At 48.2% G+C, this 71,837-nt stretch overlaps 2 protein-coding genes across 3 annotated transcripts in view; both read left to right on the forward strand.

Annotated features, from left to right (window-relative positions):
• The first annotated feature begins 26,313 nt into the window (after window positions 1-26,313).
• LOC140459836 (prolactin-releasing peptide receptor-like) lies at window positions 26,314-38,237 on the forward strand. 2 transcript variants are annotated; one of them, XM_072554371.1, is made up of 3 exons: window positions 26,314-26,413; window positions 31,102-31,879; window positions 37,591-38,237. In XM_072554371.1, exons 2-3 carry the CDS (start codon window positions 31,455-31,457, stop codon window positions 38,222-38,224), a joined length of 1,059 nt encoding a protein of 352 aa, XP_072410472.1. In that variant the 5' UTR covers window positions 26,314-26,413; window positions 31,102-31,454; the 3' UTR covers window positions 38,225-38,237. The 2 variants fall into 2 exon arrangements, with proteins under 2 accessions (XP_072410472.1, XP_072410471.1); XM_072554370.1 differs by lacking the exon at window positions 26,314-26,413 and adding an exon at window positions 30,255-30,348.
• A 15,530-nt stretch (window positions 38,238-53,767) lies between these two features.
• LOC140459771 (rab11 family-interacting protein 1-like) overlaps window positions 53,768-71,837 on the forward strand; it is a 30,866-nt gene continuing 12,796 nt past the window's right edge. Inside the window, 3 exon segments of the mRNA XM_072554289.1 lie at window positions 53,768-53,834; window positions 56,274-56,650; window positions 71,416-71,837. The exon segment at window positions 71,416-71,837 is cut by the window's right edge and continues 15 nt beyond it. Coding sequence (XP_072410390.1) covers window positions 56,301-56,650; window positions 71,416-71,837 — 772 coding nt within the window. The 5' untranslated portion in view covers window positions 53,768-53,834; window positions 56,274-56,300.

The following is a 71,837-nucleotide window of genomic DNA, read 5'->3' on the forward strand; positions in this document are numbered from 1 at the left end:
GCCTGAGCTTGGAATTGAACCCGGGTCCCTGTATCAAGACTAATCCATGATCTGGTTTCTACACTTACTGATGCTACTTTATATCACATACACATGACTGACTGACTGAATATACCACCCTGATCCCAACGCACTGAGAGGGTGACTGAAGGCAAGGTGGGTACCTCTACACCAGGAGTTCCCATGCCATGATATCATGTAATTGTCTGATAGGTACACTGCCTGCCCGCTCGACGTCATAGCTTGGATTTGTCAGCTTTCTATGGTGCTGGACTGGGAGCGCAGTTCTGAGAGCACTGGGGTCTCGGGGTAAGGGGACCGATTATTGTGGACTGAAGTTGAGGAGAAATTTGCTCTCTCAGGGAAAGACGGCTACGCGGTGAGTGGGCAGGGAAGGGGAGTTGATCAGCCAGGATGGCATGGAATGATATGGTAAGATTGACAGGCCGAAAGCGGTCCTGTTCCACTCTAAATGCTTGCATTCTTCAGTCTGCCAGAAACAGTAAGGGGTCAAAAAAATCACAGAAAACTAACATGCTTTCTCTTGTGGGGCATTTTAGGATGAGAGGTCAGAGTCTGAGGATAAGAGGTGGCAGATTTAAAACACAGTTGAGCAGAACCTACTTCTCCCAAAGGGTTGTGAATCTGTGGAATTGGCTCAGCCCAAAGTATGGTGGATGCTGGGACAGTGAGTACATTTGAGGAGTTAGATGTTTTTATATCTGTAATGGGTTGAAGGGATATGGGGAGAAGGCAGGAAAATGGGGGGGTGAGGAGCATACTAGCCATGTTCAAATGGCGGAGCAGACTTCATGGGCCAAATGGCCTAATTTGAACTGATGAACTCATTCTGAGGCAATAGCAGGGACAACAGTTGGCACAGCCTGCAGGGCTCCTCTGCAAAGTGGCAGAGAGCAGTGTTATGGACCAGGCCAGACCCCCACCCCCTCCACCCCACCTTCCCCCCCCACCCCCCGCGCCTTCAAAACAATTCAAGAAAATAGCAAGGACCCTAACTTTTCTCCTTGTTTTAAGCAGGTGTGCAGTGGATATTCCAGGAGTGATGCAGTTGGCCTAACCACTTAGTTTTAAACAGAATTTATTTGCAAGATTACCACATAAAACACAAACAGAAGAGAACAGAAAACAGAATAACAACTGACCTGAAAACCCAACAGATTATCCCAACTTAATGATGCTGTTCCAACAATCCCCGTAAACACCCTGTGGCAAAAAAGGTAAAATCAAACACAGGTTCTGACAGGAGAGAGAGAGAGAGAGAGAGAGAGGGAGAGATGGCAAAGAGATTCAACATGGAACGCCTTCCTCCATGTCGCTCTTTGTTTGACAGGAGCTTCAAAACTGACTGACTACTTGTTCTGAACAGCCAGACTGCTAAAACCAAACCAAACTGGAGAAAAGCTGAGCTGGGAGAACTGGCCACTCCCTTTTCACGGTACAAGTGTTTTTTATTTAACTTGAAAGCCTTTAGTCTCTGAGGCAGTATCTGTTAGTTATAATCAAACTGGCCCTAAAATCCATAAAAAACCAAATTTCCCGGAGTCTCTGTGTTTACGACCCCTCTGGAAAACTAACCAAGGTCAACATAATCTTGTTCAAGGAACAGCATCATCACAGCGGGCCCTGGACCGATTGACATGTGGAACGTCCTTCTGCACTGCTACAATTCTGCCAGTGGAAAGGTTTGAAATCTGTTGCTGAACTGAGCAAAAGATTGCTGTCGGAAGATGCACTGAGCCTATCATTAGCCTGTCACATCCTCGATATGCACAGTCAGCTCAAGGAATATCCTAAATATTCTGTGTACCATTGCAGTGGGATTATCATTTTTAGAACAAAAATATCCTCCTCCCTTGCTGAATCATCTTGTAACTTACAGAGTCATGGAGGTCTGCAGTATGGAAACAGACCCTTCGGCCCAACTTGTCCATGCTGCCCAGTTTTCACAATTAATCTAGTCCCATTTGCCTGCATTTGGTCCTTATCACTCCATACCCATCCCATCCATGTATCTGTCCAAATGATGTTTCAATGACAAAATTGTACGTGCTTCCATCACTATTTTTGGCAGCCAGTTCTGGACACTCACCACCCTCTGTGTGAAGTGACTGCCCCTCTAGACCTTTCTGTATCTTTCCCCTCTCACCTGAAACCTATGTCCTCTAGTAAGGGGTAACGTTTTCACACAGAAGGTGGTACGTGTATGGAATGAGCTGCCAGAGGAAGTGGTGGAGGGTGGTAGAATGACAACATCTAAAAGGCAGTTGGATGATTACATGAATAGGAAGGGTTTCGAGGGAGATGGGCCAGTTGCTGGCAAATGGGACTAATTTAGTTTGGGAAACCTGGTTGGCATGGACCAGTTGGACTGAAGAGTCTGTTTCAGTGCTGTGTGACTCTATGATTCTCTGGCAGAGGCACTCTTGCTGTCAGGAGAAGTCGAAGTAAGAGGGATGGCTTCGTAATGTTGCACTGGCATTTCCGAATAAGGGAAGCAAAGGAACCAAAGACTTGCGTTGCCAAAGCTCCCAAATCCCTGTGTCTCTCTGTAGCCCACTGCATACCTTTTTGGGAATTTGCTGCAGTTTGGGAAATGCCACAGCCAATTTGTGCACCTAGGCTCCCTCAGTCAGCGATGCAGTTATAGATAGGACAGCAATGTGGGGAGACGGACCAGTCTCGGTGCCCATCCCCCCCCCCCCAGTGCTTGTTTTCAAAATGGGGGCCATTGGGATCCTTGGCCTCCATTCGAGAAAACGAAAAGTTGGGGGAGGGAGCGCAGTGCAATGGTTCACCTGACAGCGATGGAGGAGGAGAGGTACAATGTTGTGGGTCGAGATGTAGTCACAAGGCGCATGCCTGCAGCCAGTGGGTGATTCACCTCACAGTCGAATCGCCGATTGGTACACGCTGCCAGTGGGCCCATCCAGAGACAAGCCACGTGTCTGGCCAAGCCTTGTGGGTCCTGTCGTGTCCATCAGGGGCCAACAATTCCCAGGGATGATTCACCATCGTCATAAACGGTGTTGAGTCACAATGTACGGAAGTGTTTTTCTGAGGGGAATTGAAAAGCCAAGAGAAAGAAGCTACTTGTGATATTTATGGTGGCTGATGACGTGCATGTCTCGCAGTTCCCTGATTGCTTCTGTGGCACTTGGAGAGACAAGCCTGAGAGTGATTTGCTCCGCACATGAGACTAAACATGTCGCCTCAAATAGAAAATAAAACAGTGACCTGGGTGGTTGCCTTTACTGCCAGCCCTCGCTGATCTCTGAATCACCACCAGCAGCAGAGGAACAAATCTATTGTTCAGAATGAGATCATTTTACTTTCTCCCCCCTCCCACTAAATGTCACTGCTAAATTGACATGACTTGCAAAAGCAACTTAAGAGTTTTAAGTGTTCTTGAGTGTTGACGTTGGCGAGCTGATCTGGGATTCAGTGAAGGTTGTTCTGTATTTGACCATGATCGTTGGCAGTTCTCAGAATCCAATCAGAGGTCACACGATGCCAGGTCGTAGTCCAACAGATGTATTTGAAATCCCAAGTTTTTGGAGCTCTGCTCCTTTGTCACTTCACCCGACAGCTCCAAAAGTTTGTGATTTCAAATAAACTTGTTGGATTATAACCTGGTCTGGCGTGACTTCTGACTTCGTCCACTCCAGTCCAACACCAACACCTCCACATGGGAATCAAGTCAGGTCAGAAGTCTCAGGCTCCTCTTAATAATCACCAATGCCCCTTAGACAGCACCTTCCAAATTCACATCCAGAAGGACAAGGACAGCAGGTACGTGGGAATACCACCCCCCTGCAAGTTCCCGTCTGAGCCCCTCACCATCCCGACTCAGAAATATCTCGGCCGTTCCTTCAGTGTCGCTGGGCCAGAATCCTGGGGCTCCCTCCCTCAGGGTGCTGTGTGTGGGGGGTCCCTACACCACACAGACTGCAGCAGTTCAAGAAGGCAGTTCACTCCCACTTTCTCAAGGCTGGGACATTGAGTAAGTTTAAGGAGGGGGGCATGCAGAGTTTTAATTAGCAATGGTTTGAAAAGTTATGGGGAGCAGGCAGGAAGGTGGATTTGAGGCTGAGATGAGATCAGCCATGATCGTATGGAGTGGTGGAGCAGGCTGGAGGGGTTGAATGGCCTCCTCCTGCACCTTGTTCTGATATTCTTAAGGGATAATTAGAGATGGGTATTCAATGGTGGCCTGCGATGACCACATCTGTGAATGAATCGGTAGAAAAATCACTCTGGGAGGAAGCATTTTAAGGGATTTCGGCAATAATTAGATCAATTTTCTGCTCCCCCAACCCAGCCCATTTCTGAGGAATATTGACCAGATTGTAACTTGGAGTGATGGTGTAGGATTATACAATGGTTACAGCACAGAAGGGAGCCATTCAACCTCCTGTGTCTGTGCTTGCTTCTGCCAAGAGCTCCTACTCGACTCGCCTGCCCTTTTCCCCAATAGCTGTGAACATCTTTCCCCTTCACCCAATCCCGTTTCGAAAGAATCAACTGAATTAGCCTTCTCCACACAGCTCTCGCCTCTCCTCACGTGGCTTTAGCTCAGGCTAAGGAAATTCGGCATGTCCATTAGGACTCTTACCAGGATGCATCACGGCTTGTACGGCAACTACAGAGGAATCTCGATTATCCAGCATTTGATTATCCGAACATCGGATTATCCGGCAAGATCGCAAGGTCCTGACGCTTGGCTAAACTATATTATCTGGCATTCAATTATCCGGAATTCGATTAACCAAACGAAATACTCCCTGCCTGTGTCTTTTGGGTAATTGAGGTTCCTCTGTACTCTATCCAGGACTGTAAGAAATAAGAGAGCATTGTAAATACAGCCCAGTCCATCACACAAGACAACCTTCCATCCATTGTCTCCTTCTACACTTGCCGCAGCCTCAGAAAGGCAGCGAACATCATCACAAACCACTCACAGCCCGGTTATAACATCTTCCAACCTCTTCCATCGGGCAGAAGATACAAACGCTTAAACACACATACCAACAGATTCAAGAACAGCTTCCTCCCTGCTGTTATTAGACTTCTGAATGGATCTCTCAAATTTCAAATCTAACGTAGATCTCACTCTGTGTGCACCCTCTCTGCAGCAGTAACATTGTACTCCTCGCTCTGTTCAATTACCCGCATGCACTTTGTATGGTATGATCTGCCTCTTTTGCACCCGAAACAAAACAAACCTCAGTATATGTGACAATAACAAATCAAATCAAATTTTAAAAAATGTAACTTCCCCACTGTGCCTTGGCAGCAGCTGCCCCAAGGTTTAGTGCATCCCTCAGCACTGAAATGTGCCAGTCTGCAACACTCGGTCAAGGTCAACGCCTTGTTCTGGAAGACCAATAAGTTTTGGGCAGATCAAAGAGCATCTTTCACCGAGTTGATGGTCCTCCAGGTGCAGTTGATGTTTGAATCAGTGTGTGTCCCTGGGAACAGACCGTCGAACACACAGTCCTGGCATCATGGAACTGCTCAGGATGAACCTCGATAAAAACCACTGCAACTCCCTCTAGGCTTCCTTCGCAAAGGCACATTCCAGCAAATTTCTCGATGAAGGAAAGGTGGCATGTAATGGTCTAAATACTTAGAGTCCTAGAGATGTACAGCTCGGAAACAGATCCTTCGGTCCAACTCGTCCATGCCAACCAGATATCCCAATCCAATTTAGTCCCACTTGCCAGCACCCGGCCCATATCCCTCCAAACCCTTCCTATTCATTTACCCATCCAAATGCCTCTTAAATGTTGCATTTGTACCAGCCTCCACCACTTCCTCTGGCAGCTCATTCCATACCTGTACTACCGTCTGTATGAAAAAGTTGCCCCTTAGGTCCCTTTTATATCTTTCCCCTCTCACCCTAAACCTATGCCCTCTAGTTCTGGACTCCCCCATTCCAGGGAAAAAAACTTTGTCTATTTATCCTATCCATGCCCCTCATGATTTTATAAACCTCTATAAGGTCACCCCTCAGCCTCTGACGCTCCAGGGAAAACAGCCCCATCCTATTCAGCCTCTTCCCTGTAGCTCAAATCCTCCAATCCTGGCAACATCCTTGTAAATCTTTTCTGAACCCTTTCAAGTTTCACAACATCTTTCCGATAGGAAGGAGACCAGAATTGCACGCAATAATCCAAAAGTGGCTTAACCAATGTCCTGTACAGCCGCAACATGACCTCCCAACTCCTGTACTCAATACTCTGACCAATAAAGGAAAGCATACCAAACGCCTTCTTCACTATCCTATCTACCTGTGACTCCACTTTCAAGGAGCTATGAATCTGCACTCCAAGGTCTCTTTGTTCAGCACTTGGAGCATTCCACAGCAGCAAGTCCCATCCTCTGCAACACCAAGGACAGATAGAACCTCAGTATGTAGTGACACGTGGTGTTTGCGTAAAGAAGGTGTACGCACAGCTTGATGCAGCTGTACACATGAGGACGGGGTGATGTTGGGTATGTTCATTCCACACACCCCCTCCCGCCGCCCCTCCACCTCCATAATTTTGAACATGGAGTCCCTGCAGATATGCTCCATCTTGGACCTCCAGACCAAGTGGAAGACGGCTCGGGTGACCACAGTGGTGCAGTTTCGGACAACGGACCAGACCTGCGCCACCTACAGAACAGAGGTAGAGTCCCTCACACTTGATGGTCAGGTTTTCACCTGTAATGGTGAGGGAGGAGTGCCAGTTTCTGCCTCACCTTGGTGATGTGCTCCTCCCAAGATTTTGCGCACACCTCGGCCCCTTTGAACTACATTCCAAACACCTTCAGGTAATCTGTCCTGCTAACGGCAGGGATAAAGGATCAGTCGGTTCAGTTCCCAGACAGAGAGCGCACAGGGGACTAACCCTCCAGCTCAGGGACAGATCTGAATGGATCCCAAAGCAAGACCTATCAACCTCCAGTACTCTCCTTACCATCTGGATGAGGACATTTGAATGGGGGAGAACATCACACCAGAATTATTAAAAACTAACAGAAAAGTAATTTCCTGTCATCCAGATCGCTGCGTACTTTTGGAGAAAGCTTGTCTCGGTGACAACTGATTATGCACATCCCTACCTTTGTCCTTGTCACCCTAATTACGATTAGTACTTGCGTCAGGCAGAATTACTGTCATTTCAAAGCACCCCTGAGAGCACTCTACATTTTTCATCAGGACATTCATCTTCACAAAGCGTTTTCCCCCCCCCCCCCCCCCGATTTATTTTCAGCAGCAGTGCTGGCTAGGTATTACGTTTTGTGGCCAGCAGTAATTATTCTCAAAGCTAATGGATGATGATTGTCAGGAATTTGGAGCTTTTAAAAGGTCCCTTCTTTATCGGAGGAGCAGGGTGCAAGTGAGGAAAGCATGTTGTTCTTTCAAGGACTGAGCAGGCCAGTGACAGGAATGCAGATAAAAGGTTTTTTTACGAGTGGTGTAATTGGCAATTCAGTCGCTCAAATTGCAGGTATCGATGGCCCTGCCTATGATGCCTCTCAGTAAAAGTACACTGCAGATTTCTGCTTGGCATTTAAATGCCAGTTTCCTCCTCTTTTTCCTGTGTTAACTTTCCAGTGGCCACCCATCGGCATTGATACTTCTCAAGTTGACTTTCTTGTGTCACCTTCTGTTCACCAAAACGACAAAACATTGAACTTGGCTTGGTTGGAAGCAATGAGTCAACAGAAAAAACAATTATTGAAATTTTAATCTTAATGGCTGGAGTAGACAAAAACAAAAGCACTTGTCAGATCCGATGCGAGAATGAACATCAAGATGGCGGCTGCTGGCACAGGAAATAGTATTCTGGCTTGTTGGAGCCCGCCTGCTCCAGAGCAGTGGCATCATTTCACTCTATGTAACTCTTCATCTTATTTTTCTTCTCATTTTCTTTCTTCACCTTTGAAGCCAGAGTGCTGTCGCTGCCGTGGATTGAGACTTCTGGTTGTGGTGGGCCTGAAGCCTGGATTTTTCGCAGGAGTGGTGCTCACAGCAGTGACTCCTAGCAGTGGAAGGGCCAAAGACTGGACTCTTGGTGGCATTAGGCCCAGAGCCTGTAATCTTGACAATGGTGGTGCCTGCAGTGGGGACTTTTAGCATCAGTAGGCACAGAGTTTGGACTCCTGGTGGCAATAGGCCCAGAGCCTGGACCCTTGGCAGTGGCAGTGCCCAATGCGGGGACTCCTGGTGGCAATAGGCCCAGAGCCTGGACCCTTGGCAGTGGCAGTGCCCAATGCAGGGACTCCTGGTGGCAATAGGCCCAGAGCCTGGACTCCTGGTGGCAATAGGCGCAGAGCCTGGACTCATGGCAGTGGTGGTGCCCAGAGTGGGGAATCCTGATAGCAACGGGCCCAGAGTCTAGAGTCTTGGCGGTGTATCCTGGGGCATGGCATCGTTGTTGCTGTTCCTGGAGTGGAACTCCTAGAGGCCCACAACACTTCACACTAACTCTGAAGCCATGCTCGAGACCCAATTTGAACAGCAGGTGAATTCTTACTTCAGTAATTTGTTTTTCTTTTTGTAGCTCAACATGGCGCCGGAATGTAGCAACAAAACACCTTAGAACAAAGAACGTAGGACATTACAGCACAGGAGAGGCCCTTCTTCACTGCATCTTCAAGATATATGGTGATAATAAAATCATTAATTCAGGTTTTAAGAAATGATGAAACTATTATACTGTATAAGAAAGAAATATGCCTGGGCATTGCATTTTTTATTCAATAAATGGAAGTGCAGGAGAACAACAGAACCCTACTGGAGCATTCTCCATTACAATATCTCAGCCAGTCATATATTGCCATTAATTAGCACCACTTCCTCATCTCATATAAAATTATTAATCCCTATGAAATTTGGCACTTTTGCATGTGTCCTGGTGAATACCAGATGAAATACTTTGATAACATCATTTTTCTTCTCAGTGATATTCAAGTACTGTTTAGCTAAGTATCCATTTCTTACTGAAATATTCTAATAGGAGTTGAAAAGCTACTTGACAGCTCACGTTCACGTCACACCTAATTATGAATGATTCATGGCACAGTAGATTAGTTACAAGACAGAGTGGGCAATTCAGTGCGAGGAAGGTGACAATCATAGAGTGACATCTCTTTATTCTTTCATGGGATAGAGTCATATAGTCATACAGCACAAGAACAGATCCTTAGGTCCGACCAGTCCGTGCTGACCATAATCCCAAACTAAACTAGTCCCACCTGCTCCTGGCTCACATCCCTCCAAACCTTTCCTGTTCACGTACTTATTCAAATGTCTTTTAAATGTTGTATCCGTATCCACCACTTCCTCTGGAAGCTCATTCCACACACGAACCGCTCTCTGTGTAAAAGAATTGCTCCATGCCTTTTTAAAATCTTTCTCCTCTCTCCTCAAAAACATGCTCATAGTCTTGAAATCCCTCACCTTAGGGAAAAGACCTTTGTTATTCATCTTATCTATACCCCTCATGATTTTATAAACCTCGAAAAGGTCACCCCTCAACCTCCTACGTGCCAGTGAGAAAAGTCCCAGCCTATCCAGGCTCTCTTTGTAACTCAAGCCCTCCAGTGCTGGCAACATCGTCGAAAACTCCTCCAGCTTAATAATATTCGACTTATATTAGGGCGACCAGAACTGAACACAGTAATCCAGAAGAGGCCTCACCAATGTCCTGTACAACATCAAACATAACATCCCAATTCCTATACACAAAGGTCTGAGCAATTAAGGTGTGATGACCCTGGCAAGACCAGAATTTGTTGTCCGTTCCTGACTGTCCTTGGACTGAGTGGCTTGCCAGGCCACTTCAGAGGGCAGTTAAGAAGAGAACGACACTGCCCTGGGTCTGGAGTATTGGGTAAGGACAACAGATCCCAACCCCAAATGGATATGAGAAAAGGTGGGTAGAATTGGATGGGGTAAATGGTAGGAGGTTTGACTGGGGCATACATATGAGTTAAGTGGTTTGAGTGGGCTGAGTCTGTGCTATGTACAGCTCAATGAACCTCTCACTGTTGGCGAGTGGAGTCTGAGTTGAGATTCAATTGGAACATTTAATATCGTAAGTGGATTTAGAGTCATGGAGTTGTACAGTATGGAAACAGACCCTTAGGTCCAACTCGTCCATGCTGGCCAGTTATCCTTCAATTAATCTAGTCCCATTTCCAGCATTTGGCCCATATCCCTCTACACCCTTTCTTTCCATGTGCCCACCCAGCCTCCACCACTTCTTCTGGCAGCGCATTGCATACATGCACCACCTTCTGCATGAAAAAGTTGCCCTTTCAGTCTCTTTCCCTTCTCACCTTAAACCTATGTCCTCTAGTTTTAGACCCCCCCTCCCTGAGGAAAAGGTGCTGTCTACATACGCTATCCATGCCCCTTACAATTTTATAAACCTCTGTAAGGTCACCCCTCAGCCTCTGATGCTCCAGGGAAAACAGCCCCAACCTATTCAGCCTCTCCTTATAGATCAAACCTTCCATCCCTGGCAATATCCTTGTCAATCTTTTCTGTACCCTTTCAAGTTTCACAACATCCTTCCTAGAGCAGGTAGACCAGAATTGAACACAGTGTTCCAAAGGTGGCCTCACCAATGTCCTGTACTGACTGGATGAATGTCAAAGGGATGCTTCTTCTCTCTGAGAAAATCTAGAACTAGAGATCATCGTTTGAAAGGTATGGGGTCACCTTGTTGATGAGGCAATTTTTTTTTCTCTCAAAGTGTTGTGAGTCTTTGGAATTCCCTTCCTCAAAAGTCAGTGGATGCAGAGTCTTTGAATATTTTTAAGGCAGAGGGAGATAGATTCTTGATGACGAAGAGGTGATGATTAATTCTGGAGGGGATATGCAGGAAACTAGAGTCAAGGGTAAAATGGAGGGTAAAAGCCACATTCATATTGAATGGTGGAGTGGGCTTGAAGGGCTGAATGGCCTACTCCTGTTCCTTGTTGGTGTGATGTGACACTTTGTACCACACTCCTGAGGTGACTTGGGGGGGTCACCGTTACGGTGTGGAAAACGTTGCCGCTGCGATGCGCGGAGCAAGATCACAGAGGCCGTCACACAATAATGGCTGCACCGTCTGGGATTCTTTCGCTGAAGCGGAGCACATCACTTCAGATGAGAAAGGCAGAGATGGCAGTCCCTCACTCTGGGGGCTCCTCCAGCTTGAGGGAATAAACACCATCTCACACTCACCACCTGAGCAGCAGAGGGGGAAGGTCAAATAGGAGGCAGAGTACAGGATTGAGAAACTGAATGTAGCCCTTCAGAGAAAAGTTGCAGGGGATGGTGGGATGAGAGGGGAGGACAAGTGAGCGAGAAAGTTAATAAACAAAGGCAGTGATTACAAAAAGAAAATCAATGTGGAAGATGTAGCCCCCGATTCTGCTCGTCATCACAGGAACAAGAACTTATAAAGTCTCGATATCCAGTTTCCTGTGATTTGCCTCAGACTAGCTCTTAAACGCTACCGTGCACAAAGCAGTGAATACATTAGAGGGAATATGTAAAAAGCCTTTGATAGGTTTAAGTACCATTAAAACAGATTTTAAAACCATGTGACAAGTGGTTCCTGGCTAATCACACATTAAATGAGTGAAATGAGCTGTGACCTTTTCAAACATATTTAACCCTTTAAGGTTAGCCATAGATGTTTAACTATCATAATCGACCCACATTGGTTCCCACTTTATGAATTCTCTGATTGGGAACGGTCCTCCTTAGAGGCAATTTTAACTTCCACACTCTCCTTAGTTCTCTGCAATTTCGAATGTATTCCTTGTGTTTTCTGTGGTGAAGCCAAGTATCAATCGTTGGATTACTGTCCTTGTCATTCCCTTGTTACCCATTACAATTTCCCCTGTCTCAGACTCTGATGTGAGCCATACTTATTTCTGATAATGTCTCCCCATTTTCCATAGATGTAAAACCTAACCTTCATATGTCTCATTTGCTTAATTGTGCTTCATGTGTTTCTTTCTCAACTTCTTGCTTATCCTTTGATGAATTCTAATCCAATTTGATTCAACTGAAGTAACCTTTTCCAGCTCGCCGAAGCTGCGGCCTTCGTCAACACCCGCTGCTCTCTGCCACTGCTCCCCACATCCTGCCGAAACCAGGGCCTGGCAGTAATTACCTTGCCAAAATTTGAGCATGGGACAACAAACAGGAAAAATTAGGAGATACGCAGAGGTCACGGTGCCTGCTTAACTATCTGACACCAAATACACCCTGATCTCAAGGTGCTGTTTTCGAAAAGAAGGACGATCTGTTCTTGGAAAGAATGATGAATTAACCCTCAGGTGGAACTGAGTAAGGGAACAACAGTTATCAATCAAAGCTGCTCTATGGCTATTGGTCAGATGGATTTAGACAGTCAATGGCCAATGCACTCCCTCAAAATAAAAAGAAAATCAACAAGGCCAGGAAAGGCGAAAGAGGCAAGAAGATCCAGAGAGAGGACCCACACCATCTCCTTGGGAAACCCGCAACATTAGCCCGAAGGAGACAACAAAGACTGTTGGTCCCAAGACCACCGAAGTCTACCAGAGACCACCACAAAAGGGTATAGGACCACTGGGAAGATGCGGGAGCTCACTCCCTCAACTCTTCAGTTCCACAGAACCGCCCTGGGATCGGTTCTCATCTGTCATGGGTCAACTCAGTTGACTGGACGGCTGGTTTGATGTGGAGTGACTCCAACGGCGTGGGTTCCATTCTCAGCCCGGCTGAGGTCACCATGAGAGGACTCACCTTTTCAATCTCTCCCCTTGCCTGAGGTGTAGTGACTGTCAGGTTAAACTACTCCCGGTCATCTTTCTTATGAGAGCAGGAACTGCGGCGAATTTCCATTTTTGCTTTACTTCCTTTCTCTACCTCATGAACTGACGAGCCTGTAACTAAACTGCTGCCTCTCGAAAAACAGTCAGAAAATTGCTATGAAACATTGACTGCCTGGATTAGGCGACTGTGACGGCGAACCTGCTGAAGACAGTAGGCCCGTAGTGTTCTGAGTCCTCCTGCCATGGCACCCTGGCAACCATTGAGCCAATCGATGACTGCCTTCCGTCACCCTCCCCTCACCCACCCTTCTCTCAACCAAGAAACAGATGGAAACAAAGAAAAGCAAAGAACAGCACAACACAGGAACAGGCTCTTCGACGCATAGCCCTGTGCTGACACATGACACCTCTCCACAACAAAAGCCCCTTGCCTCTATGCGGCCTGTATTCTACCATTCTCTGCCTGTTCACCCATCCATCAAGTTCAAATCTCTTAATGCCAGCAATTCTCCGCGTTCAGAAAGCTTTCTTTCAGTTAGCCTTGGCCTCCAAAGCTGTTGTTGACCAGGAAGAGCAGAAACAAGATCCCTTCCAATTCTTGTGGCGAAAGGAAGATGGAGATCTGAAGGCAAAAAAGGAGGGAAGTGTCAAAGAGTGTCTACCGAGATTGAAGTTAGAAATCAGTGCACAAGATGATGTTAATGATTTAGAAATCTGAACGTGTATGTACGTTTGTGACCATAGTCTTGCCAGACCATAGGGCTGCTCTCTCATTAGAGAAAAACACAATTGGTGGTGGTTTAACCCAAGGGTCACTACGCCTCAGGCAAGGGGAGAAATTGGGAACGAGAGTCCTTCATGGTAACCTCAACTAACAATGGGATTTGAACTCATGCTGTTGGCATTATATTGCTTCATCAACCAACTGTGCAGCCAACGGAGCTAAACCAAGCCCCAGAAATCTGAATAACCAAGGTATTACATTTCATTTTCTCGGACACAAGCATAGCAATGGGCCAGTCAGCCCTACTACTCCCTGCCAGTGTTTAAGCTCCACTCCAGCCTCCTCCCACCTCTGAACCTTCCATCCCAACAGTCTATCCCCTCCACTCCCTCATTAGTATGGTGATCATCCCCACAACGGGATCGACATGATTCACTTCAGCCATTCCCTGTCAGATCGAGTTCCACATTCTGCCCCTCCACTGCTCTCTGAGGGAAGAGGTCCCTTCTGGAATTCCCAATGGGATTTCCTGGGGACCGTTTTATATTGACAGCCTCTGTTTCTGCTCTTCCTTCCGTGTCCACTCCACCTTTTGGAATATTAAAGATTGGAGAAGAGTCAGAAGAGGGACAACGTGATTTAAACTGGAGGTGACTTCCTTTGCACAGACAGTTTTCTGAAGGTCTCACACTGGCAATGCTGGTTATACAGATTTTCATTCTGAATACAAATCTTTGCAATCCTGGTGTATATTCTGGACTGATAATCCTGTGGCCTGAGCTAATCCTCTGTGGACATGAGTTCAAATCCTGCCATGGATTCTCGAGAAATTTAAATTCAAACAATAAAACCTGGAAATTGAAAGCTAGTCTGCATGAGGACGATCAATGGAAGTACCATCGATTGTCCTCAAAACACAACTGAATCACCAACAGAGTCAAACAGCACAGAAACAGACCGTTTGGTCCAACCAGTCCATGCCAACCATAATCCCAAACTAAATTAGCCCCATCTATCTGCGCTTAGAACATAGAACATAGAACAATACAGCACAGAACAGGCCCTTCGGCCCACGATGTTGTGCCAAACTTCTAATCTAGATTAAGCACCCATCCATGTACCTATCCAAATGCCTCTTAAAGGTCGCCAATGATTCTGACTCTACCACTCCCACGGGCAGCGCATTCCATGCCCCCACCACTCTCTGGGTAAAGAACCCACCCCTGACATCTCCCCTATACCTTCCACCCTTCACCTTAAATTTATGTCCCCTTGTAACATTCTGTTGTACCCGGGGAAAAAGTTTCTGACTGTCTACTCGATCTATTCCCCTGATTATCTTATAAACCTCTATCAAGTCACCCCTCATCCTTCGCCGTTCCAACGAGAAAAGGCCGAGAACTCTCAACCTATCCTCGTACGACCTACTCTCCATTCCAGGCAACATCCTGGTAAATCTTCTCTGCACCCTCTCCAAAGCTTCCACATCTTTCCTAAAGTGAGGCGACCAGAACTGCACACAGTACTCCAACTGTGGCCTAACCAAAGTCCTGTACAGCTGCAACATCACTTCACGACTCTTGAATTCAATCCCTCTGCTAATGAACGATAATACTCCATAGGCCTTCTTACAAACTCTATCCACCTGAGTGGCAACCTTCAAAGATCTATGTACATAGACTCCAAGATCCCTCTGTTCCTCCACCTGACTAAGAACCCTACCATTAACCCTGTATTCCGCATTCTTATTTGTTCTTCCGAAATGGACAACCTCACACTTGGCAGGGTTGAACTCCATCTGCCACTCCTCAGCCCAGCTCTGCATCATATCTAAGTCCCTCTGCAGCCGACAACAGCCCTCCTCACTGTCCACAACTCCACCTATCTTCGTATCATCTGCAAATTTACTGACCCACCCTTCGATTCCCTCATCTAAGTCATTAATAAAAATTACAAACAGCAGAGGACCCAGAACTGATCCCTGCGGAACTCCACTTGTAACTGGGCTCCAGGCTGAATATTTACCATCTACCACCACTCTCTGCCTTCGACCGGTTAGCCAGTTTTCTATCCAATTGGCCAAATTTCCCTCTATCCCATGCCTCCTGACTTTCCGCATAAGCCTTGGTGCATATCCCTCCAACCCCTTCTTATTCATGTATTTATCTAAAGGTCTTTTAAATGTTGCAACTGTATCCACATCCACCACTTCCTCTGGCAGTTCATTCCACACATAAGCCACTCTCTGTGTGAAAAAGTTGACCCTCATGTCTTTTTAAAATCTTCCTCCTTTCACTTTAAAAATATGCCCACTACTTTTGAATTTCCCCACCTTCGGGAAAAGACCCTTGTCATTCACCTTATCTGTACCCCTCATGATTTTACACACTTCTATAAGATCACACCTCAACCTCCTATGCTCCAGTGAAATAAATTCCAGCCTATCCAGCCTCTCCTTATAACTCAAACCCTCCATTCCCAGCAACATCCTGGGAATCTTTTCTGAACCCTCTCCAGCTTAATAATATCCTTCCCATAACAGGGCGACCAGAACTGGACACAGTCCTCCAGAAAAGGCCTCACCAACGTTCTGTACAATCTCAACATGACATCCCAACTCCAATACTCAAAGGTCTGAGCAATGAAGGCAGGTGTGCTGAATGATTTCTTAACCACTCTGTCGGCCATGGAAGGACATCTGCCAACCTTACCTAGTCTGCTCTATGTGTGACTCCAGTCACACAACAAGGGTGCTGATTTTGAAACAGCGGGGCAATCCACTTCATTCAGGGGCATTGAGTGGTAGTAGTTCACGGTACTATTGCTGGACTGTTAATCTCAAGACCCAGTTAATGTTCTGGGGATCCTCGTTCAAACCCACCACAGCAGATGGCAGAATTTGAATTCACAAAAATCTGGAATTAAGAGTCTAATGAATTGATTGTCAGGAAAACCCATCTGGTTCACTAATGTCCTTTAGGGAAGGAAATCTGCCATCCTTACCTGGTCTGGCCTACACGTGACTCCAGACCCACAGCAATGTGGCTGATTCTTAACTGACCTCTGGGCAACTAGGAATGGGCAATCAATGCCGGCCTAGCCAGTGATGACCACGTCCCAGGAATGAATTTAATAAAAAGGGGATGCTCAACAAACATTAGCCTCACCAGTGATGTCCCTGTGAAAGAATGTTTTGAAAGCCAAGAGACTTTGTCAATTAGTTCAGTTACAGTCATGGAATTCCCAATTAACAACAAAAAGGTCTCCAAATTTTAGCAACGGTTTCTGTTCTGAGAGTTTTCAACACAGGAGGAGGTGTTCAGCTCAGAAGCCAACTACTATACAGATGCTCCATCATTTATGTCGAGTTTGTCAGAGCTGATGCAATTACACATTTAGTGTTGTATCTCTGTTTCCTGGAATGTATTATTAACTCTTGTGAAGATTGAGCCCTCGGCATGTACTGTACGAGGAAGGGAATGTGGGAGGGGGAGCTCTTCAGCTTGTCGGTGAACAGAACCCACACCCTTAATAAAAAACACGCACCCCCAGAAAACACTTGTTCTGTTCTAAAGAAAAGACTGCATTTATATATCGCCTTTCACAATGACAGGGTGTCTCAAAGCACATTGCGGCCAATGGCATACTGTATACAGCTGCTGTTTTAGGGAGGTGGACAATTTAGTGCGTGGCATAGACCCCCCTCCCCCCAAAAAAAACAGCAAGGTCATGTTTTCAGATGATGATTGCTGTTTTTGCGATGCTGTTGGAGTAGTCAATATTGAGCAAACTCCTTCAGAAGAGTGGCATCTCTGTCAGAGGGCACATGGGGCCTGACTCTCATATCTCATTCCCAAAAGGCACTGGAGAATGAAGACTGATGTTAAGAAAAACATTCAATTAATAAAAGGGGACTCAGTCAGTGGAAATAAGGTCAGCATGTTGCATGTTGCAAGGGTCAGCTGTAACGATGAGAGAGAGGTGACAGGAGATAAATGCAATCATGAGTGTTCTTGTTTCCACGGCTGATCTCCATGAGTGATGTCCATGAAATGAGCATTTTCTTTAACTGTCTGATTTTCTTTCTGCTCCCTGTAGGACTGATAGTCAATGTGCTGAGTGACAGGGGGGGGAAGTGAAGTGAGATGCATTACTAGAATTAGTCAGCAGCACTTTTTTCCACATTACAACAGTGACTGCACTCCACAAAGTACTCAATCAGCTTCCAAGACAGATAGGTTAGTATTTCTGTTGTACCTTTTACGACCCCAAAGTGTTTTCCAGCCAACAAAACACATTTTCACATGTGAAAAGCCATATCAAAAATGGTTTTCTGTACTTTCTGAGCTTAAACTGTTTCACAGATCAAACAGCATTTCAGTCACTTAAAACAGCAGTTTCTAAGATGGTTGAACATTTGCAAAACTATTGACTGCTTGGTCTGTATGTAGAGGTGCTGTGCAATAAAGGGGGAGAAAGTGAGGACTGCAGATGCTGGCGTACCCCGAGCCGAAAAATGTGGTGCTGGACAAACACAGCAGGCCAGGCAGCATCCGAGGAGCAGGAGAATCGACGTTTCGGGCATAAGCCCTTCTTCCCTTTTGCTGTGCAATAAAACCAACACAGAGAAACGTGGCTGACTCTAATCAAAATCATTCATCTTCTACTGATCTCTAGCTTATAAGAAAGCTAAAAATCACCCAACACCAGGTTACAGTCCAACAGGTTTATTTGGAAGCACTAGCTTTCGGAGCGCTACTCCTTCATCAGGTGGTTGTGGAGTGTAAGATCATAAGACACAGAATTTATCGAAAACCTTTACAGTGTGATGCAACTTAAATTATATATTAAAAAAGACCTGGATTGCTTGTTAAGTCTTTCATCTTTTAGAAAGACCATGTTGGTTTCAGTTCTTTCATATGTAAATCCCAGAATGTTTTTAAAAGTTACATTCTCAAGTGAACTTTAACAATAGGTATCATGTCAGCTCAGATAATGCATTGAAGGTGTGAGGTGTCCTGTGTGAGGCTGTCTGTGCCCCAATGTTCAGACTGATTCTACTTCTAAAAAAAGGAATTTACAGAATCTCAGGTGGACTCAAGCAGTTTTTGAGCAAAATAAAATGTAATTCTGAAAGTACAAATTCACCCCACAAACTTATATGTATGTGCGTGCATGTGGGTGTGTGTTTGGGGAGGGGATATGAGTGTCTGTAAGAGATTGTGTATATGTGTATGTGTGTGAGTGTGAGTGTTAAGGGGTACAAGTCTGTGACAGGGTGCGTGTGTGGGTGTGAGTTAGGGGGTGTATGTGTGAGCTTATGAGAGAGGGTCTGCATGAGTGTATGGGTCTGTAGGTGTGTGTGTGTATTGTGCTCGGTACTCATGGAGATGGCATCAACTGGGACCTAGGGTTCATGCACACTACAGGTGACCCCACTGCACTACTGTCTCTCTCTCTCTCTCACACACATACACTCAGAACCATCCCACCCTACACACACACTCCTACAGATGCATACACTCACATGGACCCTCTCTCATACAGGAGCTCTTTCTCATACACTCACACATACACCCCCTAACTCACATCCACACACGCACCCTGTCACAGACTTGCACCCCTTAACACTCACACTCACACACATACACATATACACAATCTCTTACAGACACTCATATCCCCTCCCCAAACACACACCCACATGCACGCACATACATATAAGTTTGTGGGGTGAATTTGTACTTTCAGAATTACATTTTATATTGCTCAAAAACTGCTTGAGTCCACCTAAGATTCTGTAAATTCCTTTTTTTAGAAGTAGAATCAGTCTGAACATTGGGGCACAGACAGCCTCACACAGGACACCTCACACCTTCAATGCATTATCTGAGCTGACATGATACCTATTGTTAAAGTTCACTTGAGAATGTAACTTTTAAAAACATTCTGGGATTTACATATGAAAGAACTGAAACCAACATGGTCATTCTAAAAGATGAGAGAATTAACAAGCAATCCAGGTCTTTATCAATATATAATTTCAGTTGCATCACACTGTAAGGGTTTTCGATAAGTTCTGTGTCTTACGATCTTATACGCCACAACCACCTGATGAAGGGGCTGCGCTCTGAAAGTTCGTGCTTCCAAATCAATTATGACCTGGTGTTGCATGATTTTAAACTTTGTACGCCCCTGTCCAACAGCCAGCACCACCAAATTATCAGAAAGCAGTCACTTTTAAAAAAGCAAAAGAGAATTAATCGGACCATCACTTGATGCCCTCTCACCAACCAATCGCTTGCACAAATATGATCATGGTACACTGATTCCAGGCCCATGTTTTAGACATGGTCAGATTGTGTCAGGAAGAGTTCTTTCCTCAGCCAGAGTCCACCATTCAAAGTATCTCAAGGCTTGGTCCATGCCTCGTTGAATGTACCATCGTCTAGACGCTTGTGGCTTCCAAAGCCTTTGGGACGGGGCCGGCCTGTCCAGAAGAACTAATCAGAGACAATTGCTTCAGGCAAAAGTGAGTTTTTGCCATCTCCCACTCACAAAACATCGAGTCAAGTCGAATTGGCACAGTTCAGATCTGAAAACTCTCATGAAGCTCTGTCACGCCATTCTATGCTTCTCTTCCACGGTCGCTAAGCATTTGTGCATTAACCTTGCAGTTGTCAGGTTCCATTCTCAGTTCTAGGCAAACTGCAGTGTTAAACCTCATTATCGTTGGGCATATATTGCTCTGCTTCCTGGAGGTGTCAGGATATTAAGGCGAGGATGTTCATTCTATTCCAGAATGTTTCATTTTAATGAAATCATAACCTCAGGGGTTGATGTCTGCAGTGAAATTGTGCTGCAGGAGTTTAGCACGAGTGCACTGATTGGTGCAATTGTACACTGAGCATTAAGTGTTAATTAAGGTGAATTATGTAGAATACTGTGTGCGTCAATATGAGGACTGAGTTAAATAAGTATCATGTGTCTGGTATTTCTGCACCTTGTCTGCAAATATGCTCATACCACTGTGAAAACTTGGTTTGAAGTGACAGGTAATATTGAATTTTTTCGGAAAACAATGTGCCTTAATGTCCTACATGTGGGGTAATTCAGATCCTGCTTGCAGGGTGGCATTGACTCATCTGTACACCCAGCAGGTAGCTGGGCTCTCTGACAGAGAGGAATTAACCCCACTAGAAAAGGTTGGCTTCTTCATCCCCTCTCTCACTAACCCCCTAACTGCAAAAATTAAAACAAAAAAACGAACAACAGCAAAAGCCTCTTATGTCACTGACAAACAGCCTTGTTTGCAGTGGAAATGAACTTTTCTTCACTCACTTGTGAATTTATTGCCCATTCCTCGCTGCCCCTTGAGAAGGTGGTAGTGAGTCTGCCTTCTCGAACCGCTGCGCTCCATGTGCTGCAGCGTAGACCTGCAATGCCCTTAGGGAGTGAGCGCCAGGATTTTGACCCAGTGACACTGAAGGAACAGTGATATATTTCCAAGTCAGGGATGGTGAGTGGCTCGGAGGGGAACTTGCAGGGGGTGGTGTTCCCGTGTATCCTTCTGGATGGAAGTCATTGTGGGTTCGGAAGCTGCTTTTACAAGTGTGGGATCGGCTCATTATTGTGAGAGATTTTGAAAATTAAACCATGTTACCTTTTCTCTTTGTATTTTTCTCTCCCTCTCTCTCTCTTAAGCTGATCACTCCCTCCTAAAACTGATTTGATGTGGACTCATTACTTTTCCTTCTGGTTCCTCCCTGCCTAGTCTATGTTCTCAACTTGCAAACGTGGGTTGCAAACATCCACTGAGAAGCTGATAGATATTTCTCCATCCAGAATTCCCTTTGACTTCTCTGTCTGTTTGAATTAAGAAGAGGGACCGTTAATTGCTTGCTCTAGGATGCTTTGCTGACTGCAAGACACCATCCATTTGTGCCACACATTCCCACCCAAAATGCTTATTAGAGTCATACAGCATGGAAACAGACCCTTCAGTCCAATCAGTCCGTGCCAAACGTAATTCCAAACTAAACTAGTCCCATATGTCTGCTCCCGGCCCATATCCCTCCAAACATTTCCTATTCCTGTACTTATCCAAATGTCTTTTAAACGTTGTAATTGTGTCCACATCCACCACTTCCTCTGGAAATTTATTCCACACACGAGCCCAGTCTCTGTGTAAAAAAATTTGCCACTCTTTTTTAAATCTCTCTCCGCCCACGTTAAAAAATGCCTCCTCGTCTTGAAATCCCCCATCTTAGAGAAAAGACAACTACCATTAACCCTATCTAGTTCCCTCATGATTTTGTAAACCTCTATAAGGTCACCCCCTCAACCTCCTGCGCTCCAGTGATAAAAGTCCCAGCCTATCCAGCCTCTCCCCATAACTCAAACTTTCCATACCCAATAAATCTCTTCTGAACCCTCTCCAGCTTATTCTTTTCTCATTTAACCCCCCAGTGGATCTAATGATCGTCCAGAGCCTAGAAATCACTCTGCACAGGCCACTCCTCTCTGAAATTGACAGCCTTTTTTTTTGGATTAGATTACTTACAGCGTGGAAACAGGCCCTTCAGCCCAACGAGTCCACACCGACCCACTGAAGCGCAACCCACCCAGACACATTCCCCTACATTTACGCCTTCACCTAACACTACAGGCAATTGAGCATGGCCAATTCACCTAACCTGCACATTTTTGGACTGTGGGAGGGTCTCTGGCGCTGAGAGGCAGCAGTGCTAACCACCGTGCCACCGTGCCGCCCACAAAACAGTGGAGAATGCGGGCATTGTTGGCATCACGAGCCAATCTCTGACCTTGAAAGAAATTGGTCCTTGCTTGATAGCCTAATACATGAAACACTGGAGAGAATTTCACGGAGTAGAATTTAATTCAACATCGCGGCTCAGAGATTAGGAAGGGAGCTGTCGAGATGATCATGTGTTCTGTCATTGTTGGTTTCTGGTACCTCCTCCTGTCTTCACTTTCAGGATACGGCCTGAGCACCCTGTGGTGCAGCCTGGGTAAGGTGTCAGAGGGACTCTGAGCAATGGCACAGACATGCTCAGCCCTATTTCCTTCCACCTCTCTCCAAACTTTAACGATTTTTAAAATTCATTCATAGGATGTGGGCGCGGCTGGGTAGGCCTGCATTTATTGCCCATCCTGAATTGCCCAGAGGGCAGCTAAGAGGTCAACATCTGGGTCTGGAGTCACATATAAGCAGTCGGATGACAGTGCCCTTCCCTCGACGGCAGCCATGAACCATTCAGGTTCTTCCCTGACAATAGACAATGGTTTAATGGTCACTATTAGACTGTTAACTCCAGATATTTATCGAATTCAAATTCCACCATCTGCTGTGTTTGGCATTAACAGCCCAGCGATAATACCCAATGGGCTATCGCTTCCCCAGTATTAAGCCTTATCCCATCGCAGGAAAGATGTGCTGTCCTAGGGAAGGAGGTAAGGAAAAGATTCACCAGAATGACAACTGAGCTCAAAGGGTATAGTCCCGTGGCCCTAGGTCAGCGCTGTCTTGAGTAAGGGTCGTGGGGTGGAGTGTTGAGGTGACGATGACTGACACGGGATTATTAAAGTACTGAAGGAGACTATTTATGTGGGGGATGGAGTGAGGCTATTTTCCTCAGTGGGGCTGCTAGGAAGTGTGGGGTGAGTTCTAGGGCAAGGGGGACCTGATCTTCAAATTGTAGCCAGGCTATTCGCAGTTGATGGCACCCAAAGCAGGAATGGAAGCCTTATGGAGCTTATTCCACCAAACCGCCGTGGAGCCGGACAGGGGAGGCATGGTAAATTGAAATTACAACCAATTGGAGATTGAATGTTGGACAATCCTGTTCAGAGATATGGAACCAAAGTGGATAAACGGGGTTCACTTAAGGATAGGCCATTTTGTTTTCAAAGAATGGGGTGGAATAGGCTTGATGGGCGATATGACCTCCTCTGATTTTTAAGGTCCCTGCAGTTAGAATTATTTCAGTCACTTCTTCTAGACTGGGCAGTTTGAGGCTCCAGTCAGAACGAAAGAACACCCGAACTTGTCGCTGTGCAACCCAACGTAGAGATTTATTCCATCAATATAAAAACACAAGTCTGGGAGGATGTGAGGACTGCAGATGCTGGAGAGTCAGAGCTGATAAAGTGTAGCGCTGGAAAAAGTACATCAGGTCAGACCACTTCCGAGGAACAAGAGAGTCGACATTATAAGGCAAAACACCTGTTCAAGACACATGTCTGAACAAACTCATGGACCTGGCTGACAACTCACCTCTTGATGGGACAGTATAACATACACCAACATTGGTAACATCACTGGTTTCAGATAAAGATTAAGAAGAAAAGCCTTAATTCAAAGAATTGTGTTCTGCTCAGATATCGAGAATATTTAAGACAGAGGTGGATAAATATTTGGAAGGGATAAGGGGAGAGTATGGGGTCAAGGTGAAAGATTAGCTGTGATACTTTCATTTATTCTTTCATGGCAAGACCTGCATTTGTTGTGTCTCCCTAATCGCCCTTGAATTGGGAGGCTCATGAGGGCCATTTCAGAGAATGGTCAAGATTGGATCACACCGGCGTGGGTCTGGAATCACGTGTAGGTCCAGACCAGGTGAGGATGGCAAATTTCCTTCCGTGAAGGGTGTTAGTGAGGTAGACCAGCTTAATATTGCAGACGGACTGACTGAATATTAAAACTTCATCAGTGGCCATGGTGGGATTTGATGGAATAGGCGATGACTTAGTGGTATCATCGCCAGACAATTAATCCAGATAATGTTCTGGGGACCTGGGGCGAAATTCCACAGTAGCATAGTGGAACTGATGTTGTGTGATTTTGAACTTTGTCCACCCCAGCCCAACACCGGCTCCTCCACATCTTGCCTTCATTGGTCAGTGCATTGATTATAGGAGTTGGTAGGTCATGTTGCGGCTGTTCAGGACATTGGTTTGGTCATTTTTGGAATATTGTGTTCATTTCTGGTCCTCCTGCTGTAGGAAAGAAGTTGCTAAACGTGAAAGGGTGCAAGAAAAAAGATTGACAAGAATGTTGCCAGAATTGCAGAGCTTGAGCTGCGGGGAATTTTGTGGGCTGGGGTTATTTTCCCTCGAATGTCAGAGTGACCTTTTCGAGGTTTATAAAATCATGAGGGGCATGGAGAGGGTAAATAGCCAAGACCTTTTTTCCCAGAACAGGGGAGTCCAAAACTACACAGCAAAAGTTAAAGAGAGAAGGGAAAGAGTTAAAAAAGGGAACTGAGGGGCAACTTTGTCATGAAGAGGGTGGTGCGCGTATGGAATGAGCTGCCAGATGAAGTGGTGGAGGCTGGTACAATTACAACATTTAAAAGGCATCCCGATGGGTACATGAATAGAAGGGGTTCAGTGGGATGTGGGTCAAATGCTGGCAATGGGACTAGATTTATTTAGGATGTCTGGTCAGCATGGATGATTTGGACCAACGAGTCCGTTTCTATGCTATACAGCTCTATGAGCTTGAAAATCCACATTCCCGGAGCTATTCATTTGTAGTAACTTTGCCACCACTGAAGGATGAAACAGGCCCAACAGGCAAGATGACCCCACCTCCTGTTGCGCTTGCACACATCCTTTATGTTAAACCAACCTCTGCAAGTTTGACAGCGTGACCTGGCCTAACAGGCAGATGTTTGTCAGGTGGCTGGCATTTAATCATCCCTCCCAACACCGGCATTCACAATTCACTTGAACCCACTGTTCCGATAATGCATTCTGCAGACTGTGTGAATTGTAAATTCAGCCACCTTCAAGACCAGTGCAAGCTCTGAGCGATAACTAAAGCACTACCCCCCCCCCCCCCCCCCCACCCCCCCAACCACCCCTGCTGTTGCTGGGACTTGTTAACTTGCTGTTGGTATGCAGCTGGTGTACTCCTGCATAAAACATGTCTGGTTCAGGCAGCTCGAGGGAGAAAGAGTAGCTTTTCATCCTCCTGCTGTTGCTGGGAGGCGAATTCACAACCTGTGGCTTCTTTGCCCACCCTCCGCTGAGGTTGATTATTTGACTGAGAGAAGGGATCGGGGATGGTTATGATTAGCAGCGTCCATCACCTTTTCGGGCTGAGAATTCCAAAACCTCACAGCTTTGAGTCGAAATCTTTCTCCTTAGCTCTCCTCTTTACTGGCGGATTGCAAATCCATAACCTCTGCTTAATGAGCCAGAGGAAAGAGTTTTTCTCCCCCTCTGATTAAAGCCTCACATCCACTTGACTCCCCTTCCACTCAAAACCAGAAATGTGGTCCAGACTCTCCTTAGAATCGAGGCTCCCATATCCTGAGAAACCCTGCTCTCGAAGATTTTCCCTGAAGGGTGTGGCCCCCCCCAAGTTTGTTCGCAACACTCCAACCAAGGCCTAACCAGTTATTTGCAAACTTCTGACCTCTTATTCTCTCTTGTTTGCAGATCGGATGCTTTTCTTCTTTACAAACGATCAGTTTTATGGTCATCTTCAAGGACGTGTGTCTCTTAACTGTCAGCCCTGTTCAAGAACTGAGCCATTCCTGCAGTTGACTCTTTTTCCCATTTGCCCGCCGGGAGCGAATCCCCCCTTCACATTCCCTGTTGCACTGCGCTTCGTCTGTTCTTTCAGGGGACATGGCTGTCCCATCTGGTGAGACCAACACTTGTTACCCATCCTTCACTGCCTCCTTCCGCTCATGCCCACCCCACCCCCCTCAACATCCTCACCCCCCAACCCCAAGCTGAGCAGCTTACCCAACTGTTTTGGGAGGGAACCAAACAGCCAATCAGAACTGCCATGCGTCTGGAGTCACGTGTAAGTTGGATCAGGTAAGGACGGCAGATTTCCTTCCTGAGATGGATTTGGATGACACTTGATCTTAGGTGACATGGTCGCTGACACAAATAACTCCTTTTAATTCTAGATCTTTCTGAGAGAAGTCCAAATTTAAATTCTATGTGTTGCTGTAGTGAGATTTGAACCTGCAACCTCCTTTAGACCGGAGACATTACACAGACACCACTCTCCCCTTCTGCTGGATTTCCTTTCCATTTTCCCCTTTTGGTTGCCTCCTCTAGCCTTTCTGGCTTCATTTTCCTTCCCATTCAGTCGTAAGGCTACTGTCCCATGAGGTTGAGATAACTGGTGGTGGTTTAACCTGATGGTCAAGTGAGATCAAGAACGAGGGAATCTTTGTAGTGACCTCAGCTAGGTTGGGAATTGAACCCATGCTGTTGGTGTTACTCTGCATTTCAGTCCTGCCATCCAGCCAACTGAGCTAACTAGCCCTTTAAATCAATCATTTGCGGGAATAGTTGACTCTGCAAAGGCATTGCTTAGTGGATCTTCACACAGCACCTTGCAGGGCTGGAGATGGTGCTTTGTAACTTATCCATAGGGTCTGCATTTGCCATCCATAATTATCCCCCTAGCCTTGACAGGAAATAGTGAGCCACCTGAGATAGCTTTGCCAAATAGAATTAAGGAGAATCCAAAGGGTTTTTACAAATATATTAAGGACAAAAGGATAACTAGGGAGAGAATGGGGCCCCTCAAAGATCAGCAAGGTGGCCTTTGTGTGGATCCACAGAAAATGGGGGAGATACTAAATGAATATTTTGCATCAGTATTTACTGTGGAAAAGGATATGGAAGATATAGACTGTAGGGAAATAGATGGTGACATCTTGCAAAATATCCATATTACAGAAGAGGAGGAAGTGATGGATGTCTTGAAACGCATAAAAGTGAATAAATCCCCAGGACCTGATCAGGTGTACCCGAGGACTCTGTGGGAAGCCAGAGAAGTGATTGCTGCCCTCTTGCTGAGATATTTGTATCATAGATAGTCACAGGTAAGGTGCCGGGAGACTGGAGGTTGGCAAACATGGTGGCACTGTTTAAGAAGGGCGGTAAAGACAAGCCAGGGAACTATAGACCGGTGAGCCTGACCTCAGTGGTGGGCAAGTTGTTGGAGGGAATCCTGAGGGACAGGATGTACATGTATTTAGAAAGGCAAGGACTGATTCGGGATAGTCAACATGGCTTTGTGCGTGGGAAATCATGACTCACAAACTTGATTGAGTTTTTTGAAGAAGTAACAAAGAAGATTGATGAGGGCAGAGCAGTAGATGTGATCTACATGGACTTTAGTTAGGCGTTCGACAAGGTTCCCCATGGGAGACTGATTAGCAAGGTTAGATCTCATGGAATACAGGGAGAACTAGCCATTTGGATACAGAACTGGCTCAAAGGTAGCAGACAGAGGGTGTGGTGGAGAGTTGTTTTTCAGACAGGAGGCATGTGACCAGTGGAGTGCCACAAGGATCAGTGCTGGGTCCTCTACTTTTTGTCATTTACATAAATGATTTGGATGCGAGCATAAGAGGTACAGTTAGTAAGTTTGCAGATGACACCAAAATTGGAGGTGTAGTGGACAGTGAAGAGGGTTACCTCAAATTACAACAGGATCTGGACCAGATGGGCCAATGGGCTGAGAAGTGGCAGATGGAGCTTAATTCAGATAAATGCGAGGTGCTGCATTTTGGGAAAACAGATCTTAACAGGACTTATACACTTAATGGTAGGGTCCTAGGGAGTGTTGCTAAACAAAGAGACCTTGGAGTGCAGGTTCATAGCTCCTTGAAAGTGGAGTCGCAGGTAGATAGGATAGTGAGGAAGGCATTTGGTATGCTTTCCTTTAGTGGTCAGAGTATTGAGTACAGGAGTTGGGAGGTCATGTTGCGGCTGTACAGGACATTGGTTAGGCCACTGTTGGAATATTGCGTGCAATTCCGGTCTCCTTCTTATCGGAAAGATGTTGTGAAACTTGAAAGGGTTCAGAGAAGATTTACAAGGATGTTGCCAGGGTTGGAGGATTTGATATACAGGGAGAGGCTGAACGGGCTGGGGCTGTTTTCCCTGGAGCGTTGAATGCTGAGGAGTGACCTTATAGAGGTTTACAAAATTATGAGGGGCACGGATAGGATAAATAGGCAAGGTCTTTTCCCTGGGGTCAGGGAGTCCAGAACTAGAGGCCATAGGTTTAGGGGGAGAGGGGAAAGATATAAAAGAGACCTAAGGGGCAACTTTTTCACGCAGAGGGTGGTACGTGTATGGAACGAGCAGCCAGAGGAAGTGGTGGAGGCTGGTACAATTGCAACATTTCAGAGGCATTTGGATGGGTATATGAATAGGAAGGGTTTGGAGGGATATGGGCCGGGTGCTGGCAGGTGGGACTAGATTGGGTTGGGATATCTGGTCGGCATGGACAGGTTGGACCGAAGGGTCTGTTTCCATGCTGTACATCTCTATGACTCTAAGAGCATCTTGAACCACCACAGTCATAGAATTCCTACAGTGTGGCAAGAGGCCATTCAATCCATCAAGTCATCACCTGATCCTCTGAACAGAATCCCACTTTGACTTAAGGCCCCTTACCCTATCCCCGTAACCATGCTTTTCCCATGGCCAATCCATCCAGCCTGCACATCCCTGGACACAATGAGCGATTTTGCATGGTCAACCTGCACATCTTTGGACTGTGGGAGGAAACTGGAGTACCAGGAGCAAACCAGTGCAGACACAGGGAGAACAGACAAACTCCACACAGACAGTTGCCTGAGGGTGGAATTGAACCTGTGAGGCAGCAGTGCTAACCTCTGAGCCACCATCCCGTCTGTGTGGTGTAGGGACACCCACGTAGTGCTGTTTAAGGAGGAACTTCCAGGATTGTGATCCAGCCACACCAGAAACAATGGTGAAATTCTCGAGAAGCCTTCGCCCTGATGTCTCAGTGCGGGCGAAGGATATTGGGTTTCTGAACTCAGACAACAAGAGCGGCTCGGATCTTTGAATACAGGAGTTGGGGAGTCATGTTGAGGTTGTACAGGACATTGGTAAGGCCACTTCTAGTCACCCAGATTTACCAGGATGTTGCCAGGAACGGAGGGTTTGAGTTACAAGGGGAGGTTGGATAAGCTGGGACTTTTTCACTGGCGTGGAGGATATTCAAAGGTGACCTTATCGATGTTTGTAAAATCATGAGGGATATCAATAGGGTTTGTAGGAGGTAGCTTCTCCTTGGGCTGGGGGATTTCAAGACTAGGGGGCACATTTTTAACTGAGAGGAGAGAGATTTTAAAAAGGCATGGGAGCAGATTTTTTCCATTGATGGTTGTTTGTGTGTGGAATAGACTTACTGAAGAAATTGGGCACAATTACAATATTTAAAAGCCATTTGGATAAGTACACGAATAAGAAATATTTGGAGGGACAGGCAGGCAGGTGGGATTCGTTTAGTTTGGGATTATGGTTGGCATGGACTGGCCGGACTGAAGGGTCTGCTTCCATGTGGTCGGACTTTATGAGACCGAGAGGGATGCAAGAAAGGGTGAGGGGTGGAGGAGGGAGAGTGGTAGGAGATGGCTTTGTCGGGAGGTAGTGCTGGGGAAAAACCCTTAGAGGTGGGCAGCTTGCAAAATCCTTCCTGGGCTTTGTATTCATGTGAGGCGGGGAAGATTTGCTAACACCAGTCCAATGGCATGTGAGTGTGCGGGACTGGGGGGGGGGGGAAAGAGGTATTCATGACCAACAGAGGGGGCTAGTCGCTCGCTATTTATGATGAGCAGGATTCCTCAGCTTCAGAAGAAGGCAGAGTCAGTGCCGAACACCGGGGTAAGAGCTTCTCCAGCCAGCCTCAGAGAGAGAGCAGGATCCTGGCATCGCTGAGTCTGATCTGAGAGGAGAGGGAAAGAGCTCAGTTCGTAAGTTAATTGACTTCTGCATGTGTTCCATCGTACTGAAATATTCCAGGGGGAAAGCAAACGGCAGGTTGCATGCACTCTTCCCAATAAAGAGGCAAATATGTATCTGTGTTACAAGAACACATCACCAGGCATGGGTACCACGCAAATGCACCTTCGTTTGTCCGATTTCTGTTTAAGCTGCAGAATAATTTGAAGTCGGTGATTGACTCTGTCAATGAGAAACCTCCGAAATAAAAACACTGAGTGCTCACATTAACTAATGAACGTTCAGTCACTGAATATCCATATTATTTGAGCCTGCTATTTTGGGACAAGTTTCAAAATTGTGTTTGCAATGAATATTAACGTGTTGGTTAGATGGTTTGTTAATGATTCATAAAGGCTTTTCTCATCTGCTCAAATTAAAAGTGATTGCCTGTTGAAATCAGCTTTCTTGGAAGCTGCAGATGTAGGTTGAAATTTAATAAAAGAAAGCAGAGATTATGAATAGTTATGAAAGCAGCAGGGTTTAAATATTGAGTGGGACTGATACATCAATCATCTCACTGAACAGGAGACCTGGATTCAGGTTAACTAAAAAGGGCTTTCGTCACATGAAAATGAATTGCAGATTAGCTCAAAGCTGACGGATTTCGGTGTTCATTCCAGACCCCAGCTCCCTGACCCCACTGCTCATATTTAAACCTTCCGAAAATGCCCCTTCCTCTAACTTCCAAAGAGCAATCTCTTCCTTTTCTTGTGTTTCTGCAGGAGACTGAATGGAGTTGTAAAATTTCATCTGAATTAGAGCCGGGGAGAGAGGGAGAGAGCTATTGAGAGAAAGAGAGCGAGAGATAGAGAGAGTGAGCTGCAAAGGAGAAGATCTGTCACTCCACAGAGGAGAGAAAACAGGAAGAAGTCTTCAGAAACAACTGATTGGTACAGGCGAGAACTGAGATTGTTGAATCTTGCTTTCAGGTCGGGGAAAAAGCAAAGGGGACCAGAAAATATTCAGTCCCAGCTGTCGCAAAGCAAACAGAAATTGAAATATTAAGACCGGTCAGTCCTAAGTATTTAATAAGCCTGTGGCAACTGCCCATAAGGACAGGTGGGTGGCTGCGGTCATGTTGTCCATATCGACAGAGAGCTGGAGCTCGTACCCTGCAAACACCACCAGCTATCAGATTGCATTGGCGGACGGTGCTAACAGTTCCTCACAGTTCACTGGCGTCGAGCTGCTGCAGTCGTTCAAGCCCCTCATCATCCCCTGCTACGTGCTGGTGGTGTTTGTCGGTATCGTCGGGAACTACCTGCTTCTCTATGTCATCTGCAAGACCAAGAAGATGCACAACGTCACCAACTTCTTCATCGGCAACCTGGCCTTCTCCGATATGCTGATGTGTGCCACCTGCGTGCCCTTCACCCTGGCGTATGCCTTCCACCCACGCGGCTGGATCTTCGGCAAGTTCATGTGCTACTTTGTCTTCCTGATGCAGCCGGTGACGGTCTACGTGTCCGTGTTCACGCTCACCGCCATCGCCGTGGACAGGTAACAGCAGGTTTTAACATTGAGATTGACCCCCACCCCCTTGGCACCATGTCACGTGAGATGGCTGGACAGATGGCCCTCAGACCGTGCAGCAGTCGTGGGCTGTTCAGCCCATCGAGTCTGCTCTGCCGTTCCGTGAGATTGTGGCTGATCTGACCACCCGTAACATTTTGCTTTACTTCTCCAAGAAATGTGAGCTCAGTCAGCATTTATTGACCATTCCTAATGGCTTAGAGGGCAGTTAAATGTCAACCATGTTGCTGTGGGTCTGGCATCAGATGTCGCCCAGGCAAGGATGGCAGTTTCTGTCCCTAAAGGACATTAGTGAACCAGACAGGTTTTCCGGACAATTGACAATGGATTTGTGTGCATCATTAGACTCTTAATTCCAGAGTTTAATTGAATTTAAGTCCCACCATCTGCCGTGGTGGGATTTGAACCTGAGAACATTAACTGGGTCTCTGGATCAACAGTCCAATACTAATACCATGGGCCCAAGGCCTTCCCTTTCTTGTCTTTTCCTGTCTTTTCTCAGTATTCCTTGATTCCCCTTCCAGATTAAAAACCTATCTTGGCCTTGAATACACTGCATGACCCAGTCCCTACAGCCCACTCTAGTAAAGATTTCCACAGATTCACTCCCCACAGAGAGAAGGAATTCCTCCTCATCTCTGTCTTCAATGTTCAACCCTTTACTCTGAGACCGTGACCCTCTCACAAGGGGAAACAACCGCTCCACATCTGCCCCATCAAGTCCTCTGAAGAATCTTAGACAGTTTCAATAATCTCTCTTTTCATTTGTTACAAAAGGATGTGGTGTGTGCGTGTGATGTACCAAAGTGATTGCCATGAGAAGGTCAGACTGATTAAAATTCAGAATCCTCCGTATGAAGGGAAAGCAAAACCCATTTGGTGCAGGATTACAGGATTTTACTGGGGTTTTCCAGAGGCAAATGTGATACACCAAACTGGTCACTACATTGATTAGACCAATGAAAAGTTAACTACCATAATCCCCCACTCAATGTAAAAATCAATCCTACAACTTTGGCCCAACGGATCAATGTCTCAACCAATGGGTAAAGATCCCACTCGTCCTACTAAGTCACTCCTCATAACACAGTCCTTCCATACCTGGGATCAATTTAGTGAATCTTCTCTGATCTGCCTCCAATGCCAGTTCCTTCGATAAAGGAACCAAAACTGTTCCTGGTTACTCAAGCTGTCGTCTGAATAGTGCCTTGTATAGTTTTAGCAGCACCTCCCTACTTTCACACTCCATTCCCGTTGAAATAATAATGGCACTTTCCATTGGGCTTCCCTGCTACCCACTGAACTTGGCAGGCTAGCTTTGGGAATGCCAATCATCTTCCCTTAATGCCTCTTCATCAACCATCACCACCGATGTTCAGGAGCAGCAGTGTGTACCATCTCCAAGATGCACTGCTGGAAATCACCTTAGACAGAACCTTCCAAACCCACAACCACTTCCATCGAGAAGGACAAGGGACAGCAGATAGCACCCCCTGCAAGTTCCCTCCAAGCTACACTGTTCCTTTGTCCTATACTTCATATAGGATGAACTACATCACCCTTCTTTCCTTGTCTGTTGCTCCTTCAAAATCCCAGAACCTGCCCCCTGCCAACACCACCACAACCGTATCTACACTGCACCACTTGGACTGCAGCTGTCCAAAAAGGTATCACATCATCACTTTCTCAAGATCCTACAGGATAGATGCAAGAAGTAATTTCCTACTGGGTAGAGAGAGGGGAAAGCTAGAACTAGGACAAAGTCTCAGAAATAAGAGAGACAGAGGCCATTTAGGAATGAAACAAGGAGGAATTTCCTCACTCAGATGGTGTGGACCGTTGCAATTCTAAAATCCAGTGGATGGTGGAGATTCTGTCACTGAGATTATTCAAGGCAGAGATTGATGGATTTCTGAATAATTCTATCAGGGGACAGTGAGACAGAAGGTTAGCCATGATGTAGTCAAATTGTGGAGTCGGCTGACTGGCCCCTCTCCCTGATTCAATTTTTCCTGTTCGTGGTCAGGAATGGGCAGTTACTGCTCACAAACGTATTCATGTGTCTTTACGCTGAAATGTTAATTGTTGACTTAAAGTCCCAGAGTTGCACAGCACGGAAACAGACCCTCCTATCCAACTTATCTATGCCGACCAGATACCCTAACCTAATCTAGTCCCATTTGCCAGCATATATCCATCCAAATGCCTCTTAAACGTGGCAATTGTACCAGCCTCCACCACTACTTCTGGCAGCTCATTCCATACACGTACCACCCTCTGCGTGAAAAAGTTGCCCCTTAGGTCTCTTTTATATCTTTCCCCTCTCACCCTAAACCTATGCCCCTCTAGTTCTGGACTCCCCAACCCCAGGGAAAAGACCTTGTCTATTTACCCTATCCATGCCCCTTATAATTTTGTAAACCTCTCTAAGGTCACCCTTCAGCTTCCGACGCTCCAGGGAAAACAGCCTCTCCCTATAGCTCAAACCCTCCAACCCTGGCAACATCCTTGTCTTTTCTGAACCCTTTCAAGTTGACGGACATTTGGACGAATCTGACAAATGCATTTAAATTGGAGCAAGTTTCATCTTCAAACAGACGCAGAGACAGATTAATGCCTGAAAGCGAAAATCACAGCAGAGACTTGTTGTTTTAAAGTGTTGAACATGCCATCTCTATGCACTAATGATGGCTTGGTGTGTAATTATGTTGCCAGTGACTAAGTAATTTTTCCTTTCTGCTGTAACAACATGAGATTCAGTTATAAAGAGGTTATCGTCGCCCTGTCAGATTGCCATTGATCCGCTCAGGGTTAAAAGCTTCATCTATTTATTGAAAACAGATACAAGGGTGTGGGAGGAGAGCAGGCATAGAACTGGACAGCTCCCTAGAGCTGGACAGAGCAGACCAGACCTTTCCTTGGAAATTATAAGTCACCGGCTTCACCTTAATTTGAGTATTGAGACCAATTCTGGGATCTGCTGTTTGGGAAAGGCGTGTAGACCTTGTTGGGGTAGGGCTGTGTGGGTGACAGAAACAGACTGAATGCTACTGGTTCCAGGGACGAGAGAAAGTAAGAATGGGAGTGACTGGAGTAAGAGTTTGCCATTCTATCGAACAGCATGGAAACAGAACTTTTGGTCCAAATTGTCCATGCTGACCAGATATCCGAAATTAATCCAATCTCAATTGCCCTCATTTGGCCCATATCCCTCTAAACCATTTTTGTTCATATACACATCCACATGCCTTTTAAATGTTGTCATTTTACCAGCCTCCACCACTTCCTCTGGTAGATCATTCCATCCTTGCATCATCCTCTGGGTGAAAAAGTTACCCCTTAGGTCCCTTTTAAATCTTTCCCCTCTCACCTTAAACTCATGCCCCTCTAGTTCTGGACTCCCCGACCCCAGCAAAAAGATCTTGTCTATTTACCCTATCCGTGCCCCTCATGATTTTATAAGCCTCGATAAGGTCACCCCTCAGCCCCTGACACTCCTGGGTAAACAGTCCCAGCCTATTCAGTCTCTCCCTATAGTTCAAAGCCTTGAACACCAGCAACATCCTTTTCTGAACTCTTTCAAGTTTCACAACATCTTTCCTACAGCAGGGAGACCAGAATTGCACACAGTCTTCCAAAAGTGGCCTAACCATCGTCCTGTACAGCTGCAACGTGATCTCCCAACTCCTGTACTCTGTATTATGACCAATAAAGGTACCCGCATTTTATTTCCCCCTCCTTTTATTTATTATTGCACGGGAGCTCCGCAGATAAGGCTGGAAATGAGCTATCTGTCCCTGACTTCCCTTGAACTGAGTGGGGGAGGTGGGGATGGTAAATATTGGCCACATCACTGCAGACCTGGAGTCACATGTAGCCCCAGACCATAAAGATATGGAGGGTAGATCTCCCTCCCTTGAAGACTGGGCCTGAATGGTATGGAGTTTTTTTTTAATGGTCACCTCTTAATTCAGATGTGTTTTTCTTTCCAAAAATAAAATTGAGTGAAGAATTTCGCTGGCGCTGGGATTTGAACCCATGTCTGCTGCATCACCAATCCGGTGACGTAAGCACCGTGACACCCTTTCGGCCACACCGGTGACCACCGAGTGAAGTGGCCAGTTTGCAGTCTGCCCCACACATCCCTGTGGCCTGGTGAAATATCTGAATATCCAAACATCAGCCCTCTCTCTAAGGGTTGAGGGTCTTCCCTCCCCCTCAGCAGGGGGGAATGCTGTAGCCGAACGGGGAAAATTTCCACGGGGCCGTACGCCACCAAACATTTCCCTGATGGCCGGGAACGTTCCGGAAGGTCACACCTAGCCCTGTGTCCAGGGGGTGAAGCTATGAGGCCGGTGGGGGGGGGGGGGGGAGGGCGGGTGCTACGGGCCCTCTTTCTGAGCGGGTGGTTTTTGCTGGCGGTCATGTCAGAGTGTGTGATATAAGGAGCGGGAGGAGACCCGTTCGAAGGCCCCCTCGTCTTACCTTCCCATAAGATGCTTGGCCTGCCTGACAGCGACTTGAAACACCCCTCACATCCCCAAGCTGTGCGCTGACTCCCTCTTAGATCAAAGATCAACCCGAACACGGCCGTCGGTTTCAGTCAGGGCACGAGGGCTCTACTGAGAGAGAGAACCTCAGAGTGGGAAAAAAAATCCTCCTCACTCTTTTTCATTATTTATTCGTTTACGGGATGTGAGCATTGCTGGCTGGCCAGCATTTATTGCCCCCTTCCTAGTTTCTCCTTGAAAAGGTGGGGGTGAGCTGCCTTCTTGAATCGCTGAGTCCACCTGCTGTGGGCTGACCCACAATGCCCTTAGGGAGGGAATTCCAGGATTCCGACTCAATGACACTGATGGAATGGCGGTATATTTCCAGGTTGGGATGGTGAGTGGCTTGGAGGGGATCTTGCAGGGGATGGTGTTCCCGTGTATCTGCTGCCCCTTGTCCTTCTGGCTGGAAGTGATCGTGGGTTTGAAAGGTGCAGTCTGAGGATCTTTGGTGAATTTCTCATGCCTGTCTTAAATGCTTCTGAATCTGCATCCCCTTGCACTGGTTCCCAGCAGAACTTCTGTCAGCCTTGGGAATCCTATCCCTCAGCAGGTCACCTCTCATTGTTCGAAACCTGCAGTCCGATCTGCTCAACCTATCGCAACAGAAACCTCCTTTCACCCGAAACCTCTTAGCTGCTCCAACTGCGATAAGCCTGGGAGTCTGCTCCACCATTCGATGGCCGATCTGATTATCCTCAACTCTTACTCTCCTCCTTCCCCCCCCCCCCCCCCCCCCCCCCCCAGCCAATAACCCTCAGCTCTCCTTCCTGATTTCAGTCTATCTTGACCTTGAGTATACCTCACGACCCAGCCTTCCATAGATTCAGTCCACTCGGAGGGAAGGAATCCCTTGTCATGTGTCTTCAATGGGTGACCCCTTTCTCTGGTATTACACCCTCTGGTCCCACATGGGGAAACCAGTTCCCCACCTCGATCCCATCAAGTCCCCTGGGAGTAGTTTATGTTTTGATAAGGTAGCCTCTCATTCTCCTGAACTTCAGAGGCCCAATCTGTCCCTCCATAAGTTAAGAAACACTGAGTTGGAGCACAGTGTCTCCTCGTTCTGTGTGTTCTCCCTCCATGTGAGTCTTTGCTGATACTCAGTGCCTGCCTTTTACCCGTCAGGTATTACGCCACGGTGCACCCGCTGAGGAAGCGTATCTCCATCGGCACCTGCACCTACATCCTGGCCGGGGTCTGGCTCGTGTCGTGCGCACTGGCGGCTCCAGCTCTCGCCCACACCTTCCACATCCGGTTCCGAGACCAGGACCTGACCATCTGTGAGGAGTTCTGGATGGGGCTGGAGAGGCAGCACCTGGCGTACGCCTACAGCACCCTGATCATCACCTACATCCTGCCGCTGTCCGCCGTCTCCCTGTCCTACCTGCGCATCACCCTCAAGCTGAGGAAGAGGGTGGTGCCCGGCAACGCCACACACGGCCAGGAACGGTGGGAGAAGGTGCGGCGCAAGAAGATCTTCCGGCTCCTGGTGCTGGTGGTGGCGGCGTTTGGGGCCTGCTGGCTGCCGCTGCACGTCTTCAACATCATCCGTGACATCGACATCAGCCTGATCGACAAGGACTACTTCAACCTGATCCAGCTGCTGTGCCACTGTGTCGCCATGACGTCGGCCTGCTGCAACCCTTTCCTCTACGCCTGGCTTCACGACCGCTTCCGGGCCGAGCTGAAGAGGATGTTCGCCTGCAGGAGGAAGATCGCACCCGCCAACAACTGTATTGCCGTCAGTGTCGTGCTGTAGGCCCGTCAGGCTTCCTTTGGCGTGGATGGGTTCGGTTGGGGGTGGGGGAAGGTCAGGAAGTGGGGGGGGGTGGGGTCCGCCATCAGCAGAAAGGTCGGTCCTCTTCCAGAACGTGTTTGGGTTGAGGTTGGAGGGAGGGAGAGGAGGGGTGGGCGGTTTGGGTGGGGGATAAGTTGTCTGGACTCCAGTCCAGCCAGTCATCCTCAGTCGCTGCCTCAGGCCAACAATAAAGGGGTGGGGGGAGGAGGGGGGAGGGAGGTTCCTTTGCCAATTTAGCATTGGGGACGCAGAGAAATACTAACGGGTCGAGAGCACCCACACCTACCAGCCCACCTCCCGAAGCTGCAGAACATTTGGCGTCACCCGTGTCTCAGACTGTGTTGCTCGGTATCACACGTTGCCTTTATCCTCAGGGTCAGGATTGAGGGGGGGGGGGGGGGGTTCGGGAATTTAAGTGCACAGTGTGGGATGGGGATGGTGCCGCTTTTATGTCGGGGAGGTGGGGGGGAACCAAAGAAGATGAGCGAGCGAGAGAGAGCAAGAGGAGGATTCACGTGACAGGGTTGGATGGAGAGGTATAGCACGGGGCAGCCAGGAGGCTGAATGGCCTGCCTGTGTTGTAAATACTACACACAATCAGTGCACTGCAGTGCACTGTAGGCAGGGGTCGCTGAAAGCTCATGGCTTTTCCATGAAACAGCTCAGTTTGTGAAGCCTGAAACAACATTCAAGTCATCTTTCTCATTGCATCAGATCAGTTACTCGCCTCTAGAGGGTGCAAGGGTACTGAGGCCAACTCTGTGAAATGTACAGTTTCCGTGTCTGCGGCGGGTGGAGGACACACAGACATACAAACTGGGAGAAAGAGTAGGCCATTCAGCCCCTCAAGCCTGCTAGGCTGATCAGTAAGACTGTAGCTGATCAGAGCCACCCATACTCCCGCTTCCTGCCGATAACCTTTTGTCACCCCCTCGCCCGCCCCCTGACTGATCAAGAATCAATCCACCTCGGCCTTAATAAGATTGAAAGACTCCGCTTCCACTGCCTTTTGAGAGTTTCAAAGTCTTGTGACCCCCCCCCCCCCCCTCAGAGAGAGAAACAAAAAACTGTCCTAAACGGGGGAGCCCCTACATTTTGAAAAAGTGACCCCTTGTTCTAGATTCTCCCACAAGTGGGGACACCCTGTCCACAGCCAGCCAGTCATGTCAACCTCAGCATCTTACATGTTTCAATCAAGGCACCATCCACTCTTCCAGCAGATACTAGCCCGACCTTTCCCCACAATGTAACCGCCCCATTCCAGGAGCTACTCCGGTAAACTTTCCCTGAATTATTTCCAAAGCTTAAACACTGAGGCCAGTACAGTACAGTAAGCCAGATGTGACCTCTCCAATGCTGTGGAAATGAATTGGAATCTCCCTTTTGTATTTAATTCCCCTGGCGATAAGTGATAACATTCTATTCGCTTTCCTGATTACTTGTTGTACCTGCACACTGGCCTTCTGTGTGATTCATGCTGTAGGACACAGAGATCCCTCTGTATCTCAGAGCTCTGAAACCTCTCACCATTTAGATAACATGCTTCACTTTTTATTCTTCTCCCACATTGTACTCCATTTGCCACATCTTTACCCTCTCAGAGTACAATGTGGGAGAATATGAAATTGCCGATTTTGGCAGGGAGAACAAAAAATGAAGCATGTTATCTAATCAAATTCACACCAACCCTCCAAAGAACATCCCACCTAGACCCACCTCCCTACTCACCTCGCCTGCACATCCCTGGAAACTATGGGGCAATTTAGCATGCCCAATCAACCTAACCTACACATCTTTGGACTGTGGGAGGAAACCTGAGCACCTGGTGAAAACCCACGCAGACACAGGGGGAGAATGTATAAGCGACATACAGACAGTCGTCCAAGGGTGGAACTGAACCCAGTGCTAACCACTGAGCCACTGTGCCACCATTGTCAGCTGTTGTCTGGAACCATTCCCATGATGTGCAGAGTTACAGGGGTAGGATAGGGGGAGTGAGTCTAGGTGGGATACTTTTTGGAAGGTCAGTGTGGATTCAATGGGCTGAATATCCCTTCACTGTAGGAATTCTGTGATTCTATAAATAAACCACCACTTCAGGGAGTAGAAGGACAAATGACCTAAGATTTGCTTAAGGTGTCAAGAAATGCTTTTAAAGAGGAGACAATGGGGGGAAGCAGTTGTGGAAGACAGTTCCAGAACTTAGTGTTCAAGCAGCTGAAGACTTGTCTTCCAAAAGCAGAGCAGATAAAGTTGGCAATGCTCAAGAATTGGAAGAAGCAGAGAGATTTTTGAGGGTTGTCTGGTTGGAGGAATAAAATTCTTATACTGCCCACACCCCATAATGATCAAGGAAGGACCAAATTGGTACAAAAACCCATCTGGCTCACCCTAGTCTACTTCAGAAAAGGGAATCTGCTGTACTTTTCCTGGTCTGGTCTAAATGTGACTCCAGGTTCACATGGCAGCAATGGTTGAGTCTTGACTGCTTTCAGTGATGATCCGGAGAGATGGCACCTTTTCAAGAGCCTATTCGGATGGTGGATGGATGGAGGCTTGTCTTGCCAATGACACTCAACTCACAAGGTTGTGTCAGAGGAAAATAGATAGACGCCAGTTTGTCTTCTGAATCTTCCATTCTACCTCACCCTTCCAGCATCTCCCAACCTACCCTCGCCCCCAACCGCCATTCTCCTGTTTGTGGGATCTCCCTGTGCATTGAGCTGGCCCGAGTTGTCCCACAGTGTGCTCCAGGAGGTCCTCCGGTGTGGGTGCGTAGCGGTGGTGACACTGAACATGATTGAGAGGGGATGGGACAAACTGGATGAAAAAATCCCAGGAATATCAGGAATACTCCGGTTACTGATTCTGAATGAGGCATTACTAAAGTCAAGGACTGTCCATGAGTATATAAATGGTAACTTGGTGATATGATACTGATCTCCGTGGAGTTATTGTGCTGTGGGATCCCAGTGCCTCCAGACACTAGGAGCACTGAAACAGAACTTGAATGACACCCCTGATGTAACTCATCCTTAGTGGCTATATATTAGCTAGTACTAACTCAGATTGTTTTCATTACAAAGACAGAGGCTGAGGGGCTATCTGAATGAGGTCTACAAAATTATGAGAGGCTAAAATAGGCTATTTCACAGGGTGCTTTCATTATCAGCTCTGATCTACAGCATCTGCAGTCCTCACTTTCTCCTATTTCACAGGGTGGAAAGGTCAATGACAAGAGGGCACAGGTTCAAGGTGAAATGTTTCGGGGAGACGTGCAGGGAAACAAAATTTCTCTCAGGAGGTGGTGGGTGCCTGGTGGTGGAAGCAGACACATTAGCAACAATTCAGGCATTTCTCAATAGAGACGTGTATGGGATGTGAACAGAGGGATATAAATGGTGCATGGGCAATAAATAATGGATCGAAATAAGGATTAGAATCGGCGCAGGCTTGGTGGGCTGAAGGGCCTGTTCCTGTGCTGTATTGAATTGAATTGTAATGTAATTGAGTAGCTGTGCATAGTATCGAATTGCCAATCAGAACTGCTGTCAAACTGTGATGTGAAATCTTTGAGTGTTTCCAAGTAACTTTAGAAGTATGTCTGCTCTTTCTCTCTCTCTCCCACTCTCTCTCTGTCTCTCTCTCTCAGTGTAGTAGACAATGAGTCACAATGCAAGCTGACATGTGACTCACTTTGCCTCTCCCAGCTGGATCTCATGTCATTTCAAATACACAGCATTTCTGAGTAAAGATAACATGATGCTGGAGAGTGTTCAGTTAATGGTTGAAGCAACCTTAATGTCAAAGTTTATCCATTTTTTAAAAACTTAATGTGGCTTGACCTGAGATTATGTGACCTTGCAATTTAATGATCTTGGATGTTGTACTGAAGGAGAGAATATTGTCAATTTTCAGTCCTTTCGCCAATAGCAAGATGACACATCAAGCACACCAGAACAAACTTAATTTTTTCGTTGCATTGGGATATCTGGTCGGCATGGACGGGTTGGACCGAAGGGTCTGTTTCCATGCTGCACATCTCTATGACTCTATGACTCCAAATAAAGTCGAAAACAGATCTTTTTTTTAATGGTGTCTTTTTTTGTCTTTTGCACCATCTGCTGCATTACATCTAGAGGGGTCTGAGCAGGTTAGAGGCTGGGAATCCTGCAGTGAGTCACTCTCCACCTGACTCCCCAAAGCCTGTCCCCGCCATTGACAAGGCACCAGTCAGGACTGTGACGGAATATTCCCCACTTACCCTGGATGGGGGCAGCTCCAACAACACCCAAGAAGCTCGATGCCATCCAGGACAAACCAGTCCGCTTGATTGGCACCATATCCACACCCTCCCCCACTGACGCTCAGTAGCAGTGGTGTATCCCATCTACAAGATGCACTGCAGCAACTCACTGAAATCCCTTAGACAGCACCTTCCAACCCATGACCTCTTCCGCCTGGAAGGACAAGGACAGTGAGACAGATACAGCATGATGGGGCGCTGTCAGTCAGACAGATAGAGGTGCTGAAGTCGTTCAGAACATGGAGGTGATGTCAGTCAGATAGGTAGAGCATGAAAGTACTTTCAGTCAGAAAGACAGAGAATGATGGTGTGAAGGTATGTCAGTGAGATCGTGTGGAGGAACCATCAGTCAGACTGACACAGTACTGAGATGCTGTCAGTCAGTCAGACAGATACAATGTGCATGTCCTGTCAGTCAGTCAGACAGATACAATGTGCGTGTCCTGTCAGTCAGACAGACAGATACAGTGCAGAGATGCTATCAGTCAGACAGACACAGAATGGAGGTGCTGTCAGTCAGTCAGAAAGACAGGATTGAGGTGTTATCAGTCAGTCAGACACAGTACAGAGGGGCTGTCAGTCAGTCAGAAAGACAGGATTGAGGTGTTATCAGTCAGTCAGACACAGTACAGAGGGGCTGTCAGTCAGTCAGACAGGTACAATGTGCGTGTCCTGTCAGTCAGACAGACAGATACAGTGCAGAGATGCTATCAGTCAGACAGACACAGAATGGAGGTGCTGTCAGTCAGTCAGAAAGACAGGATTGGGGTGCTGTCAGACAGACAGTGCGGAGGTGCTGTCAGTTAGGCACAGTACGGAGGTGCTGTCAGTCAGTCAGAAAGACAGTACTGAGGTGCTGTCAGTCAGACAGACACAGACTGGAGGTGCTGTCAGGCAGACACAATGTGGAAGTGCTGACACACAGACACCGTGTGGAGGTGCTATCAGTCAGACAGATGCAGAGTGGAGGTGCTGTCAGTCAGGCACAGTACAGAGAGGCTGTCAGTCACTCAGACAGACACAGTATTGAGGTGCTATCAGTCAGACAGACAGACACAGTGTGGAGGTGCTGTTAGTCAGACAGACAGCGTGGAAGTGCTGACAGACAGACACAGTATGAAGAAACTGAGGACTGCAGGTGCTGGAGGATTGAAAGGCGTGGATGCTGGAAAAGCACAGCAGGTCAGGCAGCAACCGAGGAGCAGGAGAGTCCATGTTTTGGGTATAAGCTCTTCATCACAGATACAGAGTTGAAGTGCTGTCAGTAAAACTGACAGAGAATAAGATGCTGTCAGTCAGACGGACAGAGTGCAGACGTACTGTATGTAAGACAGAACCTGTAGATGCAGTCAGACAGTTCCAGCTCCATTCCAGCTTTGAGAAGAGGAGAAAGGTCTTGGTTGCTGGTGGCTTGTACATTTGAGTGATCATATTGCTATGACTTCAAGATGAGCCCTAACCTTTAATAATGCAACAATTGCCCAGACCACTCCACAAATTGTAAGTGTTTATCTGAGTGTGGCGTTGTTCCAGCGGAGTACACTGAGTGTGAGATAAAACAGTGCCAGGCACAATACCGCATTTGAAGAGTTCTGTATGAGTGGTGCAGGTGACAGGGATTAATTAATTCACTCCTGAAACATGAGGGGTTACTGTCCTGCTCTCTCCACCTCCTTGGGATGTAACCCCTACGTCTTGGCGGGGGAAGGGGGGGGAGATGGGGGGGGGGGGTGGTGTTGCTCTTTCTCTCTAACTCTGCCCATGCCTTTTTCCCACTCCACTCACTCACGACCCAACCGTCCTAACCTTCCTGAAGTTGGGAATGAGCCCCAGCTTCAGTATCAGAGTCATCTCCGGAACAGGAGACCCAAGGTAACAGCTGAACACCTTGTAGTGAAGAGACAGGCTGGAGAAAACTCGTCTCTGTCAACTCCCCAACCCCCGTCAGATTGCTAGCACTGGAAGATCAGAAACTTTTTCACTGTTCCTCATCAACCAGGGATGGTTCCAGACATTTTACATGCATCTGAGCCAATATCCTATTCAGTCACAGCACAAGCCATTATTGCTGATGATGACTTGTAATCCATTCAATGTAGGCACAGTCAGAGAAGGAGCTGCTTAAGGAGGAAGAGGCTTGGAAGAGCTTTCATCACAGTCAGATATCCCAGACTTGGGCACACTGTCATTCCCAAGTTCAGTCACCTACCCCCGCCCTCACCCCACAGAGTCTCTGTCACTCCCAGAGACACTGTCACCCCCAGGGATCACCATCACTCCCAGGGTCACTATCACCCCAGAGTCGCTGTCACCCCCAGGGTCACTATCACCAACCAACTCCACCCCACCCCCCTCCCTCCCCCACCCCACAGAGTAACTATCACTCCCAGAGTCATTGTCACTCCCTGAGACACTACCAGCCCCGAGGATCACCATCACCCAAGGATCACTGTCATCATCACTCCCAGAGTCACAGTCACCCCAGAGTCAATACTACCCCGAGGATCACCATCACTCCCAGAGTCACTGTCAACCCAGAGTCAATACTACCCCGAGGATCACCATCACTCCCAGAGTCAATACTACCCCGAGGATCACCGTCACTCCCAGAATCACTGTCACCCCAGAGTCAATACTACCCCGAGGATCACCGTCACTCCCAGAGTCACCGTCACTCCCAGAGTCAATACTACCCCGAGGATCACCGTCACTCCCAGAGTCACTGTCACCCCAGAGACAATACTACCCCGAGGATCACCGTCACTCCCAGAATCACTGTCACCCCAGAGTCAATACTACCCCGAGGATCACCGTCACTCCCAGAGTCACTGTCACCCCAAGGATCACCGTCAATCCAACCCCAGAGTCAATGCTACCCCGAGGATCACCGTCACTCCCAGAGTCACTGTCACCCCAGAGTCAATACTACCCCGAGGATCACCGTCACTCCCAGAATCACTGTCACCCCGAGGATCATCAAGACTCTCAGAATCACTATAACCACCCCCCCCCCCCCGCCCCCCAGAAGCACTGTCACCCCGAGAATCACTGTCACCCCCGAGGATCATCGTCACTCTCAGAATCACTGTCACCCCAGAGGATCATCGTCACGTCCCAGAGTCACTGTCACCCCCAGAGTCACTGTCACTCCCAGAGTCACTGTCACCCCAGAGTTACTATCACCTCGAGGATTACCATCACTTCCAGAGTCACTGTCACCCCCAAGAGTCACTATCACCCCCAGAGTCACTGTCACCCCCAAGAGTCACTGTCACCCCCGAGAGTCACTGTCACCCCCGAGAATCACTATCAACCCAGGATCACTATCACCCCCGAGAATCACAGTCACTCTTATAGTCACTGTCACCCCCGAGAGTCACTCTCACTCCAGAGTCACTATCAGCTCGAGGATCATCATCACTTCCAGAGTCACTGTCACCCCCCAGAGTCACTGTCACCCCCCAGAGTCACTGTCACCCCCAGAATCACTATCATCTCGAGGATCACCATCACTTCCAGAGTCACTGTCACCCCCAAGAGTCACTATCATCCCCCAGAGTCACTGTCACCCCCAGAGTCACTATCATCTCGAGGATCACCATCACTTCCAGAGTCACTGTCACCCCCCAGTCACTGTCACCCCCCCAGAGTCACCGTCACCCCCAGAGTCACTGTCACCCCAGAGTCACTATCATCTCGAGGATCACCATCACTTCCAGAGTCACTGTCACCCCCAAGAGTCACTGTCACCCCCGAGGATCACCATCATCCCCGAGGATCACCATCATCCCCGAGGATCACCGTCACTCTCATAGTCAGTCACCCCCGAGAGTCACTGTTAGCCCTACAGTCACTGTCATTTCTGAGGATCACCATCACTCCCAGGGCCACTGTCACCCCCAGAGTCACCGTCACTCCCAGAGTCACTGTCACCCCCAGGATCACTGTCACCCCCGAGAGTCACTGTCATTCCTGAGGATCACCATCACTCCCAGGGCCACTGTCACTCTCAGAGTCACTGTCACTCCCAGAGTCATTGTCACCCCCAGGGTCATGTCACCCCCAAGAGTCACTGTCATTCCTGAGGATCACCATCACTCCCAGGGCCACTGTCACTCTCAGAGTCACTGTCACTCCCAGAGTCACTGTCACCCCCAGGGTCACTGTCACCCCCAAGAGTCACTGTCATTCCTGAGGATCACCATCACTCCCAGGGCCACTGTCACTCTCAGAGTCACTGTCACTCCCCAGGGTCACCGTCACACCCAGCGTCACTGTCACCCCCAAGGTCACTATCACCCTAGGGTCACTGTCACTGTCAGAGGTACTGTCACCCCCACAAGAGTCACTGTCACCCCCGAGGATCACCGTAACTCCCAGGGTCACTGTCACTCCCACAGAGTCACTGTCACCATCAGAATCACAGTTACCCCCAGAGTCACAGTGACTCTCACTGTCATTGTCACCCTTCAGTCACTTTCATTCTCAAAGTACCTGTCACCCCCAAAGGGTCACCATCAGTCCCAGGGTCATTGTCACCCCCAGAGTCACTGTCAATGCCAGGGTCACTGTCACCCCCAGGATCACTGTCACCCCCAGAGTCACTGTCACCATCAGTGTCACTGTCATCCCCACAATCACTCTCATCTTCCTTTGCTGTATCATGTTAGTTTCAATTTGTAAGTTTTATTGGGCACATCCCAATCCAATTCCAAATGGGTGGGAATACAATATTCGGAACGTTTGCAGTGAATCCTTCCTCTATCAATCTTTCAACAGTGAAATGAGACTAAAAGTTGTTGGCTTTGCAATCAGATTTCTCCTGGGACTTTCCCCAGCCACCAGCCTTCCTTCCCCCTAGCTGCTTCGTCTCCAGGGCATGTGATGATTTGTCACCTTGCTGCTCTGATCCTGCAGCCAACCGCAGGGCCTTCAGCCATGTCACTGACACCAAACCACTCACTGAAAGAGTCTGCTCTGTCAAGGATAACACTCAGCCTAGTTTGGGAGCAATGGGAGCGGGTTAGATTTAGGCAGTACCTCCGAGAGGAGACATCATACCAAGACTGCAACTGTGCTCTCTACCAGTGTCGAAGATCCCATGATGTCAATTCTAAGAAGAGCAGGGTGACCTGACTAACATTTTTCCTTAAATGACTCTGTCACAAGTAGATGCTCTGCTATTATCGTACTGCCGTGGGTAGATTAGGCGCTGCATGTTCTGTGCTACCACATTACACACCACAAGTATTTATCTGGCCTTCGGGTCACCTCACGGTTGCGAGAGACGCCATACAAAAGCAGATCCTTTGATTTTCCTGTTGCCTTCAGCTTGTTGGCTAACAGACTTGCGAGGTGCCTTCGGCTGGGTATGGGGTCCCCCTGTCTATGCAGGTTTCCTCCTGATTCTCTGGGTTGCACCCAATGTCCAAACATGTGCAGGTTGGGTGGATTGACCGTGCTAAATTGCCCATAATGTGCAGCTCATGTGGATTAGCCATGGGAAATGCAGGGTTACAGGGATAGGAAAGGGAGGTGGGTCGGATTGGGATGCTCTTCAGAGGGTCAGTGTGGATTCAATGGGCTGATTGGCATCTTTCCACACCGGAGGGATTCTATGAATGGGACAGCCTCTTGCTATCCAGCATTCAAAGGGTGCCATCAATCTCCCGCTGGCTTTGTGAAACTCGGGTTTCTGGAGAAACTGGTTTTGGACACCGCACAGTGACTCAGCTGCTATTGAGATTGAAGGAGGAAGTGATACCAGGTCAGGCTGTGACAATAATAGTACAGGTTTTACTGCCTATGCCCTCACCGCCTCCTCAAATGGGGCTCACTTATAGGAAGTGCAACTTCCCCTCCCGTCACTGACGGATACGTGCTAGCAAATACGCAGAATCCACCACCTCATCGTCACGGCCCAAAGCAAATGGTGAATCGGAATCCCCCCCCGCCCCCCCCCCCTTAAACAAGAGCCAATTGGAAAGCCCTTTAAACAAGAGCCAAATCAGGATCCAATTGCCCGTTCTGGGCTCAAATTGCAACTTTGAGCCTGGCTTCTAATTGGCTGAGCCGCTACAGATGTCTTCATTCACTGCCCACTCCCCCCAGTTTCAGCTTCTATCACATCCCAATGGCAGTGCACTCTAGGCACCTACCACCCTCAGTATTAAAAAAAAACTTTCCTCTTCTAAGTTGCTTCCTTAATTTGATTTATTGCAGTCACATGTACTTAAGTACAGTGAAAAGCTTTGTTTTGCGAGCAATGCAGGCAGATCATAGTGAGAAAAAGGACATACTGATGGTAGGATGCTCAGACAGAGTGAGGAATGCAAGATTACGGCCGCACAGGAGGTGCACAAATTAAGATCAACATTATCTGAAGTTAGAGAGGTCCATGCAGCAGTCCAATAGCAGCAGGGTAGCAGCTGGTCTTGAACCTGTTGGTGCTTGTGTTCAAGCCTCTGTCTCTTGAAGGGCTCACAAAGGCCATTTCAGAGAACAGTCAATAGTAGATCCGTAGACTGCGTTGGAGGAGATGTGTGTGTGTGTGTGTGTGTGTGTGTGTGGTGTTGTGTTTGTCTGTCTGTCTAGAGTCACTTAGGTCTGATCATGATAAGGTTGACAGATTTAGCATAAAGTATTGAACAATGCAGCCCAGGAATAAGCCCCAGGTCTGATGCCAGAATATGCTAATCCCATCGTCTGTACATGGTCTGCATCCCTCTTTTCCCTGCTGGTTCATGAGTCTCTTTGAATGCCTCTTGTATCAGCCTCTATCACATCCCTTGGCAGTGTGTTTCAGGCACCTAACACCCTCAGTATTTTAAAAAAGATTTTCCTCTTACAAGTTCTGTAAACTTCACCAGCACTGCTTTCCCCCAAAACCTCACCTGAAACCTATGCCGCCTTCCCTAAAAAGACACGAGGGTTTTTGGCGACTGACTAGTGACTGTTGACACGGACACCATCAAGAAGACTGGCTCACAACCCCATTGGACTTAACTTCCAACAGTGCCGGTGCTGAAGGCTTGAGCCCACACTCCACCCACAGGGCTTAGCCTGGGGCTCAGGATTAACCTGCACAGTGACATATACCTGCCACGGTGGGTTCTGGAACAAGTGCTAAAAACAAATGTTGAGTTTCTCTCTATTGACGTCAGGCTTGGCAACGTAAACCTCAGGCCCCGGCGCTGAGAATGTAGGTGCCGAGAACCTGACGTGGATACAGAATCGGTCACTCTCTTTCTCTCTGAGGTGAAAGACCTGAAACGGCACGGTGGCTCAGTGGTCAGCATTGCTGCCTCGCAGCGCCAGGGTTCAATTGCTCCCTCGGGTAGCTGTCTGTGTGGAGGTTGCACATTTTGCCTGTGGATTTCCTCCGGGTGCTCTGGTTTCCTCCCATAATCCAAAGATATGCAGGTTAGGCTGGATTAGCCATGGGAAATTGCCCCATAATGTTCAGGGATGTGCAGGTTAGGGTGGATTGGCCGTGCTAAATTACCCATAGTGTTCAGGGATGTGCAGGTTAGGGTGGATTGGCCATGCTAAATTACCTATAGTGTTCAGGGATGTGCAGGTTAGGGTGGATTGGCCGTGCTAAATTACCCATAGTGCTAAAGGATGTGCAGGTTAGGGTGGATTGGCCGTGCTAAATTACCCATAGTGCTCAAGGATGTGCAGGTTAGGGTGGATTGACCGTGCTAAATTACCCATAGTGCTCAGGGATGTGCAGGTTAGGGTGGATTGACCGTGCTAAATTACCCATAGTGTTCAAGGATGTGCAGGTTAGGATGGATTGACTGTGCTAAATTACCCATAGTGTTCAGGGATGCGCAGGCTAGGTGGTTTTGCTGTGGGAAATGCAGGGCTACAGGGATGGGGTGTGGGGGGTGTGAAGCTGGATGGGATGTTCTTCGGAGGGTCAGTGCAGATTGATGGGCCGAATGGCCTGCTGCCACACTGTGGAGATCCTGTAACTCAGGACGCCGATCTGAATTTAGCAACTATCAGCCCGAGTTCTTTGGTCAACATCTGACAAAGTGAGTCAGCAAAACGTCATCGAGTACATTGGCAGCCCGCCCTGATTGTCCTCCCTCAGAAAAAGGCATGTGAGGGATTTAGGTTTGAGGCCCAGGTGGAAGGTTCACAGTCAGATTATTATAGGTGCGGCACAGAGACCGCTGGACAGCTAGCAGTTGCTCTGTGCATTCTTACCCAGGGCGTGAGTGATTAATCTGATGGTGAAATAATGTTTGGTTTGCACCACTGCTGCAGTCTTGATGGTGCGTAAAAGGCAGCAGGGTTTCAAAATGTGACCACACAAACCAGGACAAATCTAGAGGAACCATCAACACAATCAGACACTTAATGTTCCTGGAGCTCACTCACCATCTCTGAAAAGCCAGTTTGTTCTTTCAAAACTCTTTAATCAGAGCCTTCCTGTTAATTTATTCATTCCCCGAGGCTGAAGCACATTCCAAGTCCTGACCCTAACTGCTGCTGGTGAACATGCCTTCCTGAACATGCAGTTATACCTTTTTCTTGTGTTGTTCTTAATTATTGCACTGGATCATTCAATAATAATTGTTGATTTGAGAGCTGGGAAAAAGTGGATCGAAAGTTTTTTTTGTTTTCAAACAACATCATTGCCTAATTCATTGCTGACTTTCGGACTGCCCCATCTCTGCTGTAGCTTATCATTCAGAAGTCATGTGTTGTATTTACGCGTGTCAGTTCTTTTTGCATCTCTATGTAACAAAACAAACTCATTACTTCTGCAGCATGAATCACTGGCATTCACAGTGTTGCTCTCAGAATCAGCTGAATGTGGTTGCCACCAGTATCATTGCTAGGTCAGTGGGTTCTGGACGGTACAAATGTCATGTCAGGAGGTTCTGCGATGATGTAGCACCTTCCACAGCCACTTCAAAGTCCACCAAGCAGTCTGGAAAGGTGACCAGTGGTGTAACAGTGGGAAGTTAGCAGCCAATTTAGAAATATTGCTCTGATGAAAAGAGCCATTGAGACTCAGAACATTAGCATGCACTTTCTCTACTGCCTGATCTGCTGCGATTTCCAGTATTTTTTGTTTTCAGTATAAATATTGGCGTCATACTTCATTCAGAATAGGAACCTCAAATTACATCCAACTGATGTAGCCTATATCTCTGTAAGACCACAGGAGGAGAATTGGGCCATTTGGCCTGTCAGAGGGCAGCATGGTGGCTCAGTGGCGAACACTGCTGCATAACAGCACCATGGACCTGGGTTCGATTCTACCCTTGGGCCATTGCCTGTGTGGAGTTTGCACATTCTCCATGTCTGTGTGGTTTTCCTCCGGGTGCTCCGGTTCACAGTGTGCAGGTTGGCCATGCTAAATTGTTCTGTAATGTCCAGGGACGCGTTGGTTGGCCATGGGAAATGCATGGTGGGGGGGAGGGGGTGGGGTAGGGTGCTCTTCAAAGGTTTGGCGTGGATCCTGCTTGTTTAACAAGGTAAGGTTGTACTTGGTTTTGTTTCAGGAGATCGTAAAGACACAGGCTCCAAAATGTGTGGGGTTGATCTATTTACAGGAGCTTTTAAATTTTAGAAAAATATACACTTGTACAATGAAAGGGGAGTGGCCAGTTCTCCTTACTCAGTTATCTCTGGTTTGGTTTGGGTTTAGCAAGCGGTCTGGCTGTTTAGCACTGTCGGTCAGTTTCAGCTGGTCAAAGGAACAGCTGCATGGAAGAAGGTGTTCCATGCTGAATCTCCCTGCCATCTTTTCTCTCCTGTAAGCCCCTGTGTTTGATTTTACCTTTTTTTTGCCAAGAGGTGTTTATGGGGATTGTTGTAAGTATTTGGAACGGCATCATTAAATTGGGATAACCTGTTGGGTTTTCCGATAGGTTAAGCTATTCTGTATTGCGTTCCCTTTTGTTTGAGTTTCATTCGGTAATCTTGCAAGTAAGTTCTGCGTAAGTGGTTGGGCCAGCTGCATCACTCCTGGATTATCCACGTGACACACCTGCTTAAAACAATAAGCAAAGTTAAGGTCTGGGCTACATTCTTGAAATGTTTCGAGGGGTCTGGCCAGGTAGATGGGCCAAATGGCCAGCTTCCACATTGTAGGGAATCTATGAAAGGTCCATTTTAATCTACAATCTGCCTTGCCATTCGATCATGGCTGGTATGTTTCTAAACCCCATTCTTCTCCCTTCTCCCCGTAATCCTTGATCCTATGCGCCTGTGTCTCAAATACTTGTCTTAGCCTCCTGTGCTAGTAAGATTCACCTCCAGGTGAAGAAATTCCTCCTGGTCTCAGTTCTAAAGGGTCATCGAGTCCTCCCATCTTCTTCTCATCCAGACCCCTGGGTAGTCAAAAGGTTTCAATCAGGTCCACCCCCTCTCGTACTTCTAAGCTCTTGTGGGGAACAGACTCAGAGTCCTCACCCTTCTTCAAAGCGTTTCCATCGAACTCATTGCCAGTGGAACACGCACTCGACGGGCCGAATGGTCCATTCCCGCTTGTGGGAACCAAACCTTCACCTCCCATCCCCCATCCCAAGTGACTTCAATCTGGTTGCTATGGAGATGATATCCCCGCCCACTTCACCTGACAAAACAGGTGAGTTGGGGTGGGGGGCGTGGAGCGAAAATCCTCCGGTGATTGGTTACGGCGGGCCAGCCAATGAGAGGCTGGGAGTCCGTGCGCGGGTGAGTGGCAGTTGGCAACGCTTGTGGAGGTGGGCGGAGAAAGCGGGATGAGTGGCAGGCGGAACAGCCAGTGAGGCAGCAGGAAGGCGGGCCCACAACCTGAGTGGCAGGCAGAGGGGGGGGGCGAGACACCGCGCGGTGAGTGGCAGGTGGAAAGACCAGTGAGGAAGGGAAGGAGGGACACCATACGCGGCAGGTGGCAGGAGCCGCCGTGATGTGGCGGGGGGAGGGCGGGGGAAAAGGGGTTGTGAGTGGCAGGCAAGCAGGGCCAATGAAAAGGGCGGGGCGACCCCACCCCGCGCGCTGAGTGGCAGGCGGAAGAGCCATTGAAGGAGGAAAGGGGCGCCGCGCCATGAGTGGCAGACAGGCGGAACCAATGCAAACGGAGGGGAGGCGGGCGTTCCCCGACGCTCCGGTCGGTGATTGGCTGGAGCGGGAGCGCTGGGGGCGGGGCCGGGCGGGCTGCCCCACCCCCTTGTGAAGTCAGGTGGATTCAATGTAGCGAGTGCCGGCCAGAAGTATCCAAGCAGCTGGAGAGTAACAACCTGGAGGAGCGGTGCTCAGGTGAGTCTTTAACTCACGCACCCGCCCCCACACTCTCTCTTCCCCCCCCCCCCCCCCCCCCCCACTGTGGACAAAAACACGACAAATTGGGTTTTTTTTAAAAAAAAAGTTAATTATGAAAATTAAATTTTTAACATCGTCGAGCGATCGGCCGAAAGTCGAGCGTTTTGCGCCCCACCGCAGAACTTGGAAAGTCTCCAGTTCAAATCAGATTTTTAAAAATTCCCTCACGTCGTCCTCTCAATTTTTTACAAAAAAAAACCACATCTGATTTTAAACCCCTCCCGCTCCGACCAATTCGTCTTTCGCGTCTGATTTATTTTCGGGGTTTGACTCCCGAAACCTTTGTTTATCTCGGATTTCGACAGGGCACGTATGAAGGCCCTTCGGCCCGTCGAGTCATTGCTAGTCGATAGCAAGCACCCGAACTATCCCACCGTTTTGAACAGGAATAAAAACGGCCAAGATTTTTTCTCCACCTTTTCCCCCCCCCCCCCTAATCCCTAACACTGTTCTCTTCCCCTTCCCCAATCTGACACTCCCTGGACTGGGGAAAAAAACTCTGTGTTGGAACAGAGGGCAAAGCCCATACAGCTGTTTCAAAACAGAAAACAACTTTGGCTTTTGCCAGCCACTCGTGCTTCGTAGCCTTGGCATGGCGAGTGCCCATCGAAATCCTCCTCCAGTGTTGTGAGGGTTTCTGCCTCTCCCACCCTTGCTGGCAGCGAGTTTCGGATTCCCCACCAGTCTCTGGCTGGAAACAATTTTCCTCTCATCCCCATCTAAACCCTCTGTTCCTTCTCTTAATTCTGTTCCCCCCCCCCCCCCCTTCCCTGGTCATTGATCCCTCCATCAAGGGGAAATGTTATACCTGTCTACGCCCATCATTAATTTTTAAAATTACCTTCTAAGTAATCTGGTCACCTGTATCTACTGTTGGGTAGAGTTTATTCCTGTTTACCCTAATTATGACCCTCAGTTTTTAAAATTACTTTGTGTGGCACCCCAATCAATTTTGTCTTCAAAATTTTTACGGTCCGTATTTGGATTTTATACATGTTTTTGTCTCAAACATTCAATTTTTTTTGTCTCTACTTCATAGCCTGTGGTTTTGTCTGAACTCATCATTTATTTTGTGCTTTATAAAATCTGATTTGTTTTGGCTCAGTTCTATTATTTTTGTCTCTATTCTTTTCGATCATCTTTAATTTAATCTTAGTGGAAAATGTTGGAGAATCTCTGGCCACACTCTGGAGGGGAGGGAGACAGTTAGAATTTTGAGTCTAGTACACTTTCAACGTGGACACAAAACATTAACTGTGTATCCCGCTTCTCCAGAGACGTGGAGACCTGTAGTATTGAAAAAGGCCTTTCAGCCCATCAAGTTGAAACCAGCCACCTGACTACAGTATTCTGATAGGGTTTCCCAGCAATTGTCCCTGCTGTGTTCCTCCACATTCCATTTGTATTTCAGATTTCCAGCATCCATGTCTTATTTTACCTTTTTTAAAAAATATTTGTTTTTTATCAACTAATTCTAAACTTTTGTCTTTAATACTGTTTTTGTTTTGGCCTGAATGTCACATTGTTTTTCCCCCTTATGAGTGCTGAAAATAAAATACTAAAATGTGTGTCTCATGGTTCTGAATTGTCTCGGGGTGGAGGGGGTCTCAGATAATTAGTCATAGAATATGGAAACAGACCCTTCGATCCAAGTTGACCATGTTTCCAAACTGAACCAGTTCCACTTGCTTGTGTATGGCCCATATCCCTACAAACATTTCCTGTTCCTATTCTTATCCAAATGTCCTTTAAATCTTGTACCCACCACTTCCTCTAGTAGTGCATCCCATACGTGAACCACTGTGTTTTTAAAAAAAAAAGTTGCCCCTCATCCCCTTTGTAAAACTTTCTCCCCTCACCTTAAAAAGAATGCCAAGTGAAATCTGAAAGAACTGTGGATGCTGGAGATCAGAAGCAGAAATTGCTGGAAAAGCTCAGCAGACCTGGCAGCATCTGCGGAGAGAAATCAAGAAAATTCGTAATAACTAGGAGCTGGAGTAAGCTATCTGGCCCACTGAGCTTGCTCCACCATTCAGTATGATCGTGGTTGATCTTTTCATGGACTCGGCTCCACTTACCCGACTGCTCACCACAGCCCTCGATTCGTCAACTGTTCAAACATCTATCAGTCTTTGCCTTCAAAAGATTGAGGTTAACTCTGATCTCTCTTTGTGGATGATACCAGACCTGCTTGGTCTTTCCCAGCAGTTCCTGTAACGAAATACGCCTGTTAGTTCTGAACTCCACCACCCTGGGGAAAAGAGACTTGCTGTTTACCTTATCTATGCCCCCCCCACGATTTTATAAACCTCCCTGAGGTCATGTTTGAAAGAGAGTTTTTTTTAAAATTGTGATTCTAACACTTCATTTTCTCAGGGTTCGTTGCTTCAGGGCAGTGCCAGCATGTCTTTGTTGGCGCAGAGCCAGCAGTGGTACCCGACGCACGTCAAGGTGGTAGTGATCCGGGCTCGGGGCTTGCGGAGCAAAGGCAAGGATGGCACCAACGACGCCTACGCCATCATGCAACTGGGCAAGGAGCAGTACTCCAGCTCGGTGGCGGAGAAGACCGCCGCCCCCCAGTGGCGGGAGGAGGCGGAGTTTGAGTTGCCCCCGCTGCAGTCAGGCCGGGGCGAGAAGAGCACCCTGCGCCTCACCGTCATGCACCGGGCGCTGGTGGGGCTGGACAAGTTCCTGGGCCAGGCGGCCATCAGTCTGAGCGAGCTGTATGGCAACAAGACCCGGAGCAAAGTCGGGTGAGTGGCTGAACGTCTCTCCGGCCTTACCCCGGGCCCCAGACATGAATGCTGTGCCAGGCTGTGCCAAGATTGGGAGACCCGAGCTAACCTTGTTTTGGGTGCAAGTAGTCTCACCCAGCTCTGGTTTTCGCAGTGGTGGTATGGGGGGCTGTGGGTGGCACTGGTGGGCATGGGTGCTGAAACTCTGCCAGCGTTCGGTTCGAAAATATATCAGGGAGGGGCACAGATGGGCAGAATGCATATCCAGCTGCGCCCTCTGCATTTGAGAGATTTGGTTGGGGTGGCAGGTGGAGATGGGACTGGTGTTCTCCAGCATTGAGAAGAGTGAGAGAAATTATGAGGGGCATGGGTAGGGTAAATAGGCAAAGTCTTTTCCCTGGGGTCTGGGAGTCCAGAACTAGAGGGGTATAGGTTTAGGGTGAGAGGGGAAAGATATAAAAGAGACCTAAGGGGCAACTTTTTCACGCAGAGGGTGGCACATGTATGGAGTGAGCTGCCAGAGGAAGTGATGGACGCTGATACAATTGCAACATTTAAGAGGCATCTGGATGGGTACATGAATAGGAAGGGTTTGGAGGGATATGGGCCGGGTGTTGGCAGGTGGGACTAGATTGGGTTGGGATATCTGGGTCGGCATGGACGGGTTGGACCGAAGGGTCTGTTTCCAGGCTGTACATCTCTATGACTCGAAGTGATCCTCCTGAAGCAGATAGGACTTCTCGGTGTTTCGGTGAGGTAGATACCCCCCGCAACGGGACGCGGCCTCAGGTTGAGGTGTCAGTCACGATATGAGGAGGAATTTGTTCACTCAGAATCTGGGCAGTCTTTTAATTGGTGGCTCCGTAATGGATTATGTTCAAGATGGAGATTTCCAGATATTAAAGATATCAGTGGAACCTTTTCACGTGGAGGGTCGTGCATGTATGGGATTGAGCCACCAGAGGAAGTGGCAGGTAGAGTGGGAACTTTTTAAAAAAGCTGTTTGGGCAAGTACGTGGATAGGAACAGTTCAGAGATACAGGGTCAAATGCTGGCAAATGAGACTAGTTCAGTTTAGGAAACGGGGTTGGCGTGGGCAATTTGGTCCGAAGGGTCTGTTTCCATGCAATGTGACTCTGTGATATGGGGAAGTATGGAAGAAGATAGAGAGTTAACATCAGCCCCAATTGTTCGAGTTGAATAATGGCACAGGTTTGAGGGGTTTAATGGTCTCCTCCTGATCCTGTTAGCTGTGTTCTGATTTTTAAGTAGATAGGAAGTCACGATTATGTTTGAATTTGCTTGTGGACTCTCCATGGGAGCAAGATTCCGTAACGTTTGCCACCTTAGTTGCCTGACGTATGAATTATTCCATCCTCCAGCTGGACCACACCTCATTTTTGAGATAGAAGGTATGATGTTAGTCATGTACCAACTCTCTACGCTCCATGTAGAATTCTCTTGTTTTCTGCTTGTTCATGAAATATGGGCATCATTGACGGGGCCCAGGATTTATTGCCCTGTTTCTCCCTTGAGAAGGTGGGTGTGAGCTGCCCTCTTGAACCGCTGCAGTCCCGTGTGGTGTCGGGATCCCCAGACAGAGCTGTAAGGGAGGGAGTTCCAGGATTCTGACCCAGCGACACTAAAGGAACGGCAGATACGTTTCTGAGTCGGGATGGTGAGCGGCTCCAAGGGGAACCTGTCAGGGGGTTGGTGTTCCCATGTATCTGCTGCCCCTTGCCCTTCCAGGTGGAAGAGGTTGTGGGGTTTGGGAGGTGCAGTCTGAGGATCTTTGGCGAACTGTCAGCTCAGTGAAATAAGTTCTGAATTGACTTATAGTGAGTCAACGCACATGGAGCTACTTGGGGCTTTGTCAGATATCCCGTGCAGAGCATGGGTCTTAATGCTTACAAGTTCAGTTCGATGTTTCTCAGATCCTTGTCTCAATGTGGTGAACCAACTGGATCTTGTCTGGACAAAACCCAACTGTATCTTGCAATCTGATCAGTTTTACGTATCTCTCAAGAAAAAGAAATCTGTCAGCCGTGAGCAATTTTCAGCTTCTTGAAATGGACATATTTAATCTCTTTTGATCTGATCATTGAGCTTTGGAGCACTTCAGTTCCATCTCTGAAAAAGCCCCTTTCTGGTCACCAGTGCCGCCTCAGAAATAGTAAAAGTTTACTGAATGCAGGAAGTTGCAACAAATTGCGTGTGCGTTTGCCTGCTGGTTATTTTTAGGAATGCTTTGGTCAGTTCTGGTCTCTTGTCTCGCAGAAGGGCTGCAACACTCTGTGTTTGACCTATATACATTGCATTGTTGATGAAATGGGGAACCTTTGCTCACGCCAGTAATACAAGACACACCCAAATGACTGGAGTCGGAGATGCACTCCCTGAAGATTTTTGGAGCATTCCATGCTGTGCAAGTGTGTTTGCTGTGACATGAAATTAAATTTTGATGTTCCCGTTAAATTTGGAGCCTCCTGAGCCAGCTGTGTTCCTGCTCAATCAGGAGTCATGTGACTGTGTGGCTCATCTTTCCCCTGTCTATCTCTTTCATCTCCCTCTGCTACTACATAATCGAGAAGGTGAGCCACTTTCTCGAACCGCTGCAGTCCATGTGGTGTCGGGACCCCCACACAGTGCGGTCAGGGTGGGTGTCCCAGGAGTTTGGCCCAGCGACACTGAAGGAACGGCCAGTGTATTTCCAAGTCAGGACGTTGAGGGTAACTTGGAGGGGTTGGTGTGCCCACGCCTGACAAGATGGTGCTGAACTGTGTGCAATCTTCGGTGGAAGTCTGACCTCATGATGGAGGGAAAGTCTCTGAAGTGGCTGGAGATATTTGAGCCTGAGGACAGTGTCTTGAGGAACTCGTGCAGAGATGTCCTGGAGCTGAGATGGCTGCCCTCCCTACAGATCATCATCTGTGCCTGGTCTGACTCCAACCAGCAGAAAGTATCTCCTGATTTCCATTGGCCACAGTTCAGCTCGGGCTCCTTGTTTGCACAGTTGGTCAAAGGGCATCAGAACTATGGGACACTGAAAAAGGTGGATCCAGAGCCAAGGGTTACAGTCCCAAGAATATGGGGAGGCCCTTTCGGACTGCGATGAGGAGGAATTTCTTCACTCTGAGGGTGGGGAATCTTTGGCAGGCTCCATCCCAGAAAGGACCAGGCAAAGATTGGTTTCTTTCTAAACTTTAAAGGCGCCAAGGGAAAACTGCTGAGGAAAGAGCCACAATCCCATCGAATTGTGGAGCAGGCGCAAATGGCCTACCCTTATAGTTCCTATCTTCGTCTCAACAGAACTCCCTCCCCACTGTAGTGAGTGTAAGGGAGAGGACGTGGTAGCTAGCTGTGAATATCCATTGTCTGTGTTTCTCGGAGTTTTCACCACACTTCTGGCTGAAGGAAGCAGCCAGCTTTTTGCACCGGTTCAAACCATGAAGTGGATGGAACTTGAGAGCATCTAAGGGAAACCCAGTTGGGTGTGTGCTGATCATCCCGGGCAGTTTCACCAGCAGTGTGTTGCTGTATGTTCCACCAAGTTCCCGCAATCCCTGCTGACAAGGGTTCAGGCTCTCTGTTTTTGTTGTGGGAGTGTGGCACGCTGGGTAGAAATGTGTGTGTTTGCTGCTCGGTTGTAAATAGGAACCTCCCCGAAAGGCAAACAACCACTGGAATTTGTCACGAAATCACAGCGAGCCTTGTGGACTGAGCTGACGTAAGTGATTCTTTTGTGGCTTGGGCAATGAACTCCTCACTGAGGCTTTTCAGTTTCTGCTGGAGTCTCCCACGTGCGTGAGGAGCGATGACCTCACGTCTGAAGCAGTCATGGTTTCATCGTGCTCCGTACACCACCACGCCTCAAGGTCACGCTAACCAGCGACAGAAAGAATAGTTTGTGCCTTGTTAAGGTACATTCCAAGGCTCTTGATAGGGACGTCATAAAACTTGACTTTGAGTCTCATAAGGAGAAATAAATTCACCACCGACTCTTGGTCGCACAGTCTGTGCCACCTCAGAAACCACCCCCCCCCCCCCAAAGGCTCCTTCAGTATCTTCCGAACCCACAATCTCTGTCAAGCAGGCCAAGGGCAGCAGATGCATGGGAACCCCATCCCTTTCCTGATATTCACCATCCTCAATTGGAAACAACTTGCCTCATCCTTCCAACAGTTCTGGTCGATGTTGAAATGTCTGCTTCAACACCCTGAGTCAGTGCTCACTGCCTTCCATCTCCCCAGAGCCTGTCCCCACCATCGACAAGGCCCAAGTCAGGACTGTGTGAGGGAATACTCCCCACTTGCCCTGGATGGGGGCGGGGGGAGGGCAGCTCCAACAATACTCAAGCTTTGACACCATCCAGTGTCAAAGCAGCCCCCGCTCGATTGTCCCCACACCCACAAACATCCACTCCCTTCACCCCCTGACGCTCAGTAGCAGCAGTGGGTGCCACTTACAAGACACACTGCAGCAACTCCCCAAGGCTCCTCAGACAGCACCTTCCAAACCCCATGACCACTTCCATCGAGGAGGACAAGGGGCAGCAGATACATAGAAACACTATCCCCTGCAAGTTCCCCTCCCAGCAGCTGGCTTTGATCGAGGTTCCTTCGGTGTCACCAGGTCAAAATCCTGGAAAAGGACAGGACAAGGTTGCCATTGCTGTGAGAGCAGTCAAAAGTCAGCCATTGGAGCAACAAGTTTGGATTTTCCTGCCCATAACCGTTTTTGGCTGAGCCGCTGGAGGTTTCTGATCTTATTAAATACAGGAAATGGGAGTATGACTGAATGTTTTTGAGGTCCATTCCAGCATTGGATGTGAGTGCGGTGATCATCCACCCTGATCGTCTATTCCCACTTCCCCCTCAATGTCCTTCCATCCCTTTTAACCCTCAGCGCTGTGTCCCCCTCAGTACTGGAAAATCGTGCAACGTTTCGGCCTCCCCTGTTTTCCGTGTCAGGCAGTCCACCGGCTCGCCACGCTGTGAATCGAGAGGTTTCTCCTCCTTTCCCACTCCTGAACGACCTATCCCAAGTCCTGAGACGGCGATCCTGTTTCTGGATGTTTGGGGGGGCGGGGGGGGGGGAGTGTAATGGTGAGGCTGGGAAGCGAGACCCTTGCCCAGCGTCCTGTAAGCAATAAACAGCCATTTGTGAGACTGAGGCCTTCAGGCAGAGCCACTGAGATTTGGAACTCGCTGCAGCAGGTGAAGGGGAGAAAGGGAGGTGTACGCCAGGATGAGGCGGATTGCCCATCGGCATTGTGGGCCAAGTGGCCTGTTTCCGGGTGCAGTGACTTCCACGGAGTGATCCCCCCCCACTCTACAGTCAAACCGAAAAGAAGGGGGGGCGTATCGTGAGGTTCATCTTTTCATGAAAAGGATAAAGGTCACCGGTTGAGCAATGAGTTGTAGTTTGGTTTTGTAGTGCACTGTTTATTTCCTGCCTTCGCTGCCAGACCTGTCTCTCTCCCATGCCTCTGAGTATCTTCTGTACTTGACTTGGCCGACGATGTCAGCATGTGCTGGAAGAGAGAGGGGGCTGGGACGACTCCAGTGTCAGTGGAGCGGCGTGGGGAGAGGAGTTGTCAACCTGCCCCAGCCCGACCCGACCCCCCCACCCCCCAACACTGAGCTGACTAAGGATTTTTTTGCCGAGTAGTGTCATGCGTAACAAAAGGGTTGCATGTGTTCTCCCAGGGTTCTGGCTCCGTGCCTCAGTGGTCTGCTGTTTGTGTGTGTTTTTTAATCTCTTCTGCACAGTGGAAAACTGTGCCTAGCCTCCTGCTGTGTAAACAAATACAAGCGTCCTGCACAGGAGTCTCGCATACCAAACAACACCACGTAATGAAGGCAGCTCACTTTCTTCTGCAGTTCTGCTCACTGATCCAGATCAGCACTTGGGGGAGGGGAACTGATCTTATACTGCATACCAAGGAACTGAAAGGTAAAAAAGGGGTTTGGGGCATAATCTACTATCCCTGGACAGGGGGGTCTCTCTGTCTCTCTGTGTCTCTCTCTGTCGGTCTCTGTCTCTCTCTCTGTGTCTCTCTCTCTGTGTCTCTCTCTCTCTCTCTCTCTCTCTCTCTCTCTCTCTCTCTCTGTCTCTGTCTCTGTCTCTCTCTCTCTCTCTCTCTCTCTGTGTCTGTCTCTCTCTGTCGCTGTGTCTGTCTCTCTCTGTCGCTGTGTGTCAGTCTCTCTCGGTGTCTCTCTCTCTCTCTCTCTCTGTCTCTGTCTCTCTCTCTGTGTCTCTCTCTCTCTCTCTCTGTCTCTGTCTCTGTCTCTGTCTCTCTCTCTCTCTCTCTCTCTGTGTCTGTCTCTCTCTGTCGCTGTGTCTGTCTCTCTCTGTCGCTGTGTGTCAGTCTCTCTCGGTGTCTCTCTCTCTCTCTCTCTCTGTCTCTGTCTCTGTCTCTCTCTCTGTGTCTCTCTCTCTCTCTCTCTCTCTCTCTCTGTCTCTGTCTCTGTCTCTCTCTCTCTCTCTCTCTCTCTCTGTGTCTGTCTCTCTCTGTCGCTGTGTCTGTCTCTCTCTGTCGCTGTGTGTCAGTCTCTCTCGGTGTCTCTCTCTCTCTCTCTCTCTCTCTCTCTCTGTTGGTCTCTCTCTCCCCCTCTCTCTTGCTGTGACTAATGATGGCCTGAGAACGCACAGTTGACTTTTTTTTAAATGAAGAAAGTCTGGTTTCTTTTTTAAAACACTGGGGTTCATTCACGCACTCTGTGAAGGTCTCTCAGCGGAAATAAGATGCTTCCAGAATGAGCAACGAGGCGGTTATGGTCTCCTCATATCGCTGCCTGTTTGAGGGTGGGGATCAAAAAGCAGTGGATGCTGGAAGGGGCAGCTATCAAGGGCACTGCCCTTAAAACAAGGTGTGGGTCCTGTCTCTTATCATCCTCTCCTGTCACAATAACAATATTCTGTGGGTAGAGGAGTTTGTCCCTGCAGCGCATGTCCTGCCCCATATTTACCCCACAGTCAATGCCGCAGCAAACAGTTGGCTCTTGCGCTCTCCTTGCTTTCAGATGGGTCTGAAATTGGCAGCCCCCTCCAGCTTACATGTTGTACTCACCCCCACCATCACCACCCCCACCCTACTCCTTCAGCAGGAGGCTGCATTAATACCATCAGTATGACCGTCCTGTATCTGGGGTCTATGAAATGAGAGCAGCAATGAGCTATTTTATCCCTCAAGTCTGCACTGACATTCGATAATGCTGTAGCTAAGACTCACATTCCCGATTTCTCTTCACCCTTCACACCCCAAAGCCTGTCCCCCACCATCAACAAGGCCCAAGTCAGGAGGGGGTGAGGGAATACTCCCCACTTGCCCTGGATTGGGGCCGGGGGGGCAGCTCCAACCACACTCGAGAAGCTCGACACCATCCCGGGACCAAGCAGCCCCCCGCTCGATTGTCCCCACACCCACAAACCCCCCACTCCCTCCACCCCCCCCCGACGCTCAGTAGCAGCAGTGGGTACCATCTACAAGACGCACTGCAGCAACTCCCCCAGGCTCCTCAGACAGCACCTTCCAAACCCCACGGCCACTTCCATCGGGAAGGACAAGGGGCAGCAGGTACATGGGAACATCACCCCTTGCTGCAGGTTCCCCTCCGAGCCCCTCACCTTCCTGACAGGGGAACCTTGATTATCCGAATTTCTGATGATCTGGACAAGATCACAAGGTCCCGATGCTTGGGCTAAACTGTGTTATCCAACATTTGATTATCTGAACAAAATCCTTCCAGCCCGAGGCGTTCAGATAATTGAGATTCCTCTATTTCGGCTGTTCCTCCAGTGTCGCTGGGTCAGAATCCCTGAGGGCGCTGTGTCGGGGATGGGTCCCTACACCACACAGAGTGCAGCGGGTCGAGAAGGCAGCTCACCCCCACCCTCTCAAGGGACAGACACTAAATGCTGAAAGAGATTACTTATGAAGACTTCCAGTGATGTAGCCTCTGCAGCTTTCTGGGTTAAAGGGTTCCAGACAAACCTTGGCCTCCTGGAGGGATATACATCTACATTTTTGGTTTTAAATCATCGATCGGTCTGTTCTGTAACTGACTGGACCCCTGCTGCTGTTATTGTTTTATTTCAGCCGTGAGACACCAGGAGTCTCCTTTTTGTTGGTCTCCACAAAATATACGTCCTCTGTTTCTCTCCCCTCCCCCCCCCGCCCCCGACATGACTACCATCACCACAGGCTCCAGCACCAAGTGGATGTTCAGAATCCTGGTGTGTGGGCTGGAAAACATTCTGGAGCATTTGGTGGTTTTGAAATGGAATCCATCCACCCCACCCAAGCCGGTGTTTCTGCTTACCCTCTGCAACACGGTGTTCACCTGTAACATGTGGGTCCTATTGGTCCCAGGAGCGAGAGTGGGTGAAAGACACTGACTGGTGCGGTGCCAGGGTGTTGTTCCGTTGTTTCGGAACCAGCTCCTGTTTCCCTGCCCTGGGCCTGTTTGTCATGTAAGCATCATGTTTGCTGATGAAACACTGACTTGTGAGCAGTGGAAGAGATGGTGATGACGATCAATGTGCATTTCACACTGACCTCGCCTCCTGAGACCAAGTCAGGGGCGTTCTCCACTCCCACAGCACCACTGTCTCTCTCTGCACCTCTGCCTCATCCCTGGACCAGGGGCCACAGTAGTTCCCTTCTGTGCCTCTTGCTGTTGAGGTGCGTCCAGGGTACTGGAAAGGACAGACTGGAGTCAGTATGTTTTAGATGCATGGTTTGGATTCCTGATTTCACCTCCTTTATTATTTTGAAACCTTATGCACAAATTCACTCAGGACATGGGCATCATGGGTAAAGCATTTATTGCCCGCTTCCCCCCCCCCCTCCCCCCCTCAATCGCCCCCTTGGGAGGGTGGGGGTGAGCTGCCTCCTTGAACCGCTGCAGTCGGTGTGGTGTAGGGACCCCCACACAGCGCCCCGAGGGAGGGAGTCCCAGGATTCTGGGCAAAAGTGAGGACTGCAGATGCTGGAAACCAGAGTTGAGATCAGCGTTTTCCTGCTCCTCGGATGCTACCTGACCTGCTGTGCTTTTCCAGCACCACTCTGATCTAAACTCTGGGTCCCAGGATTCCGAACCAGCGACACTGAAGGAACAGCCAATATATTTCTGAGTCGGGATGGTGAGTGGCTCGGAGGGGACCTTGCAGAGAGTGGTGTTCCCATTATCTGCTGCCCTGGATAGAACTGCTTGTGGGTTTGTGAAGGTGCTGTCTGAGGAGCCTCGGGGAGTTGCTGCAGTGCGTCTTGAGATGGTACACACTGCTGCTACTGAGTGTCGGGGGTGGAGGGAGTGGATGTCTGTGGGTGTGGGGACAATCAAGCGTGGGCTGCTTTGTCCCTGGATGGTGATTGGTAGATGACATGAGGAAATGCTCGCTCACCCAAAGGCTGGTGGGGTATCCAGAATGTATTGCCCACTTTGGTGATTGAAGTGAAAATCCTCGACAATTTTAAAAGAGGAAGAATCTGGATCTGCATGGTTTCAAATCAGGCCCTGGAAAGTGGGCTTAAAATTCTGGATGTAGGTTTGCTCGCTGAGCTGGAAGGTTCGTTTTCAGACGTTTCGTCACCCTACTGAGTAACATAATCAGTGAATCTCCAGATGAAGCTCTTGGTGGCGTGCCGGCTTCCTATTTGTGTTTAAGGTTCCTTGGGTTGGTAACGTCATTTCCTGTGGTGACATAATTTCCTGTTTGTTTTCGCAAGGGGTGGTAAATGGGATCTGAGTCGATGTGTTTGTTAATGGATTAAAATTGGGCTTAAAATTCTTCCCATTCAGAACGAATGGGTTTGCCTCCCTCTTTGTGTGCAGTAACTTCCCTTTGGTCCCAAAGAAAATGCTGGCTGGTGCACTGCCTTCAAATGCAACATCATAACGTTGTGTTGTAATCACCTTTGTAGTCAGGTTAACTAAAGTTCTTCCTCAGCACTAACTCATGGAAGGTGTCAAGCTGCTTCACTCCTGACTTGGGCCTTGTCGATGGTGGGACAGGCTTTGGGGGGAGTCAGGAGGGGAGTTACTCGCTGCAGGATTCCCAGCCTCTGACCTGCTCTTGTAGCTACTGTGTGTTGCATGGGCTGGTCCAGTTTAGTTTCTAGTCAATGGTAACCCCCAGGATGTTGATAGTGGGGGGGATTCAGTGATGGTAACACCATTGAACGTCAAGGGGGCGATGGTTAGATTCTCTCTTGTTGGAGACGGTAACCCCCAGGATGTTGATAGTTGGGGGGGGGGGGGGGGGGGGATTCAGTGATGGTAACACCATTGAACATCAAGGGGGCGATGGTTAGATTCTCTCTTGTTGGAGATCGTAACCCCCAGGATGTTGACACTGGGGGGATTCAGTGACGGTAACACCATTGAACGTCAAGGGGGCGATGGTTAGATTCTCTCTTGTTGGAGATGGTAACCCCCAGGATGTTGACACTGGGGGGATTCAGTGACGGTAACACCATTGAACGTCAAGGGGGCGATGGTTAGATTCTCTCTTGTTGGAGATAGTAACCTCCAGGATGCTGATTGATAGTTTTTTTTTGGGGGGGGGGGTGGAAATTAGTGATGGTAACATTGTTAAAGACTGCAGATTTGGTTTTGGTGATGAAACTAAAGTTTATTGTATCCGAATGAAATAGTGGAAGAAAGTTAACCAAGCTGTCGAAGTCTCACAGTTTGAGGTTAATTCTGTTGAATGTCGGTACAGGCTGGAGAGCCTCAATGGCCTCCATTCATTCCTGTGACCAGGTTGTGAGCTGAATAGTTTGTGTGATTATCATCTCTGGATGATGGAACGGTGTTTTGTTTACTGCTCCACCTCTGCTGCAGTTTCTGTGCAGCTAAGGTAACAAAGAAGGGTTTGTGATCAGGTGGTAACTGAACTTTGTCTGAAATGCAAGACTTGTTTGGAATGTGCAGTCGCGAATGCCGTTCCCCACACCCTGGCCCTCCGGCAGTGCTCTGCAATTAAAATACCACATTTCAAGAGGTGGGTGTGGGTTGGAGAGAGAGAGAGAGTGTACAAGGAGATTTGCTGCATGTTTGTGCCTGGCACCCTGGTAACATGAGACTCTCTCTTCTCGTTCGCTGAAAGTGGAAGATAAGATAGTTGTGGGATTGTTAGAGAGCTCGTATTTCATTTGGAGGCACCTCGATTTGACTGCCAGGTTCCTCCAATCGTTGGCTTTGTCTCAATGACATGATTGATGCTTCACACCGTCAAAGTGAGACACCTGTGAGCTATCGTACTTGTATCATTTTGAAGATTTCTGGACCGTGTTTGGCTATTTGTTGCCTCCTCCATTGTGACGCCCATTCTGCCATCTTGGAGAAAACCAGGGCCCTCAACTGGAACCCCCCCCCCCCCCCACCCCTTTAGTGGAACTGAGTGCAAGTTGCCTGGAACATTGTGATGTTTAGCGCGCTGTATCACTGTGTCTATTTATTAATGACAGTCTCTGGGTAGCGCAGAGCATGTTCAATCTTTTTGCCTCACACTCATCAGGGCAAAATGCAAGAAATCCACATTTCAGACTCTTGCAGCAATTGATCCTTTCCTAAGGGGGGAGAGGGTGCCGATAAGTTGGCAAACTGACCTTGACTGAGGTATTAAGTTGATCCAGCACACTCTTCACTCATGATTGTGTATTTGGAATTAAGAGACACAGGGTCCGACAGCACGGAAACAAGCCCATCGGTCTAACCTATCTATGCCAACAGTGATCCCAAACTGAACTTGACAGCTTGACAGCCCCACTTGACAGCTCTTTGACCCATAATCCTCCAAACCTTTCCTGTTCATGTATGTACTCAAATATCTGGTAAATGGTGTAACTGTACCCACACTCACCACTTCCTCGGGAAGGTCATTTCACACACGAACCACTCTGTGTAAAAGAAAAAAAAATTGCCCCCCCCCCACCGCCCAAGTCCTTTTGAAATCTCTCTCCTCTCACCTTGCAAATGTGCCCTCTAGTCTTGACATGCCCTACCCTGGTCTGTCATTCACCTTATCTATGCCCCTCATGATCTTGGAAACCTCTATAAAGTCACCCCTCAACCTCCTATGCCCCAGCCTGTTCAGCCTCATGTCATAACTCAAGCCCTCCATTCCCAGCAGCATCCCAGTCAATCTCTTCTGAACCCTCTCCAGTTTAATAATATCTTTCCTATAACAGGCAGACCAGAACTGGGCACAGTTCTCCAGGTGAGGCCTCACCAACATCCTGTACAACCTCAACATGACACCCCGACTCCTGTCGCTTCTTGTTTAATTTCAGTCATCCACAGGATGTGGGTTTCACTGGCTAGGCCAGCAGTTATTGCCCATTCCTGATTACCCAGAGGGCAGTTGTAAGTGTCAGTCATGTTGCTGTCGGTCTGGAGTCACTTGGAGAAGGATGGCAGTTTCCTTCCTTAAAGGGTATTAATGAACCAGATGGGTTTTTCCGACTTGTTACAGTGGGTTCATGGTCATCATTAATTCCAGATGATTGTTCAATGGAAATTCCACCACCGGAATTTCCAGGATTCAAACCCAGGTCCTCAGAACATTACTGGGTCTCGTACAATAATACCACTGGGCCATTGGTTCCCCCTGGTGTTTGTCCTGAGAATTGCATAATAACATACTTCAGCAACACACCCCCTGCTTTTCCAGCCACTTTCATATCATTAGATTTCTTCGTTCTCCTTCCAAATTTTGGTTTTCAAAGAAAAAGTGTGCATATCTGTATTTGCTCTCTGTGGTAGTGAGTTCCATGTTTAAGCCACTCTCTCTCGGTAACGGGAGTTGATACTCAATGTCAGGTTGAATGTTGTCAGCTTTGGCCACCATTGCTTGAGGGACAGCCCTTGCCTACTGGCCTCTTAGTGGGGAACCATGGCCGAGTGCTGTTTTCACTCGATGACTAATCCAGAGACCCAGGTAATGTTGTGGGGACCCAGGCTCGGTCCTCCCCACCCGCCGACTGGAGAGAGAGGGAGCAGATAGTGTTGGAGAAGTTCCTTTCCCCACCGCGGTGTCACAGCCTGACATTGCTGTTCTCCCCCTGATTTGCTGACCAGGGTGCCAATAGCTTTGGGCCTGTTTAGCTTCTCAAAACTCTAATCGGTTTCGAACAGCTCTCCCTTTTGGAAGGAGCTTTGTAATCTCTGCTTGTGCCAGATAACTGGAGCCATTCCTCTGTGGTATCTCGCGCTCTCTGACCTTTTGTGTGTCTCAGGACATGATCAGCAGCTTCCTTTCTACAAAGGAATGTCGAGGCTTCACTCCTCGATCAACCTACTGTATTGTAGATGGTCTCCACGATGTCGTGTGCACTCTTGCGTTGTGTGGTTCATTGGGTGGCACTCAAGCGCTCTGAATCATGAGGTTCCTGGTTCAGACCCTGGGAGAGCATTGCTGAGGGTGTGCTGCACTGTTGACAGTTGCAGGGTATTTGTCCCTCGGGCAGGCCGTTCGGGTCCTTCATTTGGTCCTTCAAGCCTCCTCTCCCATTTCAGCTCGCTGACAATTAACGTCAGCTCTGCCTTTTCGCAAATTTCCCCCTCATTGGTTAATAAATGGGCACCTCCTTATTTGTAAACTGTTGACCCCCTAATTCCACAAGAGGTCAAATTCCAGTGTAGAGTTCACCATTAAAGGTGGGACCCTCAGGAGCTTTGATTTACTGAGGGATCTTGAGGTGCAAGTCCGTAGCTCCCTACAAGTGGAGGGAGTGGGCGAGGTGGGACAGAAGGTTTGGGCATGTTTACCTTCATCGGTCGGGGCGTGGAGTACACAAGTTGCCAAGTCGTGTTGCAGCTGCCTTAGACTTTGGTCAGGCCACGTTGGGATACTGTGTGCAGTTGGTGGCCAACGCAGTACAGCAAGGGTTTGGAGGCTTCGGAGAGGGAGGCAGAAGAGGTTCACCTGGATTGGAGTGGATTAGCTGTAAGCAGAGGCTGGACAAACTTGGCTTGTTTTCACCACAATATTGGAGGCTGAGGGATGACCTGATACAAGATTATAAAATTATGAGGGGTGTGGATAGGGTGTGTACTCAGATTCTCTTTGTCACGGTAAAAATGTCAAATACTTGGGGGGTGGTGGGGGGCATAGGTGTAAGGTGGGAAGGGGGAAAGTGCTTAAAGGAGATGTGTGAGGCAAGCTTTCTATGCACAGGGTGGTAGTTACTTGGAACCAGCTGCCAGGGGAGTGGTAGAAGCAGGTAAGGTAGCAACATCTAAGAAGCATTTAGACAAACATGAACAGACAGGGAGTAAAGGGATCCAGATCACGTGCAGCAGATGGTTTAGTTAGAATAGTATCATGGTCAGCACAGATGTGTGGGGCTGAAGGGCCTGTTCTTGTGCTGTACTGCTCTCTCCTGTAAGAGGGAGCGTCCTTTCCATACCAGCCAGGTGAAGCTCCCTCAGGATCTTGTGTTTGTTGTGTCACCACTGGTTTTTCTGAATTCCCGAGGATACAGGTCAGGGCAGAACCTTATCAGAAGTATGAAGAGAGTGGTGGGCGGGGTGAATGATGGGAAGGTTAGTACAGTTGCCGTGTTCAAAAGACATTTGACCAAGTACACGGATGGAAAAGGTTTAGACAGGCCTGGGCCCAAACGCAGGCATCTGGGACTAGTTTAGTTTGAGCTGTCTGGTCAGCATGGAGGCGTGGGGCCGAAGGGTCTGTTTCCATGCTGTACGTCTCTATAACAGGGGCTGGTTTGTTCTAACAGGTTTCTCTCGGTCTCTCCCTCCCTCTCCTGTCAGATGGTACAAGCTGTATTCCAAAGCCGGGAAGGCGGATAAGGAGAGGGGCGAGATCGAGGCTGACATCCAGTTTGTGCGCAACAACATGACAGCCAGCATGTTCGACCTGTCGGGCACGGATAAATCCCGCTCCACCCTGGGGAAGCTGAAGGACAGGCTCAAGGGCAAGAAGAGAGGTGGCTTCTCGGACTCTGCGTCCGCCATCGTGCCCAGCCTGGGCACCGTGGCTGACAGCGACGGCGAAGACGAGCTGCCGACCGGCAAGGCAGCCACCACGTCCAGGCTGAAGAAGCTCTTCCCCAAGTCCAACCTGCAGCGCAGCTCGCTCTCCCAGTCCATGTCGGTCATCCCCACCGCCCCTTCCTCTCCGCCCGGGGGCACCAGGGACAGGGACAGCCAAGGCTTCACGGAGATAAAGCTAC

Source organism: Chiloscyllium punctatum, chromosome 35, assembly GCF_047496795.1.
Source record: "Chiloscyllium punctatum isolate Juve2018m chromosome 35, sChiPun1.3, whole genome shotgun sequence".
NCBI classification, from domain to species: domain Eukaryota; kingdom Metazoa; phylum Chordata; class Chondrichthyes; order Orectolobiformes; family Hemiscylliidae; genus Chiloscyllium; species Chiloscyllium punctatum.

Excerpts from the sequence above, each read along its gene's own strand:
- LOC140459836 (XM_072554371.1), top strand. The coding sequence starts at position 31,455 with ATGTTGTCCATATCGACAGAGAGCTGGAGCTCGTACCCTGCAAACACC. Across the intron at positions 31,880-37,590 it reads ACCGCCATCGCCGTGGACAG|GTATTACGCCACGGTGCACC; the intron begins GTAACAGCAGGT and ends TTTACCCGTCAG.